Genomic DNA, 72089 nt, shown 5'->3' on the forward strand with positions numbered 1-72089 from the left:
CATTCCCACTTCTGTGCTCTTCAGCAGTCTGGCGAATAGCGGGTCTTCATAATCGATAAAGAAACCAAGGCTTGGAGAAGTTAATTAAATTATCTGGTATCACATTAAATTATCCAGGTGGCAGGATTGGGATTTTAACTTTTACCTCTCTGGCATCAAGCTGTACGTTCTTCCTATTAGCTAGTACAGAAAATTATAGTTATGTTCATAGTCTTGAACATGAGTATCTGCATGATGCTTTGCATTAAATCTAATACAAATTCTAATATAAAATTCTAATACAAAGCTCTGCTTTCCAGAGTTCAAGCAAAACCTCAACTGTAACTTGTCCACATTTAAGAGACTAGTAGGGTTTGGTACCTTGTTGAAGCAACATTCTAAGTCCAAGTGGTCCAAGGATCATTTGCATTCTCATTAGTTGTCCCTCATCAGCTACCTGTTCCATCGAGTAGAAGTTGGAACATCATCACAGCATGCACTATTTTAGAGCTCTGCCTAGCAGTTTGCATAGGCGGACGGCATAGGCAGCCCAGCTCCTGAAGGAATAGGTGTGATCACAGTGAAGCAAGCTGTTTGCAAATCAATTATATTAATTTCCTCTGACACGGTAATCTTTTTTTTTCAAATCTTTTAATTAAAAAAAATTTTTTTTAAAGATTTTTTTTTTAAGTTTACTTATTTGACAGAGAGCGAGCACAAGCAGGGGGAGCTGCAGAGGCAGGGGGAGAAGCTGACTCCCCGCTGAACAGGGAGCCCGACGTGGGACTCGATCCCGGGACTCCAGGATCACGACCTGAGCCGAAGGCAGACGCTCTCACGACTGAGCCACCCCAGTGCTCGAAATCTTTTAAATTTTAAAATGTTGCTGGTACCGCTTTTCGAATTATATGTTAAAGAAAGGTAGACCTCTCTTCAAATCATTTTTCCACTCACAGAAGTTTAATCTCCATTCGAAACCTTTGATTCCCTTTGTGATTGGCTTCCTGTTGAGCCAGTTTAAGGTAGATTAATTTTGTGCTTTGGAAAATGACAGATTAAAAAAGTCCGTTGATACGTTATTCTAATCATTAAACACATGTTTCGCATGAGAAAGGACATAACTTTAATAAAACAATCGCCCGAGGGCAAAGCTTTTAAATGATTAAGAAATAAAACTTCATAAAGCTTGTAGAGCAGAATTCCTGAGCAGGACAAATAGCCAAAGCTCGGCTTCTATTTGGCTCACCCAGTAGAAGTTAAACAAGGCCATTCTTTGGCCCAACTGTGATGTCTTTTAGATTTGTCTTCTGTGAAGGCGAATATTTGACATGATTTGAGAGCTAGTTCGATTCATGTATAGGTTGACTGCCTTTCTTGTAGTGAGTTTTTTCATTCACAAACAATTCTTGTTTTTTAGGCAGGGATTTGATTGTGAGCCTATTAACGCTAAGTTGTGAAAGAAAAGGTTTACCTCTTGTTAGAGGCATTTCAGGCAATAGCATACCTGATTTCATTAAGTACAATACATACTATGTTCCCCTGGTGATTATATACCAGCAGGCAATATTAGTGAGTGGATGGACTACAAGCATGGCTTCTGGAGCCAGACTAGCTGCGCTTGAACCCTGGTTCTGGCACTTGTTAGCTCTATGTTCCTAGGCAAGCTGACCTCTTTGTGACTCAGTTGTTTAACCTATAAAATGGAGGAAAAGTTGATAGTAGCTATATTATAGGCTTATTGTGAGGATACGTGTTAATATGTGAAAGCATTTGGGACACAGACTGGTACATGGGAAATATGGTAAGCTGAATATGCAAGGGTAGCATGACCACTTTAACTGAAAAACCCACGGGCACATGCACCCCAATGTTTATAGCAGAATTATCAATTATGAAAAGAGCCCAAATGTCCATTGACTGATGAATGGATAAAGAAGAGGTGGTATATATATATAATGGATTATTACTCAGCCATGAAAAAGAATGAAATCTTGCCATTTGCAACAACCTGGATGGAACTAGAGAGTTTAATGCTAAGTGAAATAAGGTAGTCAGAAAGACAAATGTCATACTATTTCACTCATAGGTGGAATTTAAAAAAACAAAACTGATGAACATAGGGGAAGGGAAGGAAAAATAAAATAGGATACAAACAGGAAGGGAGACCAACCATAAGAGACTCTTAACCATAGAGAACAAACTGAGGGCTGCTGGAGGGGAGGTGGGTGGGGGAATGGGCTGTATGGGTGATGGGCATTATGGAGAGCACTTGATGGGATGAGCACTGGGTGTTGTGTGTGGGTGATGAATCACTGAATCACTCCTGAAACCCATGCTGCACTATATGTTAACTAACTTGAATTAAAATTAAAAAAAAAAGAAACCCTACAGAAATGCATTGAGTATATAACTATATATACTGAGCTTGCCTCACACTATGCACTTTGCCCCTTGATCTTGTTTTTTTTCCCTCTTGCTTATGGATTTAGTAGGTCAAGTATGAAGCCTAAGCTGACCCATTCCCTGAGATGGGTAAATTGTTTAGAGCTGTGATGTCAAATATGATAATCATTAACCACATGTGGCTATTAAAATTAAAATTTATATTAATTGAAATAAAATAAAATTGAAAAATTCAGTCCCTTAGTCACACTAACCACATTTCAGGGGCTCAATAGTCACATGTGGCTAGTGACTACCATACTGGATGGTGCAGATACAGAACATTTCTAACTTTGCAGAAAGTTCTATTGGATAGTGCTGATAGAGAGTTTGGTAGTGTGTTATCTTTCTTGTTCCATTCTAACATGTAGCTAACATAAATAGCTTCTAACTTACAAATGAGATGTATTCTGAAAGTTCACTCGCAAGTTGATAGGGACCTTGAATAAAACTCTCTGTGGACCAATTACATTAAGATTACAGAAACAGAAAGCATATGAAGAGACAAATGGCTAACGAACATAAGAAAATGTTCAAGTTTATTAGAAATGGAAATTGCAACAATGAGCCTAGTTTGATTATATGACTGGAAAGATTAAAATAATTGTCAGGTACAATGCTGGTAAGTGTGCAGTGGGGCAAATGCACGTGGTTATATATTTTTGGTAGAACTTTTCTTTAAAACAATTTGGCAATACATATTAAAAGTCTTAAAATTGTTTATACTCTTTGGCCCTGTAATTCGCCTTCCCAGACTTTCATATAAGAAAATAGAGATGCTTACAAGATTCAGTACAAAGGTGCTCACAACAGTATTAATTCTAGTAATAATTGGAAACAACCAATTGGGAGAGGGTTAGCTCAGTTATGACTTTGACATATTGGAAAACTGTATATTCATTAAAATGTTTTTGTAGCATATTTGACAATGTAGGAAATATTTTTGTAGAAATAAATGAGAAAATTATATTTAATACTGTATAGTATGCTCAAATAACTAAAATATCCTTGGGAAGCGCTTGAAAATTAATTAAAATATCAAAGTGGTTAATCTAAGTTTTATGGGATAGTGTGTGATTTTTTTATACTCTCTATTTTCGAGTTGTCTACAGTGTACATGTGTTCCTTCTTTCAGAAAAAAATGCAAGAGTACCTCAAAACCATTTAGGATAAATTATTGGTAGGGAATCTAATAGTACTATAAATACAACTAATCAAATGAAAACAGTCAATAACAATTGGACACATCATCTGTACTTTGTCCTGTGTGAGATGCTTAAGTTAAAAAATAGAACTGAACAATGAATAAAATTAATGGAGCATGAATAATTAATCTGATTAGGGTTTTCAAGTGAGATACAGACATATCCTGCTAGGTTATGCTGTGGAAACAAATGCACCCCAAATCATAGTTCCTTACAAAAAAGATTTATTTCTTCATGTGGCAAGTCCCTTTTAGGCTGGCTGTAGCTATGATCCATGTCCTCTTCACTTTGCGGACCGAGGCTGAAGAAGGAGCCCCATATGGAACATTGCTGATCTTTCTGGCCTAGGAAAAAAGAGAAGGTGAAAGCATTAATGGCCTTAAAGCTTCTGCTCTGACAGAGCCTCACTCCAATTACATTTCATTGGCCAATGCAGGTCACATGGCTAAACTTCATGCCAGTAGAGTAGGAAGTAGAATATTTCTACAGGAGAGGCCAGAAGTGGAAGTGATGGGATACTTCGATGTTATCACATTCAGCCACATTCACCCAGATGTGGAGATTTAAATTCTATAGATAAGGCTCAGGAAGCTGTACTTTTAACAGTGCTCTTTAAAATTTTGATGAGTCCGATGAGGGGACCCATGTCTGGGAATAAATAAATTAGAACATACAAAAATTTATTATTACAATCTATGGCAATCGTGGGTTAAAAGTAGAGTGATTATAGGTCCTGACTTGCTAAGGCTTACTAGTTGGCCCAATGTAAAGTATCAAAAATTCCCCCTTTTATTCTCCAAAGTATCCCAATTTATGTGATTAAATAATATGGCCACCCTAAGAATAGGTCATTCTTTCCTGAAATAGGGAGGATATATACAGCTTCTCCTTCTTCTTTTCACATTTGCTTAGCTCAGTATATTCGGTATTTCCCTAGGCCAAGCATATAAACAATATCTCTTTGGGTCCAATGGATGGTATTTCAGAGAAACTCTAGCCATGATATCCCCTTACAATTTACTGACACATTAGTCCTAGGAGTCTTCAGAGATAGCTTACATTTCCTCAAAAAGACAGTTTTCTTTGTCCTTCTAATTATTGTGGTCAATTGTATTACTGAGAAAATAATTGCTGCCTCTCTCTACTGAACCACTTTCTACCAGGCATTTCTCTACTCAGCTGTCTCTGCTGAATGAGTATACTTTTTGCCCTGTTGATATCAGGGTTGGCCAGGACACTGACCTGGGAAAGGTGAATGTGAGTGGAAATAATGGTGTCACTTCGGAAGTTTTAAGCACCATCACGTGGTTCTGCTTTCTCCCTTTTCTCTCTTCCAGGAGAACAGAAGGTTTCAGATAGAAGCTGCTGCTTAAGCCTTGGTCCTGGAATGAAGATGATGTGGAACCCTAGAGCTCAAAGCAAGACAAAGACCCTGCTGAGTGAGCCACTGTGGTTCTGGGATTGTTTGGAGAGGCAGCGTGACTTAGTCTAAACGGAATGATACGGTTTTCAGAGCTTTCCATTTCTTTTTCTATTCCAGCTCTCTCTCATGGTCAGTCTCTAATGCCATGAAGCTACATGAAGAGCCACTGATATGTTGGATTAGCGGATGCTGCAACATTTGATATAGCGATAACGATACCAAAATGTCTTGCCTCATATCTTCTGGGCCAGAGGTGCTGCTGTTATAAAAGCTGAGCTGTAGTGGGTACATGATATTTTTGTTTGATGTGCCTCTTCCCTCTTTCATGAAGTGGTCTTTTTCTCTCTTCGTTCGTGTTCTATTGGGAGTGCCACTCACAGATTCCTCCCTCCTCATGTGGGAATTAACAGTCCACCCATTCATGGTATCCCATTCCCCCAGTCTAGTGATTGCTCCAAGGGCAAGCATGGGGCTGACGTTCTCTTTTGGGACTCTTCAGTTTCTAGCTGATGTAGAAGGTGCTTTTCTTAAGAGATGTTGGAGCTAGAATGGTAGGTAGCTGGAGCTGCCTGTGAAGTCTCACTACCATGTGGAGATAGCCTTTATAAGAATAAGGAAAATAAAAGTAAGCAAGGATATGTAGGGCTGAAAGCGAGTCATAGAAAACTTAGGGGAGCAGAGGGAGACAGGAACAAGATGGGAGGAGGGAGAGAGACAGAGGACCCACCAATTCTGAACTGAGTCATGCCTGAATATCATTCTATTTATTCTCTCCCCATTTATATAAATGAATAAATTTCTATTTATCTCAAGCTGGTTTGTGTTGGGCTTTTTCCCTTGAAATCAAGAGAGACTTAACTAACACATAAGCTGTGCTAGGTGAAGCCATGCAGAAGTTATCCTGTGGCTTCTACCCAGATCCTTTATTAGAAAGACCAAGAAATAGAGTGAGGGTAGCCACAGGGAAAGCTGGAAATGCATCTGTGGGGCCTCTTCTTTGCCGCAGAAGAGCACGGAAAAGTGCACAGGTGTCCTCTTTATTTTGTCTGATCTAGACTCTTAATCCAGAGAAGTAGGCTGCTGAATGAAGTTGGAGGAACCAGAGATTAATAATCAGATGAACAGCTATGAGCTACACGCTTTCCCTTTGAGCCATGTCCATCTGTTGCTGGGGGCGTCTTCTCCCTCCAAACAGGAAACAATGGAAGATGAAAGGAGGTAACTCATGGGACAGGAACACAGTAGACCTAAAAAATTCTGAAAGTGATTGCTGGAATTAAAGCTATAATTTACTAGCCCCAGCCCCTCCCCTACAATATTCTCAAGCAAATTGCATGTCTAAATATAACAGCCTCATTAAAACCATGATATTTAAAAAGGTCTAACACATGACCTTTCCTTAGATAGGAAAAAAGTGTGGGAAATAAATTACAAATGAAAAATACAGATAAGTAAAATGATTTCTCCAGTATGCAAGAGAATTAGACAATTCTTGGTTTCTAAATGTCATTTCCCAGTAAAAGGAACGAATCTCTTTGAAGAAAGGATTGATAATGGTTTGGATGGGAGAAATACAGGGTGAGTTAATGTACCAGAAAGCTAAGAAGTGCACATTGAGGGGCCTTCCCAGCTGGCCAACTTTGAGGAACTGAAGTATTAAGAACGATGACATTTACAATAGATTTTGATACGTTGAACAACAACAACAACAACAAGTTCCTAAGTCCATAGAAAAAGAGGGAAGGGAGGAAGCAGGAAAAGTTCATTTTCACAAAAGAATACTGGGTAAAAAATATACAATTAATGATAGAATTACAAAATCACCTTTTTGCAGTCACTGATATAATTTATTCAGCAGGGGTCATCACTGGGTGCTATAGCCAATGGGTAAAAGTTAGTTGGGGAACAGGATATTTACAAACTTTCAAAATATTTTTTTAATAATGTATAAGTCTGGTAGGAAACACCTTAATAAAATTATCAAACTCAGCATCTCTCTTGATATGATATAATGGGAAGTCTACCACATTAACTATTGTATTCTGACAAAAACATCTAAACTGCAGTTATTCACAAGGAAATGATCAGACAAATCAAGATTATAGACTATTTTATAAGACAACAGGCCTAGATTCTTTAATAAAAAAGTCAGTATCATTAAAGAGAAAAACAGCTAGGACAGGGGACAGGTATAAATAAAAAGGCAGTAAAGAAACATGATGACTAAATTCAATGTGTAAGTCTTGAGTGGATCTGGATCAAAAAAGTGATAAGAAGCTATAAAGGACATTATTTTAACCACCAGAGGAATTTAAATATAGACTAAGAGCTGTTGCTCTGTATCGAATTAAAATTCAGTGGCTTAAATATTGTTTCTCAGGGTTCTGTGGATGGGTTGGGAGGTTCTTCTGTTGATATTGTTAGCACTCGCTCATGCAGCTGGAGGGAACCACTGGATGGCTCGAACCCTCTCTTCATAGGCTCTTTTATTTTCTAGAAGGCCAGACCAGTGTCCTTGCTGGCACCAGTGGCCTTCCATGAGGCCGGGCCCCGGTCAGCATACGCATATCTAGTCTCTGCTTGCAGTGGATCCTTTTGTTGATGCCTCAGAGGTTTGCAGTGGCCATCAATGTAACAATCAACCACAGATGTCATATTAGATAACAGTTTTGGATCAATGTTAAGCTTTTCTGCTGTGTTAATAATATTGTGATTGTGAAGCACAATATTCTAGTCTTCAACAATAAAGGCTGAAGTAGTTAAAATAATATGACACGATTTGTTTCATGATTGGTGGAATTTACTTTTCAGGAACTCTAGGGAGGGAGGGCAGGAGAGAGGGAGGCGACAGAGACAGAGAGACAATAAGAGAGAGGGAGAGCAGATAAAGGGAGCAAAATGTTAACAATTATTGGAGTTAGGTGAGGGGTATACAGGTGTTTCTATTACTGTTCTTTCAAATTTTCAAACCTGGGTTTGTTGCACAAATTTTCAGTATGTTTGATACTTTGCAAAATAAGTCTTGGTAGAGTTTGAAAGAACCCTGGCAAGCTTGTGAAGAGCAAGCCCATGGCTTTTCCACCTCTCAGATCCTTGATTCAGGGGGCCTGGGATCTGTCTGTGTAACAGGAACCGAGCTGACTCTATTAGACTCTGGTTCACACTGGTTCACACATAGCACACCAGAAAAGTGAAGAGGGGCCCATACACTTTATAATTACAAGGACAGAGGGTCAGAAAATAAAAAGACGGGGAAAGGGAAATTATGAAAAATGAAAAGGTAACATAAAATAAGATGGAAGAAATGAAACCAAACAGCGTTTATAAGGATAACAATAAATAGGGTAAACTAGTTGGTTAGATAAAAAGACTATATTGGATCAAAAAGCAAAGCTCAGCTATAAGCTGCTCACAAACAACCCCTCTAAAGTTAGGTCAAAAAGTGCATTCAAAAGACACAGCGGAACTTTATAAAGATAAACTTTACCTTCTGTAACAAAGATCTAACTGGAATAAATTTTTCTGAACTAAGTAGTATAACATCAGAATTCAAGAAGCAAACCTACAAAAATAGAAAAGGAAATGAACAGAAAAACAATCCTTTCAGGAAACATTAACTGATAGATTAAATTTTAAAAATAATTATTTGGTTTAAAGGATGTGAAAAAGACAATAAATAAGGTTGATTTGATTTGTATATGCAGAATTTAAACACCTGAGAACAGTCATGGCATCTTATTTTCAAGCTTCCATTAAGCGTTTATAGAAATTGATCCTATCTTAGTGCAGAAAAGCTGCTTCAATGAATTTTAATAACTAGAAAGAATATGGGTTACATTGCTTTTATGAAGAATAAAAATTATAAAAATAAAAATTTAAAAACTTCAACCACTTGGAAATTCTAAAAATTTATTTATTTATTTGAGAGAGAGAGTGCATAGGGGAAGAGCAGAGGGGGAGGGAGAGAATCTCAAGCAAACTCCCCGCTGAGCGCAGAGCCAGATGCAGGGCTCCATCTCACCTGAGATCATGACCTGAGCCGCAATCAAGAGTCAGACGCTTAATCGACTGAGCCACCCACGTGCCTCTAACCACCTGGAGATTTTAAAATGTTATCTTAATTATTCTTGTGTAAAACAGAGTATTTTAACTGATAGTGCAGGATATCTAGAAAATGAAAATATAAACTAGTATATCAAAATTTAGGTGACTTGTCTAAAGCTATATTCATAGAAAAATTAATAGATGTAAGTATTTATACTTTGAGATAGAATAAAATATTGAATTAAAAACTTAACTCAGATTAAAAATAGAGAGGATTAAAATAATTAAAACAGAAATATAAAAGACAAATAATAGAATTGATAAATAGAACCAAAAACTTTTTTCTCCCCAAAACTGGCACTTTAAACCAATAATAATAAAATATAAAACCATGCAGTAACACAACCAAAATACTAAAAAATTTGAAAGATGTCAATCGTCCCTGAATTAAATTTACAGATTTAGATGGTATCCAATCAAAATACCAATAGATGGGGGCCCCCTGGGCGGCTCAGTTGGTTAAGTGACCAACTCTTGATTTCGGCTCAGGTCGTGAGCTCAAGGTTGTGAGATCAAGCCCCATGTGGGGCTTCATGCTGGGCATGGAGACTATTAAGATTCTCTTCCCCTCTGCCCCTCCCCCCTCTTAAAAAAAAACCCCAAAACAAAAAACTAAAAACAAAAACAAACCAACAGATGTATTGTTGCTGCTGTTTGTTTGCACGGAACATGACAGACTTACTCTAAATTTATCTCGAAATACAAACATGTAAGAATAACCAGAAATAACCTGAAAGGGAAGAGGAGTAACAATGAATAAGCTAACCAGTTTTAAGATGTACTATTAAGACATAGTAGGGGCGCCTGGGTGGCTCAGTCGTTAAGTGTCTGCCTTAGGTTCAGGTCATGATCCCAGGGTCCTGGAGTCGAGCCCTGCATGGGGTTCCCTGCTGTGCAGGGAGCCTGCTTCTCCCTCTCCCACCCCCCCCCGCTTGTGTTCCCTCTCTTGCTGTGTCTCTCTCTGTCAAATAAATAAACAAAATCTTAAAAAAAAAAAAGACATAGTAAGTACAACTCTTGGTCCTAGCACAAAAAATGATTACATGATACAGAGATTGACTCAAGTACCTATAGGAATTTAGCGTACATTAAAAACATTTCAGAACATCAAAGAAAAGCAGAATTATTCAACAAATGGTGCTGAGAAAACTTACGAGGTTTTTGGAAAAATAACATTGGTAAATCTTCACCCCTTGCTCTAAAATTAACTCCATATGAATTAACACTTTAAATATAAGACATGAAAATAAAAGTGTTAGGAAAAAATCACAGAGATACATAAGAATTATTTTGATACTGTGACCAAAATTTGCTAAAAGGGAACACTTGATATGTTTTACCTTGTAAGAAGTAAATGTATGGGTGGTAATCATCAACAAAAGCAAAATGAAAAATAAACTAGGAAAAGTATTTACCAAAATGTACACCACAAGCAAAGAGATTCATTCCCTTGATATATAAAAAGATCCTACTAATTATCATTTTAAGTCCCCAAACTTCCCAGAAAAAATTGTCAAGAGATAGGAACAAGAAGAAAGGTCACAAGAAAGGCAATACAAGGAGTTGATACTACGTAGACAGAATTGATCAATTCTGCTCACAAACTAATACACACCTAGACATTTAGATGTTTAGATGCCATTTTTAATCAACTCACATTGGTAAATAATTAAGAAACTGATAAAAATCATTTTGGCAATATATAGAGAAATCTGTTAGCAGAGTTAAAATACAATTACAACTTCTGCAGAGTATTATGGCAATATATGTCAAATTTTAAAATGTGTATCTGTCTTGTGATACAATAATTCTACTAGAAATATGCCTTATAAACATATACACAGAAATGCACAAAATATACATGCAAAGGTATTAATGGCAGCATTTTATTTATTTTTTTAGTAACAAATGTAAGAAATAATCTCTAAGACTGTGTGCATGTGCCTGTGTGTGTGTGTGTGTGTGTGTGTGTGTGTGAAAGAAAGAAACTGAGAGATGGGGAGAGAATGAGAGAATGAATCAAGGTGCTATTTAATTTTCAGTTTTATATTTTTTTTATTGCTTTAAAATAAACTTATTTTATTGGTAAACCAATTTAAACAAAATCTATGTCCATTTCAGTGAGAATGAAGATGGGCATCATAAGTTATGTTAAAAAAACAACAAATTCTTGTTCTATAAAGAAATTTCTTTTAGTGTAGTTTAAACTCCAGCCAATATGAATAACAGTTTATGTTGATGTGCTTCTCTCCCTCTCCCTTCTTTTCTCTCTCTCTCTCTCTGTCTTTCTCTTCCACAGCTAAACTGCCTAAGAATGGGCCAAAAGAAAAGCCCTGTTGGATTCTGAGAGACTTTTCTGAAAAGTTAGCTGGAATGAATAGTAAGTCAAACAGCTGGTGCTACAGAATCCAGTAAAACCACACAAAAGCTGAGGGAAATTACGTTGTCTTCCTTTGATTTATGATTTTGAAACATCTTTTCAGGAGGAGAAATCAATTCCACAAAGCACTGAAGTTCAGAAATAATTAGGCATTTTGAATTTTTGCAAAAGCCACAGAAAAGAGATCCACATTTACATAAAATGGCGCAGCATGTAGAGAGAGCCTGGTTTCTGCAGAAAATCCCTCCTACTGGAAAGCGTTCAATTCCAAGTTGTCTTCCAATTGCTCCCCCACCCCCCACATAAAATGCACAAAAAATCTCCTGGAATATATTGTGAGATTTAGATTTTTATATATTCTCTTACCACATATTTAAGAAATCTGTCACATTCCCATATTAAAGTTGATGGTTTTATTACCAAGACAACACATATATGTGATTTTGAATTTCAGAACTGAGGTCCTCAATAAGAAGCATCACAATTAAGATGGTACAAGTGAAGAGACAGGATTCGAAATGACTTTTGTTGTGTAAATGAAGAGAAATGAAAAAGGTTCTGGAAAATATCTCAGTTTATGATTTGAGTATTTTAGACATGTCCAACTTTCCTATCTCCATGGAATATGCTTCTTGGTAATTTTCCACTAGGCATTTTAGAGCTGAAACAAACAAGATCGTTTGGTACCTGACTTTACCTCAGACATCTACCTTAGTAAAACATCATTCTGTACCCAGGAAATAGGAATTGAGGACACACTTTCCTTTAGCCAGTCCACCCCGTGATGTTAAGAAGCTGTAAGAATCCATATTCAGAATCCATCCAATTACAGCAAATGATTACTTAATAGCCTATTGGGAAAACATTTCCGCCTCTGGGTTGCCAAAAGGTCTTCAAAAATAGCAGGGCAAATAGTCCCAGGTCTTTGTGACCTAAAATGTCTAATGAAGCTGAGGAAGAATTATTAGAGCATCTTAGAGAAACCTGAAGCCATTCAGCCTAATGATTTAGTAAATGTCTCTGTCACTAGGTCAGAGAATAATGTGGCTGCTAGCTCAGTATTTATTCAGCCACATTCACCACTGCGGGTAGCACTGACTGAGAATTTTCCTATGCCCTGAATGTTCTCAGGCAACACACTCTTCTGTTTACATAACTCTAAAAATGGATTTATTTTGTGATGCGTTCCACTTCTAGGAAATTAAATGATGAAGACTAAATACTAGAGTCAAAAAGTAATAAAAACCCAAGACTAAAAAACAGATGTCACACTGAGAATTCAACTGAGATGTATGGGGTATGAGATAGAAAATAGTTTTCTTTCTTAGTTCAGATTTTAAAAAAATCCATAAATGGCAAAGTACAGTCATTTCAGAGGAGAGATGTGGGGGGAGGGGGGAGGGAAGAGAAAGGCAGCCCAAACTTAAAAAAAAAGTAAACATTTTTTTTTTAAACATAAAGACTATCACAATTAAGCCTGCACTGTCCTCTGGTGGTCAAAATTGAAAATGTATTTTTACAGATGAATTAAATGAATGATTATTTAATACACATTAATAACTAAAGGCGAGGCAAACAGATGCTTCACTTTGAGTGAATATTTCGTTTTAACCAACTCACTTGACTACGACATTTCTCCTAATTATTAAAGTTGAATGGCTCCTCTTTGGAGAGGTCATAATTGTTCTAAACTTTTCAACTATAATGCAGGGGCTGTAAGTAGTAAGTTGTGTTGGATGACACCGTTTATATACTTCGGATTTAGGTTTTCATGTATGTTACAATTTATGTAGAAATAATAGGAAAGAATATTTTTCTAGATTTCTTAGGCTACTTCCTTTTAGGGAAGTAGGCTATGACTTATTTAATGCCTTATTTTATCATGCACATTAAAGTGAAAATTTTAGGGACACAGACACATACATGATTGTCAAAGAATATCAGGATATAGAATCTTAACCCAGCAACCAAACCTAGTGCTTTTTGTTTACTGTATATAAACATTAGACATATCTTAGAGTATTGATCCTTAAGCAAAATAAATAAATAAATAAAATAAATAAATAAGTAAATAAAATAAATATGTATACTTCATTACAGCTTTAAGAAATACAAGATTTTTAATTCTGAGATTACTTGGAATATTAATTTTTTTATCTAGAGAAAATTAAAGCCTGTATTTTCTTGGCTGTTTAGTTTTAACATCATCTTGGATAATTTCTTATGAGAGCCAACAAAATTTTTTACTAATATATTCCTTGAGTCTCACAAAAAACCAATCCTTAAAATGTATAAATAATTTTATTTGGCTCCTCTTCTTACTCTAATCATAAGACATGTTTTTAACTAAGGAAGATATGACAGAAACTATGTTTTACTTTTGTTCTTTCTGATCGAGGATTTAAAATGGTTTCCTGTTAAACTTTGTAAATTTTATCTACTGTATTAATTGGTTGCTAGCTCTTATTAAAAGAAGTTACACAGTGAAATTATAAATGGTCTTGAATTTTAGTATCTTAATTTTTCTCCAATAAACTTCTTTCAATATAAAACCTAAATATGTGATAGAAGATAATTTTAGCACCAAACAAGGCCTTAGGGATTTAGCTTATTTTAATTCATTCAATAAACATTCATTGTGTACTTAAAAAAAAAAATATTGGGTTGGCTACCTAAATCAGTGAGGTGAAACTACAAAGATAAATCAGAAATGTATCTTGAGATTAAGATGCTTGTAGCTTTGGGGAGAGACAAGAAGGGTTTAAGGAAAGTGAGACTGTAAAGAAGAAGGTGAAGACATGTATTGTATCAAAGAAATGACCTGGAGTGTACTTAAGCTGAAATAAAAGCTCCTTTTGAGGAGATGGGCAGATGGGAAACTAGAAAGAGGAGCATTATTTATTTATTTATTTATTTTATTTTTTAAGATTTTATTTATTTGGCACAGAGAAAGAGAGAGAGAGAGATCACAAGCAGGGGGAGTGGCAGAAGGAGAGGGAGAAGGAGGCTCCCAGCTGAGCAGGGAGCCCGATGTGGGGCTCCATCCCAGGACCCTGGGATCATGACCTGAATGGAAGGCAGACTGAGCCACCCAGGGACCCCGCATTTAAAAAAAAAAAAATATGGAATGCATGCAAATCCAGAAGAAAACATTAATTTTTTTTTTTAAAGATTTTATTTATTTATTTGACAGAGAGATACACAGCGAGAGAGGGAATACAAGCAGGGGGAGTGGGAGAGGAAGAAGCAGGCTTCTCCTGGAGCAGGGAGCCCGATGTGGGGCTCGATCCCAGGACCCTGGGATCATGACTTGAGCCGAAGGCAGACGCTTAACGATTGAGCCACCCAGGCGTCCCAAAAACATTAATATTTTAATAGATCAAAGGATTGTAGTACAAAATGTCAATTCATCTAGGTGAAAACTTCAACAGAAAAATGTTAAAACAAGTAATAAAGGAAAAGCAAATTAAGTAAATGACAGGCTATTTTTAGTCTACTGGATATTAACTTTAAAAAATGTTTTTAATTTTTATTAGTGAAAATTTCAAACATACACAAATGTGCAAATGATAACATAACACCACCCATCAACCACTTTCTGCAACTATTGATGAAGTCCAACTTTGTTATTAAAAGCCCCACCCACCTAACCCCACCCCTGTAGCATTTTGTAACAAATCCCAGACCTCATTTGATTTCATTCATAAGTAATTCTGTTTGAATTTCTAAAAAAGGACACTTTTTTTTTTAAAGATTTTATTTATTTATTTATTTGACAGAGAGAGAGAGACAGCGGGAGCAGGAACACAAGCAAGGGGAATGGGAGAGGGAGAAGCAGGCTTCTTGCCGAGCAGGGAGCCCGATGTGGGACTTGATCCCAGGACCCTGGGATCATGACCTGAGCCGAAGGCAGTCGCTTAACGACTGAGCCACCCAGGCACCCTAAAAAAGGACACTTTTAAAAAGTAATCAAAATACCGTTATCAAACCTAAACATATTTCAAGATAACTTATTTGGACAGTTTTCAAATTTTAATTGCTTTATTATTGAAATAAGGATTGAAATAAGGTCAGATATTGCTTTTGGTTCACATGTCTATGAAGTTGTTTTAAATCTATAGACCCTTCTTTCTCTCTCTGAATGTACACCTCCACACACGTGTATATATAAGCAGCTAAATGTATATTATATAGATGTACAGAAATACATATGTACATACATGAGCACGTGCACAAACACACACGTGCATTTGTTGAAGGAATCAAGTCATCATTTGTCCCGTACAGTTTCCCACACTTACTATTTTACTGATTTGGTTCCTGTGGTGTCATTAACATCTTCCTCCTTTCCCTATTTTGTGTATATTGGTAATTACAATTAGGATTGAGACTCTGCTAGATGGTTTTGGAGTGGGTTTAAGGATGTGGGGCTTTGTTCCAGATTGGATGCTCTCAGGAAATGGGTAATTCTGTGACTGAGTGTCTTTATAAATCTTATCTAGGAGGGGGGAAGACAGAGAGAGGCCATAGCTGTCATTAGCATCTCATCCAGAAGGAGAATTTTGTGGCTCAGACAGTATTTCTGTTTTGTCTATGTTCAGACATGATTGTTTTTCTCTTGATCCATCTTGGTCACAGGGTGGCCTTGTCTGATGGTGATGTTCTGTGAAGTTGCTTCCATTCAAAAGAACCCCAAGGCCTGAGAGTACTGGGCCAGTCAGTTCCTGAATATCAATCAGGGCCTCTTTTCTCAATGTTCACTCACCTCCACCCAGCAGTTCATCTCCTCAGTATATGTCTAAAAGAAATGCATGCATATATCCACAGAAAGTCTAGTGCAGGAGTGTTCGTAGTCTATGAAGAGAAGAGTGGATACACCAATTGTGGCATATTCATAAAAGGCGATGGAATACTACTCATTAACAGAGACCAACTATTGACATACAACAAAACATCTGAGTCTCAAAAACATTACGCAGAGGGAAAAGAACCAGACACTAAGGAAACATATTTTATGGTTCCATTATATATATTGTAAGGGCAAGCAAAATTTATAATGGTGGAAGAACAGTGATCGCCTATAATGATGTGTGCGGGGTGTGGGGTGGTGTAGAAGGTGTAGGCCTGGGGAATTGACCACAAAGAGTCATGAGGGAAATTTCTTGGGTGATAGAAGCAAGGCTTTATAACTTGATTTGTGTCATGGCAGGTCAAATGTTTAACTTTGTAAAAATTTATCAGAGTGAGCATTTATTGTATATAAATTGTGCCTCAATAAAGTAAATGTCATATTCAATTACAATTTTTCTATTTGTTGGGCTATTACTGTCTCTTCAATGCTTCTTGTCCATGTTCTATCAACATGCAAATTTAATAAATTGCCTCAATGAAACTAATCCTCAAAGATCCCCCAAAACCTCTTTGTCTTACTATATCATATTTTGAACCAAATATAAACACTGTTTTTGAACATAGTCTTAACATGTTTTTACACTCAAAATTTATGGAATTTTATACAAAATAAAACATTTTATGTATTTTTAAAATTTATCATGAATGAATTGACCACCAATCTCATAATGCTGTGTCCATTCAAGTAAGTGACAACTCAGTCTTTTTTTTTCTTTACTTTTTCTTTCAAGAGCTATATGTCGTGTTTCAATTGAGAAATACACTATGTATATGGAGAGAATATATTGAGTTTCCTTCTTCAGACTGAGTAATTTTAAAAAAAGTTCTAACCATATTTTTTTAGGTTCCTTACTTCCCTGCCTCCAAAGCCTTTGCTCAATATAAGCAAGTGAAATTCTAATTACTGTCAGACCAGGTAGAACCCAGAGGAAAACTTCCCAAGAATTCCACGTTCTTTTGTATGTTTATAATAAACATGTTTTTACTATAGTCTCAGACACATTATAAAACAATCTTCACGGAATAATAATACCAAGCAGTGTACTTAAGGGTTTAAACTCAAATTCTTTTTATGGTTAAAGAGCTAATTACACAAAATGGCTTACCATACGTGTGATGGTTAATTTTATGTGTCAACTTGACGGGACCACAGGGTGCCCAGGTGTTTGGTTAAACATTATTCCTGGTGTGTGTATGAGAGTGTTTCTGGAAGAGATTAACATTTGAATTGGTAGACTAAGTAAAACAAATTGCCCTCCCCCGTGTCAGAGGCCTCATCCAATTCATTAAAGGCTGAATAAGAGGGAATTCACTGTCAGCCTGAACGTCTTTGAGCTGGAATGGGAGTTTTCTCCTGCCTTTGGAGGACCTGGACTCAGAGTAGAATTTAGTGTATTGGCTATCCTGGTTCTCAGGCCTTCAGATGCAGACAGCAGTTTCCACCATCAGTGCTTCTCCTTCTCAGGTTTTTGACTTGGACTGTAACTATATCATGAGCTCTCCCAGGGCTCCAGATTGCCAACTGCAGATCTTGAGATTTCTCAACCTCCATAATCATGTGAGTCAAGTATATAAAGGTTACTCTAGCATCAGTGTAAACAAGTGATAAGTAAGCCACAACACACATATTAAAATTCTCTGTTCAATTTTATTTTTCACTTCCTCAGGATGCTTAAAAAGATAGGAGTTAAACTTTTGTCCAGAGAGACAGTTTGCTTCAACAGAAAATGAGATACATTCCCACATGAAGACTTCAGTAGCTAAAAAAACAACCAAGTTAGCTCTGATGTCCTTTGTCTGCAAGAAGAATCTTCCTGTCAATATCAAGAAACTTAAAAAAAAAAAAAGATCCTACTCCTTTTATCGAATTCCTGTCACTGCTTTTTGTATACAGAGATGTGTGCCTAAAATGCTTTATACAACATTCCAAGTCATTTTTTTTTCCTTAAAAATAAACAAACAAAAATCACCTGACCTATTCTATTTCATTTTATAGAGGAAGAGAGGTATGCCCCATCCTGTACTATCTAAAGATGAAATACTCAACTCTGTTAAGACAAAAAGCCACTTTTTGAGACCTTCACACCATGTAATTTTTCTACTTACTCTATGTTTGCTTTGCAGCTTAGCCAACATCTTCATCTGAGTAGTAGTATTGCCAGTATTAAAGGTTATGGGTTGCATTCGTGCGTCTTATTTTGTATGCTCATTGGATTAGTTTCCTAGGGATGGGACAGTTATCACAAACTTGATGGCTTAAAACAACAGAAATTTATTCTCTCACAGTTAGTGGCTAAAAGTCTGGCAAGGTTGGTTCCTTCTAGGAGATCTGAAGGAGAACCCCTTTCGATGCCTGCCTCCTAGCTTTCATGGCTTCCCGCAATCCTTGACCTTCCTTGGGTTGTAGTTACATCACTCCAATCTCTGCCTCCATCTTCATGTGGCCTTCTTCTCTGTGTGTCTGTATCAAATAATCTCTTTCCTTTGTCTTATAAGGATACTAGTCATTGGATTTTGAGTCCATCCTAAATCCAAGATGATCACATTTTGAGATCCTTAATTTAATTACATCTGCAAAGACCCTATTTCCAAATAAGGTCATACTCACAGGTACTGGAAATTAGGACTTAGACATATTTCTTGGGGAGCCATATTCAACCAACTACAATGACTAATTATTCTTTGATGTTGCTGTTCATGAAAATGTGACAAAAGAGAAGTTGAAATTAAAATGTAACAAAATGCTAATCAGAGAATTTCTACTTCTGGTAAAGATGGAGTAATAGGAACCATGTTAATCTTTATACATTAAAGAAATAGCAAAATGGGTAAAATGTATGAAACACTGGACCATAGGCAGGACATGACCATGATCCCTGTCAGAAGGGGAAACAAATAAGTTGAGCACTGTAATCTTTCAATTTTACTGCCTAGATAGAGTTTGCAGGCTGCAAGTGCTGTAAGGGGGAACACAGGGCCTGACAGGCTCCCTGAATTGAGTAGATAGAAATAAGAATTTGGGAAGGTCAAGGCAGGTAGAATATATGCATGTATAATTGGAGAGCTAGAAAAAGAGGAAGGGGGTGGAGAATAAGAGCAAGTCAAAAACTTATAAGAAACAGAATACATAATAGAAAAGAACACAAATCAATGAAATTGAAGAGGAAAACAGGGTAGGGCAAACTCAAGTAAATCTAGAGCTAATTTGTTGAATAGATGAATAAAATTCATAAACTTTTAGCTAGAATGTTCATAAAAAGAGAACAAATTACCAATATCAGGAATGAGAAAGTGGATATCACTATAGATCCTATAGATATGAAAAGGAGAATGAAGAAATATTATAAATAATATTATGCTAATAATGTCTCAATGTATATGAAATGAGTAAATTCCTTGAAAGACAAAAACTAAGAAAATTCACTCAAGAAGAAATAGATGACTTGAATCAACCTATATATGTTAAAGAAAATGAGGCCTAGATAGCTTTACTTTTGAATTCTACCAAACATTTAAGGAAGAATAGTATCAATTCTTAGCAAACATTTTAAAGCCACCACCCTGATATTACAGACCAATATCCATCATGAACACAAAAGCAAATTAAATCCAACAATTTAGAGAAAGGCTAAAACACATCACGACCAAGTAGTGTTTACTAGCGGAATGCAAAATTGGTTTAATAGGGCGCCTGGGTGGCTCAGTCGGTTAAGTGACTGCCTTCAGGTCATGATCCTGGAGTCCCTGGATCGAGTCCCGCATCAGGCTCCCTGCTCGGCGAGGAGCCTGCTTCTCCCTCTGACCCTCCCCCTTCTCATGTGCTCTCTCTCATTCTCTCTCTCTCAAATAAATAAATAAAATCTTTAAAAAAAATTGGTTTAATATTTGAAAAGTAATCGATGTAATTTGCCATATTGACAGGGTAAAAAGAAAAACATGATCATCTCAAAAGATGCAAAAAAATCTTCACAAAATATAGCATCCTTTCTTGCAGTAGGATGTGTCATTCCTGATTATGTAGCCTCCAAGGTCAATTCCATGGTCCTACTGGATATTCTGCGAGCTACCTAAAACCCTTGTTTCAGAAATTTGGCCTCATTCACCATGAATGGCTCTTTCCTCTAATTCAAGCCATGCACCCTACTCTTGCTGGTACAATCACTGGCATGTTGTTGGAGACTGGTAATTCAGAACTTCTTCATCTGCTTGAGTCTCCAGAGTCTCTCCGTTCTCAAGTTGATGAACCTGTAGCTGTACTAGAAGCCCACCGAGCTAAAGAGGCTGCCCAGAAAGCAGCTAACAGTGCCACTGGTATTCCAACTGTTTCAAATTGATCAGGGACCCTGAAAAGAAACTCGTGCGTCACCGAAGAAAAATATCTAAACATCGAAAGACTTAAACATCATGGAAAAAAAAATTGCAAAATATAAAATAAATAAAAAAAGGAAAGAAAACTTTGAACCTTAGGTACTGAGCAAATGCCAGGTCTAGCAAACATAATGCTAGTCCTAGATTACTTACTGATTTAAAAACAACAACAAAAAAATAGTAAAATATAAAAACAGATTAATGTTTTATAGACCCTGGGAAAAAGAATTTTTAAGTAAAGTGCAAAAATTTAAAGCATTCCTTTCTTTAATTTTGTAATTCTTTACTGTGGAATAGCTCAGAATGTCACTTCTGTTTTAAAGAACAGAATTGATAACTGAGCAAGGAAACGTAATGTGGATTATAAAATTCTTGCTTTAATAAAAATTCCTTAAACAGTGAAAAAAAAAAAAGAAGTTTGGCCTCATTAACACACACACACACACACACAAATATAGCCTATTTTAATTGACTTTTAATCAACTTTAATGAGGTATAATTTGCATCCAATAAAATTCTCCCACTTAGGTGGACAGTGTTATGAGCAAAGATATACACTCATGTAATCACCACTACAACCTAGATACAGAACACTTCCAGCAACCCATAAAGTTCCCTATACTCTTTGTAGTTAACCCTCATGCCTCAGGCCACCATAATTTGTTTTCTGTCATTTTAGATTACTTTTGTCTATTTGGAGGAGGCTACATAATCAGGAACGACACATCCTACTGCAATGGAGGCTAGAAAAGTGAGTTTCTAGATTCTGTCTTTAGACGGTGGGACTTTTAAGTTGGAAAATTTCTCAACTTTGCCTTGATCTCTTTTATTTCTGTGTGCATGTGTGTGTGCATGCTTGCTTTGAAATTAAAAAGTACTAAAAAAATGAAGAGGAAAATAAAATACACCCATATTTTCCTTACTTAGTCTTACTTACTTACTTATTTATTTATTTTAAGATTTTATTTAGTTATTTGACAGAGAGAGAGGGAACACGAGCAGGGGGAGTGCGAGAGGGAGAAGCAGGCTTCTCGCTGAGCAGGGAGCCCGATGCGGGGCTCGATCCCAGGACCCGGATCATGACCTGAGCTGAAGGCAGACGCTTAATGACTGAGCCACCCAGGTGCCCCTAGTCTTAATTACTTTAACATTAGGCACATGTCCTGAGCTCTTTTGCTATTGACTCTTTAACACATATTAAAGAACAAATATATGAATTCATTGCTATAAAAATTAGAGTATTACAGATAATGCTCAAGTTTACATTGACCCCAGTGTTGCCGTTCTTATCTCATTCATCCTCACTAGAGTCAAATATCATTATGAGCTTTGTATATGTATTTTTCTAATTTTTTGCATATATAGGTATTTATAGAAAAAATATAAATTACTTTGATTCTTAAAAATTTACCTAAATGGTATCATACTGTGCACATGGTTCTACAATTTGCCTTTTTAACTCAATGTGTCCTTCAGCTCACCAATACTGATACATACAGGTCTAGTAGTTAGCAATTCTAAGAACAAATAAATGAATACAAGAGGAATACATGGAGATTTGGTAACTCCAGGGAAATGCTGTACTTAATAATTCCATAAAACTCATTAGGAATTTTGAGAAATTAGGAGTTTTTATTTTGATAATAAACAATTCCCATAATCTGGATGCCAGCCCAATGAGTTGGGCTACCACTTTCCTACTTAAGGTAGTACCTTCTCTATAAATAGAGACAGAAAGCCAATCAAGAAAAAGTTAAAACACAAGAATTTGACCATACTAGACAAGGAAAAACAAAGCCTCAAAACTTCTAGAGAGGGGCGACTGGGTGGCTCAGATGGTTAAGCGTCTGCCTTTGGCTCAGGTCATGGTCCCAGGGTCCTGGGATTGAGCCCCGCATCGGGCTCCCTGCTCGACGGGGAGCCTGCTTCTCCCTCTCCCTCTGCCTCTCCCCCTGCTCATGCTGTCTCTCTCTCTGTATCTCTGTGTCTCAAATGAATAATAATAAAAAAATCCCCATTAAAAAACAACAACAAAAAACTTCTAGAGAGACAGGTGTTAACTTCTTAAATTGAGCAAGGAAAGTGGAGATTTGGTAATCACCTGTTTAGACTAACCTCTACGTAATAAGTTTTCTGCATGGTAACCATTTTGAAAAGCTTGTTTTTTTCCCCCGCACACTACTCTTACCCCTTACTAACAATAAAAGCATTGTGTGGTAGCAGAAACTGTATAGTGGTAATAAGATTTTTTTTTTCATTTTTCTTCTGCAATTGCCTTACTTCACATTTAAAATTTTGCATATAAATTGGCATTCTCCACTACAGAATAATTAAACGCTATCAATATGAAATTTGAAAATATATTTAAGTTAGCAAAATAGCTTTTGTGTCATGTCAATTTATTTAAAGTTATCAACATAATAATATTTCAGGTTAAAATTAAAATGAGTTTTGGTAAGGTGTTACAAAGAATTCAATAATGAAATAGAGAATCCAGTATCATTACTTAAATTGCACTCAAATAGAGGAAAGAATAATAATTAGTTGTTTAAATGGGTTGGTGGTGAGGGCATAGCTCTTACAAAATATTCTCCAATCTATGACACATTTTCTTTCTCAAACAGTAGATAACAAGTATAGCTAAGAATTATACAATGTTTGCCAAGTGCCAGATACTCATGAACATGTTACAGATTTTAATTAATCTGAACCTTACAATAACATTATCATTATCATTATGTCCATTTTATAGATGAGGAATCTGATACAGGAGGCTCAGGAACTTCTTCAAAGTCATACAATGAAGATGAAACCCATTCGGGTTAGTGGTATTCTGTCTCTTTTGAATATATATATAAAAATAACATGTCCATTATTTTTTTTTCCCTAATGGAAACCACCAGTTAAAAGTGGAAGAAAACTTCCAGTTTAAAAAGGGATTTTAGAAAAGTGTATTTCAGAAAAAAAAATAATAAATTTTACATACAAAGAAGTGTTTGGTCCCTGCAAATTCTTACTCTAATAAGCTAGACCCTCACTATAGCAACTCTAGAATTTCCCCCAAGTTTGGAATCATACAGACATATATGTGTGTATTTACGTGTAACTGTATATGTCTGTATATGTATTATACACATATTCTCAATGGTTGGAAATTTTTGTTCTCTGAAGATGGATTTTATCTGGAGATAATCAAAAGCATTTTGAGCTAAGATGAGGGGGTGACGTAGAGTTGAGCAATATTAATTTGAAGTAAAAATAAGTTTGGGCAAAAAATGAAATGGCCTTTTTCATATTCAGTTACCGACTCTGATGTTTACTTTTTCTGGCCAAGGATCTAGATAGCTTTGGAATCTAATTCCATTATAAGGTAAGGTCTTCTCCCCATTTCTCTCCCCAACATTTTTCTGCCTCTCTTCATTAACGAGGGTAATATGTTGGAAACTTGGTAATATGTTGGAAACTTTCATATACACAAAATTCTTTGTGTAGATGAACTCCACACTGTTTTGCTGCTTATGCAACACCGAGCAATATTGTGGTAAAAGGAGCACTCTCAGCTGTAATACTGTAAGGTGGACATTTTCGTCACCCCGTAAAGTCCTACCATCATAGAGTTCATTAGAAGAATTTTACATTTTTATACTTGACTGAAACTTAGTTTTCCTTTATTCTCACATTTGTGGAAAAAAAAAATCATTTACCCAGTCCAAGACGGGTTGAGATCCATTTGCTGTAAGAAAATGAACTCTCTTCTCAGCATGATCACTCGGAGCCCTGCAGCAGGGTTCTCTTACCCACTGCTGCCATCTGCCAGTCTTGTATTGTTAGAGTTTAGAGAAAGCAGTGCATAATGCTCCACTCAAGATGATGAAAAATGCAAATATCATCAATAGGTAGTTTTGTAGACCCTGAATGATAAAAAAGGGTAAGTGTAATTAAGAAAATTTGAATCAAACATGCAGAAAGCACAGAATATCAAAATTGCTAGGGACCTTACTAAGCATCTGCTCCAGCCACCTGTATGCCTTTTGCTATCCCTCCAAGTAATCACCCAGATTCTCTTGACAACCCATTAGAACCTTCCTAATTCACCCACTCAGTAAATACATGTGGGCACCCACTTTGCATCAACATGCGCTGGGGTTAAAATGGTGAGCAAAATGTGCCCTTATTGAGATAATCATGTAACATGGGAGATAGAAGTTAATCATCACAGAAAAGAATGTTACAAAGCGAGAGGGGTGTTAATAAGTAAATGACCACTATTGTTTCTGAGGGGTGTTTCAAAGGAATCTTAGTGAGGCTGGTTTGGAGGGTGAGGAATTAAGCTTCTAACTGTAAGTACCAATTAATCGGGCAGGGAAACAAGTAGGGATTCCAGGTAGAAGGCATTTTATGTGCAAAGCTCTGTTGTAAGATGAAGTGTGATACTTGCCAGGGACTGAAAGGAAGTCAATGTGACCACAGCTCTGAGAGTTAAGTGGAGCAAAACCAGGTTGGAGGGCTATGGCCCGAGCTTATGGGGATCTCATAGGCCACGTAGACTTTGGGGTTTTATTTTTCCAGGTAATGGGAAGGCATTAAAGAAACAGGCAGCCAGATATGGTGAAAAGATGGGATTCACATTTCATAAAACCCACTCTTCTCTTGCAGATGGTGAACAGATTGGAGGGGTCCAGATGGATGCAAGGAGATAATGAAGGAGGCAACTACAGCCTTCCTGGGCACAGATGATAAGGTGCAGATGGAGAGACAGAGATGGATCTGAAGGGTGAGGAAGAAACAGAGAGACTAAATTTGTCTTGCCCAGCTACGGGTAGGTGCACTGGTCTTAAAGATGGGACACACCGACAACCATTTCCCAACGTAGCCAGTCCATCTTTGATTAACAAAGAAATATCTTATTTTTTTAAGATATATTATTTATTTTAGAGAGGGGGAAGGGGCAGAGGGAGAGAATCTCAAAAAGACTCCTCACTGAGTGCAGAGCTTGACCAACCACCAGGCTCCAACGCACAACCCTGAGATCATGACCTGAGCTAAAATTGAGAGTCGGACGCCTAACTGGCTAAGCTACTCAGGTGCCCCTAACAAAGAAGTACCTTTCTGTGTTAAGTAGAGAGATTTTATTTACTGTAAGTTCCTTTTTTAAAAAAATATTTATTTATTTGAGAGAGACAGAACGAGAAAAAAAGCACAAGCGGGAAGAGGGAGAGGGAGAAGCAGACTCCCCGCTGAGCAGGGAGCCTGATGTGGGGCTCAATCCCAGGACCCTGCGATTGTGACCTGAGCTGAAGGCAGACACTTAACCAACTGAGCCACCCAGGTGCCCCTATTTACTATAAGTTCTATCTATCTCCAGGGGTACAGATTGATTCTAATCTCTCTCCCACAAGATAAACCCTCAAACATTAAAAAGTAACTGTCTTATGTTCTTAAAGCTTTTTTTTTTTTTTTTTTTTTTTCTGGATCAGTATTTTAGCTCCTTTGACCATGTTTCATATGAAATACTTTGAAGCTCCCTGGCTGTTCCCATCTGAATGGTTGCCATGCTGTCTATGTCCCCCTTTAATTATAAGTCCTGATGCTCTAAGGCAAGGTTTGAACATCACAAAGTAAAACAGGACCAGTACCTCCCTAACTTTAGATATAAATTCTAAAACAACACTGAGATCTCCTGACAGTCAAATCATATAATATTATTTTTATCTCTCTTTTTTTTTAAAGATTTTATTTATTTATTTGAGAGAGAGAATGAGAGAGAGAGAGCATATGACAGGCGGGAGGGTCAGAGGGAGAAGCAGACCCCCTGCTGAGCAAGGAGCCCGATATGGGACTTGATCCCGGGACTCCAGGATCATGACTGAGCCGAAGGCAGTCGCTTAACCAACTGAGCCACCCAGGCGCCCGATAATATTATTTTTATCTCTTATTAAGATTAATGCCAATTAATACATAGTCCAAATTCCAAAAAGCATATATCCTTTCTTCAAATTCATAAAGAATTGGGAAGAACTGGATTAAATGACCTCTATTTGATGACCAGAGAGAGGTCTTTTTTTTTTTTTTAAAGATTTTACTTATTTATTTGACAGAGAGAAAGAAGAGCACAAGCAGAGGGAGTGGCAGAGGGAGAGGGAGAAGCAGGCTCTGCACTGAGCAGGGAACCCGATGCGGGACTCGATCCCAGGACCCTGAGATCATGACCTGAGCCGAAGGCAGACGCTTAACCATCTGAGCCACCCAGGCGCCCCAGAGAGAGGTCTTTTAAATTGGGCTGGGGCCAACTGAATTTTCTGATTCACTGTGAGGATCAATACTACCAGAAGTCACTCTATTACAAGTTCCACAAATGAAAGCACCACAAAGCTTTGCCAAGTACAGAGTAGCTTATTTACACACACACACACACACACACACACACACACACTCACTCACTCTCTCTCTCCTGTCAAGCTTTAAGGTTCCCTGACATCTTGTCAGTTTTAAATTCTACAACCTTTACCTAGATACCAGTACTGATGAAGAGTAGGCACTCAAATATTTGCTCAAAGAATGAATACAATCATGTGATTTCCAAATGTCCTTTGTGAATTAGACAATTGCTACAATGACTTAAATAAGACAATTATCAGCACTTTATGCAACCTAATTATGTGACTACTTTGCTGAGCTCTCTCCTTTATTGTCTATGTAGTCAGAAGAATGATGTTCTCAGAGAGAAGTATTTTTCCCCTCTGAGGTTAAGAATCTGTCCAAACTGCCTAGTCTCCTAAAGACAAAGACCGATTGTATTTGGGCAATAGCAACAGTTTCTCTTTGTCAAAGGTGAGTATTAACGCTTAGAAAGATCATGCTAGGGTGCCTGGGTGGCTCAGTTGGTTAAGCGACTGCCTTCGGCTCAGGTCATGATCCTGGAGTCCCGGGATGGAGTCCTGCATCAGGCTCCCTGCTCAGCGAGGAGCCTGCTTCTCCCTCTGACCCTCCCCCCTCTCATGTGCTCTCTCTCTCTTATTCTCTCTCTCAAATAAATAAAATCTTTAAAAAAAAAAAAAGAAAGATCATGCTAACATTCTTCCCAAAGCACAAAGTTTTTAACTTGGATCTTTAAAATAGCTACTAAGATAACAGATCATCTTATTTTTTATCTGGGAGTAGCTGCTGACTTACAAATTGTTGTGGTTGTAATTCCCTGCATTGGTATTTCTGTAGACATTGTGTCTAAAGTGTGTTTCTAAAGATAATAATGTACATTTAGCTTAAAATAGCTAAAAGTAAAATTCTAAAGCAAACTTCCCAAAGACGAACAGGTACCAGACGTAGAAGAGTATTGGAAGTGGAAAGCCTCCAACTGGTGCCCGGATGGCATTAAGACTAACTGAAATCATTAAACTCTTTAGCACAAAAAGCACTTGGCTCTCGGATTAAATTCTTATTGCTGTAGGTTGTAGACTTTCAAATATGTGTCTTCGAGTACTGCTTCAAGACGTAACTGATAGGACCTAAAAGTCGTAAAGATACGTGTTTTGCTTTTGTTTTCCTCTAGGGTCTTATCTTGTTTCTAAGAAAAATACTTTTTAAAAATTCTGACAAGGGGAGCCTGGGTGGCTCAGTTGGTTAAGCGTCTGCCTTTGGCTCAGGTCATGATCCCAGGGTCCTCGGATCGAGTGCGGCATCGGGCTCCCTGCTTGGTGGGGAGCCTGCTTCTCCCTCTGTCTGCCACTCCCCCTGTTAGTGGCCCCCCTTCTCACTCTCTTTCAAATAAATAAAATCTTAAAAAAAATTCTAATAGGATTTTGGCTTCAGGGTTTAGTTGATAGCTCTTTCTTAAACGAGTTGGCATGTGAAGCATTTAAAACTTGCCTTTAAACCGCCTGTGAAGAGGCAATTAGGCACCTGCACTGAATGATAAGTCTCACTGGATACTTCTTAAGTTTTGTTTGCAGACAGATTTGTAAATTGTTTCTTTTTAAGTCCAGAAGGTCAATAAAAGTCATTCTTTGCTTCCAGCTTGGTCTTCTCTCTATTTTTACATACATACTTGGCCAAACTTCAGAACTCACTCTCAAAATTCCAGATGGAACTCCACTGGAATTCTGTAGGAATCACACTGAATGTACTGGAAAACAACCGCCTACTAACATTGGTGAGTTGCTCCGTCAGGAATGTGGTGAGTTTCCCCATTTGTTCTGGTATTTTCTTATGTTCTATAGTAAACTTCTGTGGTAAAGTGAATGATTTTATAAATCTAGCAATTCCTTGTTGTTTATTTTCTTATATTTTATAATTTTTGTAGTTTTTAACAGCATTTATTTTCCTTTTTTTTTTTTTTAAGATTTATTTATTTATTTGAGAGAGAGAGAGCACGAGCAAGGGGAGGGGCAGAGGGAGAGGGAGACAGAATCCTCAAGCAGAGTGCAGAATCCCGGCCACTTAATGCAGAGCCCCACGTGGGGCTCCATCCCAGGACCCTGAGATCGTAACTTGAGCTGAAATCAAGAGCCAGACGCTTAACCGACTGAGCCATACAGGTAACCCTATTTTCCTCTTTTTAATTGGTTATTGGTGGCATATTAGAAAGCTACTGATTTTATATTTATCCTATATTTTGGCAGCTTACCAAATGACCTTATTGGATCTCAAGATTTTCAGCTGATACACTCAGATTTTTTTATTTTTTAATTTTTTTAAAGATTTTATTTATTTATTTTGACAGAGAGAGAGACACCGCGAGAGAACGAACACAAGCAGGGGGAGTGGGAGAGGGAGAAGCAGGCTTCCCGCGGAGCAGGGAGCCCGATGCGGGGCTCGATCCCAGGACCCTGGGATCATGATGTGAGCCGAAGGCAGATGCTTAACGAAGGAGCCACCCAGGCGCCCCTCACTTAGATTTTTAAAGAAGATAATGTTACATGCAAATGACAGTTTTCTCATTTTCTTTCCTACATCTATTTCTCTTTCTTAATTTTGTTTTACCACACTGGCTAGGATCTCCAGAAAATACTGAATAATAACAGTGATGGAGAAATCTCTTTCAACTTACAGAGAACTCCTTTTTTTCTTTTTTCTTTTATTGAGGGATAATTGAGAGAATTTTAGTTTTCACTTTAGCTATGTGTTTGCTATTGTTTTTTGATAGACTGCTTTCTCCTATTTGTAGCACTTCTAAGAGGTTTTCTCTTAATTAAAAACTGGTTTTTAGGGCACCTGGGTGGCTCAGTCAGTTAAGCATCTACCTTCAGCTCAGGTCATGATCCCAGGGTCCTGGGATGGAGTCCTGCATCGGTCTCCCTGTTCAGCGGGGAGTCTGCTTCTCCCCCTGCCTCTATCCCTCCCCCTTTGCTTGTGCTCTCTCTCTCAAATAAAAAAAAAAAAAAACTGGTTTTTAATTTCAGCACATGTCTTTTGAATATATATTATCACATAGTTTTTCTCTGATTACCTAATATTATATAACCCTGATTAATTTGCATATTATGAACTTTCCTGGCACTCCTGAATTAAGCCCTACATGGTCATGGCTTATTATTTAAAAAAAATTCTTCTCTATTTGATCTTAGCTATCTTTTTAAAGGTGTCTTTTAAAAAAAGCTTTCTTTGAATGCCTTTTAGTATCATTTTAGAGGACTCAGGAATTACCACTAGGCTCAATGGCTAGGGGTTCTCTCTCTCAAGTTCTTATAACTAGGGAAGAGGGTTTTTAAGTTCGTATCATTATTAAAGTAGTAGTGACTAAAATAATTTTCCAGATCCTTTACATTAAATCTATTCTTCATTTGTGCTTCTTTTTACCTCTAACTGCAAATAAGCTATGCTCACTTGTGATTTTCTAAGGCTTCAGGATGTTATACTGGATAATAAATACCCAATTCTTAAATAGCAATCATTATCCTTTAGGAGGGAGATGAAATATTTGCAAAGAGATTACGGCATGCTTTAGACATAGAATTATTTTTTGTGGAAAGCAACCCTGACTAAAATAAATGAGAAATGTGTATGGAAGCAATTTCAGTTGTCTTGGGTATTTTAAAAAGTACAAAAATTAAGATCTTGGTGCATATCTCCTAAACAAATTTATTATTTTTTAAACTTGAGAATCCAGTATTATCAAATTATGGCTTTCTAAATCAAAACATTTCACTTAGAATAAATAAAATGATATTTTAAATCTAAAATTGGATAATCATTTTAAGGATTATCCAAGTACACAGTTTGCTTTTTGGTTGCCAGAGATTAGGAACATCAGATCTTTTTAGAACCAGGAATTATTTGTTATTGCAGCTGCATCTGAAGACAGCAAGTATTAAATCTATGATACCTTGACAGAGTGTCTTTGATTTATGTATATTTTTAGTAAAAACTATTACAAAATACTATTCACATATATTCCTCAAATAAAGGTAAATAGGAAAAATTCTAAAACAATTAAAAAGTGTTTTAAAAATATTTTGTTTTTAAGCAATCTCTATACCCAACCTAGAACTCACAACCCCGAGATCAAGAGTCCCACGCTCAGCCAGGTGCCCCTAAAACATGTTTTTTAATGAAAAAACACACACACATCCTACAGCTATTTAATAAATGCAGTTTTAAATCACTATCATTTACACTTGAAAGGGAAGTGGTAGTAGTCACCTGCTACCATACTTTTTTCCTATAAAATTGCTGGTTTGATGTGGAGGCCTTTGGGAGGCATAAGAACCGACAGAAAAATCTATTCTCAAATTCCATTTGCCTCAGGGATATTTTAATCTTTAGGATAAAAAAGTCTTCCATCTTGTTTATCTATCATATTTTACATTAAATAAAATTTCCCTCTATCATATTTTAGTGGATTATGTAACCAAAATCCCTTAAGGGAAAAAAAAGTCAACTAAAGCATTTTCCCACTGGGGGCTGGGGTGGAGAGAAACATGTTTCATAATAATTATCATATCTTTAGTATTTTCTTTCCTTGTTAGGGATGATAACATTTTGAACATCTGAGTTTGTCAAATCCATTCATGTGTTTTCTGCCCTGGGCTTAGGGGTCACATACAGTTTTCAGAAAATGACACAAACATAGTATGAAATACCTTTCTTACCTGGCTCTATACCTGTTTTCTAAATCGCCCTTTCTTGTACATACCTGTATTTCCTTAAACACGAAGACACCCCACATTGCAGCTATAAATCCTGGGCCCTTGAATAAAAAAAAAAAAACAACTATTAAATTGGTTATTTTTTCTGTGACTTGTACTCTACATAAATATAGTATATTGGAGAGCTGCCCTAATTCTTTCACTGAATAACCTTCTACTGTAAAAACAGTATAACAGTATTGTCAGGGAAAACTATTCATAATCTCAACCCTAACTCAACATTAAACTAAGGTAGCACTTGGTAAAAAATGAGGATTTTTTGTTTCTTTATGATTTTCATATTTATTACATTGACGATGCTATACTATTATGTGATCTACTTTAATAAATGTGATCTACTTATAATAAAATTTTAATAAGCAAGTGGTTTATTTTTTTCTAATGAACTTAGGATACTAGAAATGGGATTAATAGGAGGAAGTGTAAGAATAATTTTTTTTTTTAAGATTTTATTTATTGAGAGAGAGAGAGAGCGTGCACAAGCAGGGGGAGCTGCAGAGGGAGAGGGAGAAGTGGAATCCTGGCCAAGCAGGGAACCTGGAGCAGGGCTTGACCCCAAAACTCTGGGATCATGACTTGAACTGAAGGCAGACGCTTAACCGACTGAGCCACCCAGGCGCCCTGAAAGTGTGGTAATAATTTATAACTTTTTTCAGCATGAGGCAATCTCAAGATGAACTATGTCTAACATTAAACTTCAATGGATGCTAACGACAGTATTATAGGAAGATAGAAAAGCCATGTAAGGAAAAATAAACAATAGGTTTATTCAGACAGGAATGAAATAATCTAGGAAAGGGAAATGAGAAGAAATGAGGTGGAAAGAAAGGATGATTTTGTAGTTTGAAACTTGAAGCTATTTAAGTTTATTAACATTTTTTAGCTGAGAAGGAAAAAAATTGGAATTTGGATTAATCATGGTGTTTGTGGAGAAGGTGTATTGTATCAGCATTTTTATGATTCCTTTTCAAGCCCTGCACAAACTCTGGAGGAGTTTCTCATAAACAGTTCCAACATGTTTTTTCCCCTCCACTACTCCAACTGTCTACATGACTGTCAACAAAGTTTGACTCCACTCCAGGCATGTAAGCAAAGCAATAAAAATATATTACTCTCTGTTTATCAGTGTCTGGAAAACTCAACATCAAAAGCGCCAGAGAAATAGGTCAAAGGAACTGTCTTTTATCAATGACGTAACGTCCTAAGCCTCAAAATCCAAACCAAACAAGAAGCATCTGGGTCCTTTAGGCAATTCCACACTGACATTGGACAGGATGAAAGGAAACAGCAGAAAAAGGGGATATAATATTAATGTTATCAGGCCAATCACTCAAGAATTTTATCCTCTCTAATCTGGAAATTTATTTCCCTTCAGAGAACATGATAGAAGACAATGCCAAAAGGTATCACTGACCTTTGAGGCTTTTGGCTGATGATTTCCTAAATATTAGTTTAGACATGGTTTAAGGGTTATTGCCAGGAGTAATGTGGTTATAGGAAGTGGTGCTTTGCCAAAAGTAATGCAAGCATAAGTCAAAGTGTGTACATACTCTTTGATTCAGGCACCGGAGAGCCAAATAGGAAGGACATCTTAGATAAGAGACATAGCTGTTTTGGCAATTGGGATTGCATATTTTCCTTTCGTAAAGTGAATATAAATTACATATTTGTAAATCAGCCTTTGAAAACAAGGTGAGCCTGAGCTATGCTGAGAAGCTGAACCTCTGGATAAAATGATTCAGCTTTTAGATTTATCAGTGAAGACATGGAGCAGAGTCAAGCCCTTGCTCCTGCTACATGGGTTTTTTCTTCAGTTTTCTTTTCTTCCCTCCCTCCCCGCTCTCTTTCCCTCCTCTCCCCTTCTCTTTTTCCTCCCTCCCTTCCTCCCTTCCATCCTTCCCTGCTCTCTTTCTCTTTCCTTTTTAATTAAATGTTATTTGCTAATAAACTATAGATGCTGCTTTCAAGGATTTCACAGTCTAGTTACCAGTGGGTATATAACAGTGGAAATATAGGTACCTGGGAAGAACAGTGCTACTAGAATTTTTTTTATAAAACTGCTCTTTTGGTAAAATAAAATTGATCATATTTATAATTGTTGAAGCTGGGTGATGGGTATGTTTGAAGTTTTCCATGAAAAAAGTTAATGTTAAAAAAAATCCAGTTCTTCCAAGAAATAAAGATGAATGTAAGATCCTTGAGGAAAAGACTGAATCTTTTCTGTATGTGGAAAAGGTTGTTTTTGACTAGAGTAACAAAGGTGACACCAAGCAAGAATCTAGTAGCAATTTTGCCCAATTCCCTCAAGTCCCAGAAACACCTGTTTTTCCCAGGTAAAAATCCCCCAAGCACCAGAGGAAGCTGTACCTGGTGGGTGAGAAGACTTTGCTTATATCACAGTGGTTCAAGAATAATCCTTCTGACAGGCAAGTTTCCAAGAGCCATAGTGATTACTCCCATCGACCGTCTGCCCATACCTCACCTACCTCAGCAATTTATTCCCACGGAATTAAGATTTAATGTTTTATCCTAAGTCTTTACCATAATTTAATACAAGAAACAGTGACAGAAAAACCAAATCTCTGTCTACTGTAATTTTTTTTGAGGAATATTATTTATTGTTACTCAGTGTCCCCTGTAAAAGGCCCCATATGATACATTCTATTAAGAATGCAGTACTAGAAAATAACTGGTCTCTTCTGAGGAAATAATATGTTACCAGTTACAAAGAATTAGCTAGCCCATTGTATTACTCCCTTTTGTAAGTACAAAGCAAAACTTAAGGTTTAATCACATAACTTATCCAGAGACAATAGTTTGCTTTAGGACTTCCTGAAAGCCTTTAAAAATACCAAAGTACCATATGAGGAGTCTGAAGTACTTTCTGTCTCACAAGGTTGTCAGAATATACTCAAAAGCATTTTTAATTTGTAAATGTTCTACAGAGATAAGTATGTTATAAACAGCAAATTACAATGTATCCAAAATGACATTAGGTAAAATGACCAGACAAAAACTGCAAGGATATCAAAGATGAACAGACCTGCTTAAACGAGGCTAGTGATGTTCCCTTAGCAATCAGGGACATGAGGTGAGAGGATGTTGGTGAAGCTACATGAATCTGTTACACAAATTGTACTCCTAAAAAATCGCACTCCATGACAGTCCCCAGTGATTCACTAAGAATGCTTCAGAAAAATCAGATTTACATTTGAAAAACAAAAATTTGGAAAAACATTCAGCTACTTACAGCAGTGATTATTGGAAAACTGACCACAGCACTGAGAGCATGATTAGCTATGAACCAACAGCAGGTGGCTATTGCCCAAAGAACTCCTGACAGGAATCCTGAAACACACGCAAACAGCGGACACTTACAACTCACGTTCCTCTCCTGAAAAATCCACACTCCAAATAAAGTGGGAATATTAAAGTGCTCATATCAATGCATTCCCATCGACATATTTGGCCAACATCGTTTTATGATCATTTTGGAAACCAAGTCATTTTTTTTGTTCTTGACTCCTGTGGGTATAATTATCAAACTTTTCATTTTATTGACATTAAATAAAATACCCAAAGTTGTAGGTGACGTAAAGATTGGGTAGTGGAGAGGGACCTAGGGAAGATACTGGATCTGGGCATGCTCTGTGAACACCATTTACTTTAAACTTTCAACATAAAAATATGTGAAATTCAGAATAGTGCTTATAGCTAAGGGGAAAAAAAAAAAAAAAAAAACAACTCCTAGAATTTGAATGAAAATACCAGATAAAATTTTCAGGATACTTTAGCTAGGTGTTCGATAAATACCCTATCATTTTTTATAATGGTATAAAGGGGCATACTTTGACCTAAATGAATCAGGTATTCAAAATGAATCTCTGATATATGCTTTATTTTGTTCTTAAAAATTTTTTACTTGTGGACTTATATTCCAAGTTGCTTTATGGCAAACTCCTAAATAAGTGAGAAATTATATGTATTTTTCACCACCAGTGCCGAATGGATTAAGTCCAAAGCATGTGCATTTATCATATACCCTTTTCAAACTCTAAAACAATTTCTCCTTATTTTCCAGAGAAAATGTTTGTTTACCTAAGTAACTACAAAGTTCTATTGACTCTGACTTTTAATAAGCATCCTTAGATAATGAAGAAGAAATAATAAAGTCTGATGGTCAATATACAATGTATTTTGGCACAGGAAATCATCTTAGATTCACTGTTCAAGTTTCAGGTTCTGTAATGACTGGCATTTCATATCAAGTTTCATGGATTTTAAATCTTTCATATTTAGTGGTGAGTTGGGCCAAAGCAATAGGGAATGAACATACACACAGACACAGAGGATGGCTTGGTTTCCAGAAGATGATTATTCAAGCTAAGTGAGTAGACAATACCTTCACAGAGTAAGAAGATTTTCTGTAGTAAATATTCTTACCTGGCAAGACTGCTTCAGGGTATAACTTAAGGTTATTTTTCATGGCTATACAGTAGGCCAGAAAATAGACTGTGCTTGTAAAAAAGATGCCACTGAAGTGTGCAAAAACGTAGTCTAAATCTGAAAATACAGATCATAAAACTCTCAAATGTATCCTTTTATTCATTTCAAATATATTTAGGTTCTAAAAATAAAACAAACTCACCAAAATTAATCTTAAAAGTAAAGGAACCATTATATTTTATCATCCTAGTTTTCTACATGCTGTTTATACAGACTTTTAATTAACATTTAAAACTTAGAAATATTAAGTAGTAAATTAGTTACCATAATCAGATCTAAAAGGCTGGTTTTTCTGATTATCTTGGAAAAATAAATAAGAAACTAAGTATTATGTGAATATGATCTTGTTTTTAAGAATAGGCTTCAGAATTAATTTTACTAATGGCAATTGTAGCAAATCTCCAAGTAGACTGTAGTGGGGATGATGTGAAAAATATGGGGGAGTGCTGATTTTATGTGGAGACCAGCATCTCTGTTGCAGATGACAGCTACATGGAAGGATATTCAGGAAGTTATCTCAAAGAGGGCTTTATTTAGTTGTTTACTATAGGCCTCATTACATGGGGGGAGTTAACGACACATGATGATGGTCCGATATCTGAGAAACCCCAACCCCACCGACTGTTTATACAGGTCGTCCTTTAGTCATACAGATGGGTATCCCACAGGTTCTTGGCTGGGAAGGTCACATTGGACTCAGTGTTTCTCTCAACTAAAATTTTGACAAAGGTGAGTGTGGTCATGTTTAAGGAGAAAAGCTTGAAGGTCAACGAGTGTGTCTATTCTTCTAAAAATCTTAAACCCTACTTCTGGATCATATAAGAGCAACACATGTACGAACTACCACAAGGGACAGCACAGCATAGTTAATAAAAGCACAGACCATCTGGTGGGATCTGCAATCCACTACTTGCTAACTTTGAGATTGGGCCAATTACCTGATCTCCCACAGTCTTAATTTTCTCAACTGTAAAACAAGAATGATAATGGTATCTAACTAATAAGGTTGCTATGAAGGTCAACTGAGTTATTACTGAAATGTGCTTAGAATAGTGTCTAGCACAGGGCATGTAATACTTATGTGTTTGTTAAATAAACGAAATAAAAAACTGCATCTCCCTATAATTATTTTTTAATAAAGTGGAATAAAATGTGTTCCTATTAGATGGCATTAAAGTTGTCATAAGAAAGGTCCCTAAGAATTGATTGTACTATTTATGTGAAGAGATTGCTGGCATTATTTATTATAGCCCAGGACCAAGAACAACCGTACTCCTGGATGATTAGTTCTTTTTATCTTGTGTTCACTGAATTGTGGGACTGATTTGATTTCCCTTGTGCCTATAAGAAATCTTAGAGCCAAATTTATGGCTCATTTCTAGCAAGTGTACAAATATGTTATAATTTTTAGACTCATTCCTGGTTCCATTTTATTTTTTCACTCTTGTTTTTCCTTGTCTTTTAATTTATCCTATGTTATTCTGTTTTTATTGGTTCTTATCCTTTACAGAGGAAAACAATAAAAACACAAAAAGTATTTGTAGAAAATCTTTAAAAAAAGGTAGAAGTTAGTAAAAGGTTTGAATGCTAATTGGACTGAATATAAAAAGGGAGGAAGAAACAATGGTGTCTATGCAGTCTATCCACTCAAAGTCTTTCAAATCCCAGTTTTGTCATCAATCTCTCCCTCATGACTTCTGCCTTCCAAATTTCTCCCTTATCGGAACGTAGGTCACATTAATTTTCTGTATCATCCAATTTAGAACTTTATTACCTATGATCTCATTCTTTTATGAGTTCATGGGTGGAAGCCATGCTTCAACAAAATGATAGGACCCCTGAAGTAGACCCTCTTTCATCTCCTGATGAGCCTGTACAAGGGCGATTGCACGGAGTGTTGAGTTTATACCAGATAGACTCAATCTATCACTAGAAACTGAGATAATCTGGGAGCATTATGTTGGGCTTTTCAATGCAGTACTCTATGCTTTAAAAACAATATCCTCTGACTAGGCTATACTTTGACCTTTAGGAAGGTTATACTTTGACCTTTACTTGATTTGACAGTGATATGTATTGCACTTTAGCTTTTTTTAAAAGAGCAGAAGAATACATATTTTCTCAGAGATTATCTAACTGGAAAATAATCTCCAAATCTTACTGTAAAGCCAGGAACTATGTGTTCAAATCTAAGTAGGCTATATAAACCCTGACTAGAATAAAGTTGATTATATTTGTATTTTGATGATCATATGAAAAGACTCAAACGGTCCTTTATTACTTTTAGTCTTCAGTGGTTTTCTAATTCACCACTTACAATGAAAAATAAGATCAAATCTATGTACCAGGATTTACTGTGATCACATTCCTTTTCTTTTTATATTCTTAAGTAGAAAAACAGGTATTGAATTTATTTATAAAGTAAAATAATGTTTTACTCTTACCATACTGGCTTGCCCCTGCGTATACGCTGTCATTTTTTTTGCTGTGGTCCTTGATATAAATGATGGGCACAAATGTAGACCCATAGAGTATTCCAGATATCACTGCAAGACTGCAGCCCCTTAAAAAACAAATATATCACTGTTAATCTTGGCCCACAGCAATATTTCTGACAAACACACAAATGGAATCATAGCTTAAGCATGCTTCAAAGTGTAAATCACAGGCAGTTATGAGGAAATCACACATCTGTCTCAAGCTCTGTGACTGTCAAAAGTGAAAGAAATACCCTGCAGGGTCAGAGTGGCATCAGAACTAAAAGTGCAACTTTTGCCCCCTACTGCCTAGTTTTGGAAGTATACGACTTACAGAAATTATAATGGATTATCATTATGAATTGTCATTACATAGATGTGACTATTGCTATCATTATACTGTCGGCATAATAGACTTGGCTCCCTAAATATGAACTATTTGTGGAGGGACACCATGTCCTTTGCTCCTTTTTTAAACACTCAGTAATATCCAGCACAGGGCTAGGAGAGACAAAGTACTAAATGCATGCTTGTTCAAAACAACTATCGAAATCCCTGGACTTGCCTATGCCTTCATTGACTAGGGTGTGGTCAAGAAGTGCTGACTTAAGGGCGCCTGGGTGGCTCAGTTGGTTAAGCGACTGCCTTCGGCTCAGGTCATGATCCTGGAGTCCCGGGATCGAGTCCCGCATCGGGCTCCCTGCTCGGCAGGGAGTCTGCTTCTCCCTCTGGCCCTCCCCCCTCTCATGCTCTCTCTATCTCATTCTCTCTCTCAAATAAATAAATAAATAAAATCTTTAAAAAAAAAAAAAAAAAAAAAAGAAAAAGAAAAAAAAAGAAGTGCTGACTTAATTAATTTGGATATTTCAGGTAAAACACTTCCTATTGTAAAAAGAAAATATTTTGTCTTAAGCACTAGAGTCAAGGTGACTCCTCAGACTTTGCATGAGGTAAGTGTTCCCAATAATTTTGGGGAGAGATGATTAATATTTTGGAACAGTCCCTTTAACTTAATACAAAGGGCAATGGCATGAAACAGGAAAGAGTTTTAGGCAAAAACCAACAAAAAAACCCCAAACAGGGACGCCTGGGTGGCTCAGTCAGTTAAGTGACTCCCTTCAGCTCAGGTCATGATCCCAGGGTCTTGGGATCGAGTTCCACATCGGGCCCCCTGCTCAGTGGGGAGTCTGCCTCTTCCTCTGCCTACCACTCCCCCTGCTTGTACTTTCTCTCTCTCTCTGACAAATAAATAAATAAAATCTTTAACATAAAACAAACAAAATTTCTTTCCAAGCTTAAAAATAAATTCTTAAAGTCTATTTTAATAGGAACTCACAAGGCCAACCTGGCAATCAGCTCTATCCACAATGGAAATCCCTGTGTCATGGGGAAGAACGGACTCCATCGTCCTGAAAGGGGTGTCCCAGACACAGACCGACCAATAGACCAGGTCTGGCTAATCATGAGACAATCAAAAATGTTTTTCTTAACAAATATTCCCTTAGAAGGGAGAAGCTTTGTGAAAAAAAAATTTTTTTTTTGAGAGATCTGTTTTACTCTGAAGCAAAAACAGCAACATATTTATCTTCCAAAGCTTGTTTGTGAGCTCAATCTTTCATTCAATTGACTCAAATATTTATTGAACATTTATTATGCACCAGGCACAGCCTCTTTCCCACTGTGAGGTTAGTGTATATACTAACAGAGGAAATGCTTTATATTCTTGAAGTGCTTATGTGTGTCACAACATAAAAGTCCCAAACAGTCATGAAGTGTAAAATGCAATCTATCCACTTACATATTATCATATTTCTCTGCTAATCCAAAAACATCCCACAAGAACCTTGAAAATATAAGGACTGCTGGTGAGCCAAACTCTCTCAGTCTCTATGACAGTAAGGGGTATAACTACATGGACCCAAAATATTCTACTATATTTGAAAATGAATATCTTGAGATTATAAAATTGTCTAACACATGAATGTACGGACTTCCAGTGGAGGTCATTATATGCTGTGGCCGGTATTACCGCTTTTACTTCAGGATCAAAAGTGTTGCAAAATGATGCTTTTGTCAGCTACTTATTGGCTAGAGATACTGGAGTGACTTAGAAATTTCTGGAAACACTGAGATCGCGGACCTCTGTACCTAAAAATCCAGCAGGGCACAAGAAAGTCTGTCCACCATGGAACTATGAGAGTCAAAGCTTATGTTACCATTTGCTTCTTGCACTTAGATGAGTATCACTTCACTCCGGTAATCCTTGCTTTAACCAAATATGAAAGAGAATAACAGAACCTCTTCTTACACTGTGCGCTGTTGTACTGTGGAAAGTTTATCCACCCAGGAATAATCAGGGCAGGAATCTTGAGTGTTGTTGATCACCTATTGAAAATATCGGCACAAACCAAGACAAAAACAGCATTCAGTTGATAATGACCATGGTGACAAGAAGATTTTCCATGTTTTTCTCTTCTTTCTCAAACATACTTTAAAATATGAGCACATGACACTATGCAATCTGATTCTGTGCATATCTCCGACTCAAATGTTTCGGATTCTATTCCTCTTCCATTCAGAAAAGTTTGGCAGTTGGCAACTTCTCTGTTTAAATTTTTTCAGTTTAATATATGGCTATTTTGATACACCTATCAAAAGTAACAGAAGTTAACAATGCTCGTGTTTCATCTGCATATTTTAATAATCTGTAAAAAAAATTAGAACCAAGGAAAACTCAGACTCTTCTATGGAATACTTAAGATTGATAGGTACTTTTTAAATTTAGTTTTCTTTAACTGAATTAGTTAATAAAACATTTCGAGCCATGGTTCATGATTAGGTTAATATTCTTTTTTTAGGTTGATATTCTAAGTCAGGAAAAATTATAAGCCAATTTATATTTCTAATATTGAATGTAATCATCTTTGTCTTTTAGCTGAAATTTCTTTAACGTGATACTCCTAATGCCTTTGTAAGAGATAAGAAACTAGATTTGAATTCTTTGTCATGTGTTAAGTCAAGTTTAGCAATAATGCTTTCTTTCAATGACGAGGAGCTCATAATGTATGGTTGCATAATACCCAGTCATGCTGTTTATGTATCTTTACACTTGGTTTGCTTATATCCTTCCAACGTGCCTAGAAAAATCCAAGGCGGTTAACCTATTATGTATCTTTTTCCGAGTTGCATTTTTCTTTTTCTCTCCCTTGTATGAAGGGTGGTTGGTCAGGAGGTATCTGAATCCCTGGGGGAGGCAAGGAATATTGGACATGTTCACTCTGTCCCAATTCCTCCATTCTCTCTCTGCAACATTTTCTGGATTAGAGATGTCTATGGGTTAATAAATCTCTTTTCTCTTATCCTTAAGCTAATTATTAACTTTAGTGTCAATTTAACTAAGGTTTCAGTCACTTTATTTGACAAGGGTTTTGAGAGGGGAAGAAAAAAGGGAGAAGAAAAGGTTAGTTTTGAAGTAAGGAGTAGAAGCAGCACCTTCCGGGGAGGCAATGTGTCTGTCTGTCGGGGTGTAGGGCTCTGATTGCCCAGGGCAGCTGGATAGCACTGGGCCCACAGCAGATAGAAGAGAGACTTGAAACAGGAAGGACTGGAGTCTGGGCTCCTGGCCATGGGAGCTGGCCCTGAAATCACTTTTGTATATATAGCCACTGGGCCTTGTGCTTTGTCAGATCTCTTATAGGTTTTCCCTGTTTAATCTAGATTTGCTACGCCAGACTAATTAAGGTTCTTCAAGGTCAAACAGCAACTTCCTACATATTTCTTGTCTTTACCTTTGAGTGGAACAGGATGTGGCAAAAGAGAAAAAGGAAAAAACTCTAAGTCCTACTCCTCCTTTCATATGATTTGATTCTTCCTTTCATTGGCTGCCTCTGAGCTATTCCCCACTGCTCTTCCCAGGCCTACTTTAAGACCTGCCTCCTCCCTATTTCTAAAGTAACTTTCATATTCCTCTTCAGTACTTAGGATCCTCCCATTGCAAAAATCCTTAAGCCATTCCAAAATATGGGGTTGTATATACATCTTCTAGTTGGGATCTACCATTAATAGATATAAATAGACCTTTGCGTTTGCTGAGAAGCTTTTCTGTGGCAGTCTTGACTGGTTGCTATGTAGACCTAACTATAATAAATATGCAAACATATTGTCGATGGCCCTGAATGAAAAAAGAAAAAAAAAGAAAGAACTACCTTCTCATCTGTATTTCAAATCTATGCATTTTCCTTTTATCTTAATTTTATGTTTCAACCACATTGTTTCTGATACTCTACTCACATGATCCGTCATTAATGGCGTGGTGTCCACAGAACACGTGCTATTTGGTATTTCACTTTTGATGAACAAAAATATGAAAGCACTGTAAAGAAAATAAATTTTAGTGATGTTTTTCAGAACCCTGGTTCATAGCAAGCTGCCTGAATTTTGTGAGAAAACAGAGCTTAAATCCAGTCCTAATGCTACGGCGATTACTGTCACACTGACTCTTCAGGGACCACTGAGGTGAGTAGAGAACTGTACAACCCCCACGGAGGAGACGCTGGGGCCTGAGAACACTGCTACACCCACACTCAGATGACCCACTCTTCATGGTCACACAATGGAATGCTACACAGATACAAAAAAAAGAAATGAGGACACCCTCTGTGCTCTGCTATGGAAAGATCTTCAGAGTATATTTTAAGAGATAAAGACACATGCATGAGCCTGATGACGTTTCCCCCTTTGACATTCTCACATAATGCATTGTCTATTCATGTCCAGTACCTTTGTAACAAATGCTTCGCTTACCATTGACTTTTGAACCATGCAAATAGGTTAAAATGTGTTAAAATATTAAATTAACTTAAGGAAACTAACAACTCTGGTAGTATGCCTCTGACATTCCTTTTTAAAAACATGTTTGCATGGTTCAAAAGTTAAAGCAATGTAAGTTTTCAAAATACAGAGGAGGCTGAAATAGCGTAGGTAGCGAAGTGCAGACGAGTGCTTATAATGTGTGATTTTTTTGAATACAAATTTAAAATTTCTTAGCTCCCTTAGTTCAGTCTCTTACTTGCTTTAAAAACTTGTATGGTTCCATATTCCCTTCTATAGCAAATTTAACTATCCTTTTTGAGTTTTATTACCCCCTGCATTATGTTCCCCATAACCTGCTCCACATAATTCTCTACAGGGACTTTCGTCTCTGACCTATCCCTGCTCCGACCTCTTCTTCGCTGCCATCTTCCACAACCACCTGCTCTTGCTTGTTTCTCTTTCTTAGCTGAACACAGCATATACTCCCCTCTTCTTATCCAAGCTAAAGAAGAACTGAAGTGCTGAGTGTGACAAGAAACCTCCCCCCTCCCAGCTCAGTCCTCACTGACTCTTCCTCTTCTCTGAATTCCCACACCACTAAGAATAGTCATCTCATAACCCAGACCATTTGCCACAAGTCCTTGGAAACTTTTTTCTCTACAGATTTTCTAATTCAATGGAAGATAAGATCTTCTTCAAGGTCCTCAAAGTGCTTAACACTCTGTAAAAATGAATGCATAAAACCTAATTATTTTTTTAAGATTTTATTTATTTGAGAGCAAGAGAGACAGATAGTGACAGATAGCGAGAGAAAGAGAGAGCACGAGTGGGGAAGAGGGAGAAGCACCACTGAGCAGGGAACCCGATGTGGGGCTCGATCCCAGGACCCTGGGATCATGACCTGAGCTGAAGGCAGTCACTTAACCGACTGAGCCACCCAGGCACCCCAATAAAACCTAACTAAATGTGTGTATCTTAGTTAAATGTGTGCTTACATACATGCTAATTTGCAAAGCTATTATTAGACATCTCAATTGCATTTTCTTCTCAAAATTACCATGAAAGCCCTCAACCCTGTATAGACCAGTGTGTTTTCCTAATAACGATACAGGATGGTATGTTAGAAATATTTGAAGGGTACCAATGAGAAAGCGTTTGAGTGTTTCTTCAAATGACTGTAGGACCCTCCTGCAAATCACTTAGCCTCTCTGAGCCTCAACTTTTTCCATCTAAAGAAATGGGGATGTGCCCACTTTACCGAGCTGTGATGAGAATTAAATAATAATGCATGCACAATTCTTAGTGTACTTTTGGGAACTGGTAAAATCTCAAAACATGTTAGGAAATAAAGAGCCTATTGGATGGGAGAGGGGGTTTTGAGCATGAGAAAAAAAAATCAGGGCTAAGAAATCAGTGGTTTTGAGCTTGTGTGGCTAGTGCTTGTCACAAAATAGGTTAAGTCAGCCCAGTTAGGTCAAGAGGGGGTACAGGGCACTAAGTTAGGACAAGGTAATGAAATTTATCTTATGTGTATGAACATAAGACCAAATAGATCACAAGGTCTTTTGGGCTGTAGACTTACAGAACTTGGTACAGTGTGTCAGACACAAAGGTCCATGATAAAGTCTATGAATATTGTCAAAAGCATGGAAAGTTTTTAAAAAATCAATCTGTTATACCCAGGAGTGCTTCTCTACATTTTTGACCTTTCCAGTTTCCCTTAGATTTGTAACCTTATACATCTTACAATTAGTAGAAATTCTGTGTATGTGTTTACCCAGACAACTTAATTTAACACGCTTTAGTGAGCACCTATTAAGTGTCAAACACTGTGTGGCAAAGTCTGATGGTGATGGTAGGAGAGATGGTATTCAAAGAAAATAACAGACTTTGTCCTTCAGGATCTCACAGTTCAAGGATAAAGGAATTGTATGAATAATACAAAACAGACCCTTCCATAATAGAAGAAGTTCAAGATGCCATGGAAGTTTAGGGGCAACTTATTCTAATTAGGAAGAAGGGAAATCAAGAAAACAACCCAGGATGGAAAATCTCAACTGATACTTAAGGGAGGCCAAGGAAGCTGAGGAAAGGGTCTTTGGGCTGGGGGAAGTGTCTGGGGTATGGTCCGATAAATAATCCTGGATCAATGAATTGACAATACAGGGAGAAGGCTGATCTAGGAAGAAGGGTTGAATCTGTGACTGTGGAGGACATACCAGATTAAGGAGACAGATTTATTCTGAATTCAATGGGAGTTTCCAAGGTTCTTAATTAGAAGAGTGATGACTGATTTGATAGCAGATACAAGCAGGTTATCCTGGCAATAGGAAAAATGGAACTAGGGAAAGTAGATGTGAGATTTTTTTTATGATCTCATTTCTATTAACTTTTGAAGGTTTACAGTAGTTAAAGTATTTTTGATTCTATGGATGAAGGTTAAAAAATCATTTTTTTTTTCATAAAATTTAAGAGCAACCAATTTCACCATCAAGTAAAAGTAAAAACTGGGATTCTTTTCTAAATTAGTCCAAAGTGGCGTTTTAGGAACTTAGTTCTAGGCTGTTGCACTGACACCATCACAAATCAAAGTGCAGGATTGGGTCTGGTGTTGTTTCGGTTTTCTTTTCAATATCCAGTGCTCATGGATTAAGTTCTGGAAATGTTCCAATTGTAAGGCAGGGATCTGTTTGGATTCCACCACAGGTATGCTTCTTGGGTTGGATGCTGGAGGGTGAGGCACGTTTTGCCGGACCCATGTCGACTACCTAGTAGTCATCAAGGTCAAAAAATTCATCTTCTCCTCCTTGGTATTCCATTCTCTGGAAATCTACACGGTACTGCAAGATAACCTCTAATTCCACCAAATCCTTTCACAACCTGAGATCCTTCCTGTGACTTATCTGAGACAATTTCCAACGTAGCACCAAAATTTTGTTATAGTTGTTAGCAAACCATTCCAGCAGGGGTGTGCTCTCAATCAGCTCATGTTCTTGTCCTGTCTCTTTGTCTGTGAAATGAGATTTATCCTTCTTTTGTTCTAGAGTTAGATAATTTTCTCCGCTTCTATGCTTTGGCAATGAAGGCTGTATCTCATTATATCCAGATTTTCATAGACTATGAGAATCTCTACAGCTTCCATGTCTAAAGTCTTTAGTGTGTCTTCAACTCCAAAACAGTACTTGCCTGTGTCCTGGCTGATTTCATCAAAATCTTCTCTTGAATGAATTTCACATCGGAGAGGACTTCAGTAGATAACAGTTTGGTTGAATCCATTTCACAACCATAGGAAATATCAACTAATTTTAAAACTTTTGATTGCAACCTCTGATCAAACATATCAGATTGATTTAGTTCAGTTTTAAAGTCAGCTGATTCAGCTAAAACAAGACCAGTCATATTCACTTTATCCCCAGAAATAAACAGCTGAACAGCAGCTCAGCTACTTTCTGAACATAGTTATGTCGCTTTTTCACTCTTTTTTTTTTTAAGATTTTATTTATTTGTTTGACAGAGAGAGAGCAAGAGAGGGAACACAAGCAGGGGGAGTGGGAGAGGGAGAAGCAGGCTTCCAGCAGAGCAGGGAGCCTGATGTGGAGCTCGATCCCAGGACCCTGGGATCATGGCCTGAGCCGAAGGCAGACGCTTAACGACTGAGCCACCCAGGTGCCCCCTTAGAGTGATTTTAGTTGTAGAAACTGACTGATACCATATATAGGAAAAATGTAAGGCTAGAAACAGCCTCACCTATCCTTTAAAAACTGGACTGTACAGAGGATAAGATCAATAATTTGTTTTAAAAAGAAAAGCAACAGAAGGTGACCAAACAAATGTGACCATATTCCAAATTTCCTTATACTAATGGCCACGAAACTCCAAGCTTATTCAATGAATGCCCTTTGAACAAACTGATTTAACGGAGTTAAAATAATGAAATAAAAGTTTCCAGAAGGTCCTCTTGGTAAAGAAACATAGAAGGAAGCCAGAATGCACTACAGGAAGAGATCATTGCATTTCTGTGCCACAGACCGAGCTCCAAACCAAGCCGCGTGATCCTCAAGTGCACTGGCAGTTTACCACAGAGCTGAACAACACACACCCAAAGGGAAACCAGTAATTGAACATGAACTAGCTATTGATACAAATAATGATTATTATAATAAAAATTACCCAATTTATAGAGCATTAGCCATATACCTAGCAGTATACAAAGCACTTAGCATATTTCTTTTCATTTCATCTTCAAAATATTTTATAAGGCTGGCATAATTATTTCCCTCACTTTAGCCCCAGATGAAGAAACCAAGGCCTGGAGAAATTAAGTAATTTGCCCAAGGTCATACAGGTAGAAGTGGGTAGGACATGAATAATTTGCAGTTTTTGAGAATGTACACGTTCTAAAGAAAGAAGAAATATGGAGAAAAACAATGTCTGACGGACTGAGTAAACTGGCCTTAAATTACTATTAAGTCAAAAAGAAGGCATGTTACATTACAATTTGGGGGCATAAAGAACTTGTTTTTGAGAGAGCTATTCAAAGCTAGGATGCCCTGTCAGTTGCGCAAAATACATAAAATTGCCTCAAACCAAAAATGTCAGGAATCTGCTTTTTTAGAATAATCTATGTTATTTCTTCTCCAGTTGGCCTAGGACCACTCTCTTAGGCAACATTTCCATGACAAAGAGATTGTTCCTGAATGTGGCTGGGGAAAAGCCATCATTGCAGGAGGAAGAGAAATATAGTGTTCTTTCCCTGCAGAATAAAAAAGTACCAAAGTCTTTCCAGGCAGGGCTATCCATTATGTGAAGCACTGACAGGGAATATAAATGGAGTCTAGAAGGGAAAGGGAACTGAATTTAAGGTGACCTAATTCCTGCTGGAGTTTTATTGATTGAACACTGCCATATAGAGATTTAAAGTCATTTTCATCCTCATTCACGTAGTGCATACGACTAGACACAGATACATCCCAAAACACGTATTTAAGTGGATACGTGTTTTCATACGTGAGAGAGTAGTTATCTGACTGGGATAAGAAGAAGAGATGAGGGGATAGGAATGCGGAAACTGGTGGGCAAAGAGGAAGTGCGTAATGAGAGGAGATAAGAGGAGAGAATCAAGGGCTATTCCAGAGGCATCGGGGAGCCAGCATAACATTTCTTTACACAGTATTGTTTAGTTTGCAAAATAATGTGCCATTTGATTCTAATTTATGAGCTAGGTACTATGATTTTTCTAAAGATCACAGATAAATGAAAGCGAGCTTCAAAGCAGCTCAACGGTCTTCCGGGGGTCTCAGAGCTTTTGAGAACTAAAGCTGGGGCTTGGGACCCCAGAGTTGGCCCTTTTTGTCCTTGAAAGCCAAATCTGTGAATGTAAATGAAGAATCTGAGGACAAATCATGTCACTTTTATGAAATACGGGTTTAAAAAAATGTAAACACATTGGGATCTCTAAAAGGTTTTCTAAATGTCTGGAAGAACAGTTAAATCAGAAACAACTGCGTACCTCACTACTGATAATCCAGCTCCAACATAATTCAGCACCGGTTTTGATACTTCTTCTGCGTCCATTCCAAACCAGCCAAACCTGGAATTGAGAAAGTTACATCAAAGTAGGTACTTTTGAAAATGTGTTCATCGTAGTGTTCAAGAGCATGGACTCAGGGTCAGATTCCTGGATTCAAATCCTAAATCCCTCTCTTACTAATTGTGACTTGAACAAGTTAACTCTTTACCATACCTCAATTCCCCATGTTTAAAATGGGGTACCTATAAGATAGGTATAATTATTATACATATATATCCCTTCCTTTTTGTGAAGATATTTTAAATGAGTTAGTATATGTAAAAGTACTTGTGAGTGTCCCTTTCTTATTAAGGAAGAAGGAAGACAAAATAGATTAGTGGCTAAGTGAATGCTACTTAATTGGCTGCAATTTTGCATAGTATTTATTGAGACAGACTTTTAAGTAACTGCTTGGTTAAGGATCACCACTTTTTGGCATCACCTTATAAATATATACATTTTTTTTCATGCCTTGACATTGTAGCAATCGTTACTAACAATTACTGTGAACCGTTCAGGGCAAGAATGAAAGAGGCAAGTAGAAAAAGCAAAAGAAAATAGCACTTGTAAGAAGCTGGTGGAAGCATGGGAAAAGGCCAGGAAAGAACAGATCGGAGGTTAGTTCATTTTGTCATTACTGAGGTTGTTATAATGCTTTGAGAGGGAAGAGGAGCCCAAAAAGTAAGGTAAGAGTGACCTCCTCCCTTTTACTCCTCTTCCCCAAACTCAACTTGAATGTTAATTTTCATGCTGAACAAGGGCAGCACAGTCAAACAGAAGTTCCTATGCTGATGGGGGTCTTCTGTGGTGCACTGTGTAATGGGGTAGTTTCTAGCCGTCTATGGCTATTGAGCACTTGATTTATGGGCAGTACAGCTGTGGGACTGAATGTTTAATTTTATCAAATTTTATTCATGTAACTTTAAATATAAATGGACACCATGGGGCTTGTGGTGAACTTGCTGGACCCCCCTAGAGCTGGGGTTGGCACACTTTTCCTTAAAGGGCCAGAGAGTAAATATTTTAGGCTTTGTGGGCCAGATGGTCTCTTGCAATTACTCAGCTCTGCCACTGTAGTGTAAAAGCAGCCAGAGACAATATGAAATGGATGGGTTTGGCTGTGTTCCAATAAAACTTTATTTACAAAAATGGCTGGGAAGGTGAGCCATGTTTTGCTGACCCTGGCCCAGGCTCCAGGAGGAATATGTGCTTTAGAACCAGAAGACCTGTGTTTGAAGCCTAGCTTATTCATTCTGTGATACTCAGCAAGTTACCCAATCTCCCTGTCTTTCAGCTCTCTTATAATTATAGGTAGTGCTTACCTCATGTTTGTGAAAATGAGAGGAGAATGATGCATATAACACGTCCAGCAAATTGTCACACAATAAAAAGGGAAAATACACATTAGTTCCCCTCCTCTCTTCCTTCTTCTGTTCCAAGGAGATAATTCCTTACTGTATCTTAACCAAATATCTAGATCAGATATTAGAATTTAGGGCAAATAATAATTAAAAGTAGCATATTGCACGTGTATGTCTTACCAGCTGTAATCTCTGTGAGGGTAAAAACCAGGGTATTCCTCTCAGCTAACCCAGTCCCTAGGACTTGCCTTACATCAGTGTAGAGAATCTTAGTTGAAATTGTTTTGTGTTACCTTGAGCTTGCCCAGCCAGTTAAGGTATTAAATGATCCCCAGATTAAGATTCCAAGGCCTAAACCAATGGTTTTGATAATTGGGACAACAGCAATGTTCCCTGGAGATGTAACATACAGGAAAAAATATGTTATTTCTAATACAAAAATACATGTATAAATTGAATTAATTTTTAACTTCAAATGAAGCTTATGGGATTTGGACAAATTTAGGAAAGCACAATTCTTCAGTTTTTAAATAAAAGAACTACATTTTTTTTTTGGTATTAAACTCAGGTTTATGATTCCTAAAAGAACTAGGCATAAGACAAAATCCTACAAAGAAAAATGATGAATTAGCTCTTTGCCTAATTGCACCAATGCCCTTTATCCTTAACCTAGGTCTCTATTCTAAAACTTTTTGCAGAAACTGTCAATGATAAAATTAGTAGTGACTGTCCTCTTAGACTTGAACCAGAGCCAAGCACTGACAGACGGCTTTGACCCAATATGGCCCCAGACTTTGCTCTTCCATGCTCATTGACTTATCTTCTAGAACCCTGCATTCATTGCTTTGTGCTCTGAAAGGTCACTCAAGGCCAAATGCATGATTATTTTTTTATAGTTCTTAACCTCTTAGCGGTCTGGCCTCAGTCCTACAATCTTCTCTGGAAAGGTTTCCTCTGGTGGCTTCCAAGATGCCTTCATTTCCTGATTCCCTCCTGTCTCTCTCTTTCACGGCCTACTCTTTCTTGTCATACTCTCCGGATTTAGGTGCCCCCTAAATATTTTCCCTTGAACACATTCTTCCTCTTGCTATATATAGTCTTCCTTGGGCACTTGACCTAATTTCAGGATTTCAGCTGTCAATTAGAGACACATGCTCTCAGTGCCATTGCTCTAGCCAGGACCTTCTCCAGAGTTTTAGTGCTCTGTTCCCATCAAGAGACCTCCAACCAGATGTCCCCCACTGTGGGAACATCAGGAACTTCAGTCTCAAAAGATCCCAAACTGAACTCATCATTTTTCTTTTTGGACACATACTTCTCTCTATTTTCATCCCTCAGTGATAAAATCCCTACATTATCATTGGCTGCTCCCTTCCCTCTACTCCCCATCTCCACTCAGTTACTATGACCTATAGCATCCATCCATAGCAACATTTCTCAAATTACAGCCCTCCCCCACTGAATCCCAACAGAATCTGCTGGGTAATTATAAATACTATATTGTTATAAAGATCTTAGGCTACATGGAGCTTTCTGTTTCCCTCTCCCCAGTAGACACGATAAACATAATCATACCAAGTGAGGTATAATAATTTAAATCCCAGTGGAAATTTAAAAATGGACTCTTTTGTCCTCCAAGTCAGGACTTCACTAAATCATTTAATTCTGCAGAGATTCAAATTAAGTGGGTACCCAGTAAGTTTTTAACATTTTAAAATTTATTTGCTTTTAATCAAATTAACCTCTAAAAATCCTTGATACTTGGAATTCTTTTTGCTAAAGAGAACAGAATTCTCCTGGGATATATTTATATTAATAGAAGGAAAACCATCCTGACCAGTCAAACAAAGGTATAAATTCTAGTGATATAATTCTAGGTATTGATAAAGCAACAGAGGGAAGATTTTTGTTTGCTTTTGTTTTTTGCCAGTGCTTTTGAAATGACAATGTGTCTGTTTTCCTACTTTTAAGGACACATCTTAAATACTATATTAGTAGAGACTACTATTTAAAAAATATTTTCCGATTAACATAGAGAAAGAAAGGCTGGAGCACTTAAACTAATATATGAGTTATGCTTGAACAGATAGAGAGCAACTGAAACATTTTTGCTATAATTTTCTATCAGGAACTAAGAAAGAAATCATTAAGAGAAAAAAGTCAGGAAATGTACCCAAAATACTTATCGAGCATCTGAATGAAAGAAACTAAACTAATTTCTAGTATCTATGCCTAAGGATTATTCAGAATTGCTGTTTGTGCTATCTCCTTTTATTAGGAACCAGTTATTTTGACCATAGTATTAAATGATTACAGAATAAATTATATCATGCATTACCTGTTGCCCAAATGCAGCCCCCAACCATTGCAAAAGGCCAAAATTTAGGGCAATGTAATATCAGATTGACCACCAGGGCAATCAACCATATGGCGGCACAAAGCACCCACTGGAGAAACATTCCTGGAAATAAAAGAAATTGGTTTCAGTGGTTCAAACTGATTTGAGTAAATTAACGCTTAGGAGTACCAAAGAGATGTTATTATAGGAATGGTCACAACTTATTGAAAGCCTATATATGGGTACTTTGCACACTTACTATAATTTTTACAACTACTATGCGTCATAGTCAACCCTAGTTTAAAGACGGAGAAAATGAATGTGAGATGAAGCAACTTGTCTCAACAGCTAACGGTTTGTAGAGCTGGAATTTAAACCTATGCTGTTTACTCCAAAGCATGCCAAGCACAGTGCATTCCTGGTTAAAGTTCTTTTGTTTGTTTCACTAATTAAACAAATCTAGAATCTTCTACCAAAGAGTACCGGCAAGACCAAGTCTATTTGAATGCCACACCGAATGCCATCTCTCACCAAAACATGGGGCATTAAGAACTTCAGAATAGCACAAGAGTAATTTAAGCCTTTTGGGATCATTTATGCCACCTTCGGGATAAAAACAAAGCCACTTATGGGCACATGCAGACCTCTCACACTTAGAGTTGAATGCCTGTGATGAGCCAGACAGTACAAACCTGAGAATTAGCATTCTGGGTCAGGGCAGTCTTCTTTCTGGGCTCCGGGTTGCCGTTTGCCAGTTAGCTGAAGATGACATGGTGATATGAGGTCTATCTGTCCCTGAGGCTTCTGTTCCATCAAGGGTTTAGGGATTAAAAGATTAAAGAAAAAGTCGATATAGGAAGAAATACTCAGTGTAGCACTTCTGACTCTACCTGTGGAAGATTTTTGCCTATTTCAATTCAATCTCATGGTGGAGGAGAGGGAAAAAAAAATGGCTGTCAGCCTCTAGGGCAAAAAAGGAAGATCACAGAGGTGAAAGCGAACTTCATCTTACAAGTTCTCCATTTCACAAATGAGAAACTGAGAACAAAAGAGCTGATAAGACTTGTCTAAGATCACAGTTGTTGAGAGACTCCTAAAAGCCAGTTCCTCTACCCCTTAGTATATATTTTGTTCTTCTTTTAGTAGTTTCCATTTCCATCCTAACTCCAAAGAAAAAGAGAAGAAAGGCTCTGGAAGAAAAAGATTTGTAATTCTATTGTTTAAGTAGTAGCAAGATATAAGGAAATGAGGTGATAAAGTAACTGCTTCCCACCAGGTGTTCAGCATAACATTGGAACATCTCCTTCTCCTGGCTATCGTATTATAGGCAGGTGGATTAAAAACCAAAAACCAAAAACCAAAAAAAAGCCTCTTGCTTCTCTTTCCCTGAAGTTCACATTATGGTCAGGTCAACTATAATGTGTCACTTGTGTTCCTAAAAGCACCACACTTTGCAAAATCACATAATAAAAACCACAGAGTTTTTATGGGGAAAAAGGGAACAACGCTCAAAAAACATTTCATCAACAACATATTTAAAAAAAAGACAGGAACCTAATAAAAAAAAAAGACAGGAACCTAATTTAAAAAAAAGTACCGTTTTACACTGGCTAAGTGGTTAAGAAATTCACAAGCATTACAATAAATATGGCACCCTCAACCTGAAAAAGACTTGAAGGTTGCTTATGGGAGTGGGAATCGGAAGCGTGGCAGCTTGTGAGCTATTGTGAAGCTGGTGGATGGGGGGATCCTAACACCAGATGTGAACAGGTGTGGTGCTGAGGGAGCTGCGGGATGTTGAGGGGCGTGTGTGCAAGCGCATCTCGTGCCTTCCCAAGCATCTTTATTCATCTGGGTGTGGTTGTCTGTGCTCACCTAGTGTTGTATCAGAGTCAAAATGCCACATAAGCACAAAATTCACGTTGTGCTCAAACTGTTCTCTATTATACGAAGCGTGTTTGAAATTCATGTTTTCAAAACAAGTGTGTATTAGTAGAACTAACTTTCTTCTTTGTAAACATAACAGGTAAGGCCAATAAGCTTTCCTGACAGTCACTCTCCCAGCTTTACCATGAAACACAACCTTCAGACTATTCCATACTGAATAAATCTCAGATCAACTGGCATGAGCATTATCGAATGATTTATCATAAGCTCTATTCATTTGGCGCCAGGTACAAGAAAATTTGTAGCCATCATTAAAAAAAAGAAAGAACACCACCAAAAAAGAGAACTTCACATTTAAAAGTAATTTAAAGTTAACCATGAAGGAAAAATAATTACCATCACCAGTATCGTATTTTTTAAGTGGTACAAAGTTTGAGCCGAACAAAAGGACAGCTACAGAAGAGGAGATGAAACCAATGGTTGGGTCTGTTCCGTTACTGCTCATGGTTCCAGCACTGTCTGAGAGTGAGCTGGTTCACTTTACACTTGATGTCCTTTTCAAGAGCTTCTGAAATAAAAGAAAAACAAAACCATTAAGAAGTTGTGCATCAAAAACTAATGATGTAATGTATGGCGATTAACATAACATGATAAAATAAAAAAAGTAAAATAAAAAAATAAAAAAATAATAATTAAACTAAAAAAAAAGAAGTTGTGAATCTGTGAACAAACTGATTTCTACATGATATTTATTGAGCTTTTTGAAAGTATGCTAAGATTCCTTCTTCCAGGTAAAAAGTTAGGACACTATGAAATTATGTATTATGTTCACACTCCATGTTTATTCATTTGTTTTTTCTTTTATTTTACCAACAAATAGTTTTTGATCATTAATCTACAATTAAAAAAAACCCCAAAACAAACTTTGTCTTCAGAGCTTGAAAACCTAACTTCTTCCAAGATCTGGAGATAATTTTTTTTTTTTAAGGTTCATTCACTGATTTGAGAGAGAGAGAGAGAGAACAAGTTGGGGGGGGAGAGGGAGAGAGAGAATCCTTAAGCAGCCTCCCCGCTGAGCTCAGAGCCCAACGCAGGTCTCCATCCCAGGACCCTGAGATCACAAACTGAGCTGAAACCAATAACTGGACGCTTAACAAACTGAGTCACCCAGGCCCCCTGCAGATAATTCTTATTATATTATAAAAAAATTCTCCTGTGTAGGTGAATTGGTATAATGAAAAGATTTATGGACCAGGACTCAATTTACTTCAATTGGTTGTTGTGACAATCAAATGAGAGAGCATATGTGAAGACTTTCAGAACTTCCAGTCTGGGGCACCTGGGCGGCTCAGTTTAAGCATCTGACTTTTGCTTTCAGTTTAGGTCATGATCTCAGGTCTCAGGGTTATGAGATCAAGCCCAGCTTGGGGCTCTGCTTAGGCATGGAGCCTGCTTAAGATTCTTTCTCCCTCTATCCCTTTTTTATATAAATACATAAAAAAAGAACTATCAGTGCCTCAAAAGCAAAAGCTTTTTAAAAATTTCAGGTAGGAGCTTAAGGGCACATGTAGATTTTATTGCTGCTACATACTCAGGATTACCTAGAGGCAAAAGCACTTTCCTCATCAGTAGTACCCTCATGGTGTGTATTACTTTAAGTAGTTCGTGAAACCTTATATCTTTATGACTTAAAAAGAAAAATAACTGAACAGATAGAAGAATCCATTAAAGATCTCTTCAAGAATTTTTTAAATCTCTTCAAGGTTTAGGTCCTTGAAGTATCCCTTCAGGAATCTCCTAGACTCTTTTTTTTTTAATATATATTTTTAAAGATTTTATTTATTTGTCAGAGAGAGAGAGAGAGAGCACAAGAGGGGTGGGGTGGCAGGCTGAGGGAGAAGCAGGCTCCCCGCTGAGCAAGGAGCCTTATGCAGGACTTGATCCCCGGACCCTGGGATCATGACCTGAGCCGAAGTCAGGTGCTTAACTGACTGAACCACCCAGGCATCCCTCTCCTAGACTCTGAGGATAGAGAACAAACTGAGGGTTGATGGAGGGAGGTGGTGGGGAATGGGCTAGATGGGGGTTGGGCGTTAAGGAGGGCACTAGTTACGATGAGCACTGGGTGTTATATGTAAGTGATGAATCACTAAATTCTACTCCTGAAACCAATACTACACTATATGTTAACTAACTAGAATTTAAATAAAAATTTGGAAGGAAAAAAAAAAGGAATCTCCTAAAGTATAAGATCGACAGTGGGTATGATGCACAATACCATCACCTGGTCAGTAGAACAATGTGAGGCAGTTAGCCATCTGTTCAATTTCATAGCCACTAGCCACATGTGGATAACTAAATTTTCATTAAAATTAAGTAAAAAAGGGACGCCTCGGTGGCTCAGTCAGTTAAGCGGCTGCCTTCAGCTCAGGTCATGATTCCAGTGCTCTGGGATCGGGTCCCACATCGGGCTCCTTGCTCAGCGGGGAGCCTGCTTCTCCCTCTGCCTGCAGCTACCCCTGCTTGCACTCTCGCTCACTCTCTCTCGCCCATGCTCTCTCTAACAAATAAATAAAATCTTTAAAAAAAATTTAAGTAAAAAAAATCAGCTCCTTAGTCAAACTAATGAAATATCAGATGCTTGATAGTCACATATAGCCAGTAGTTATCTGAACAGTGCAGATTATAGAACATTTCCACCATTACAGGAAGTTCTATTGGACAGCACTGCTAAGCTTATTAAAAAGTTCTGGTTCCCTGTGAAGAAAAGGACCCAAATCACAAATAGCCAAGAATCAGACATTTTTCATAACATTAGAAAAGGCTATTGAACATAATTCATAATTCACTCTTTTAGTTGTATAATCTACATGAGAAAAAAATAACACGAAAGAGTCATTTATCACAGGAGGTAATCAGAGTCTTTTCACAATACCATTTTGAAATCATATTTTGTACATTGACTTTTAGGTTCACTTCATCTCCTTAAGCCTTCTGGAATGGAAGATAATCAATCCAGTCTTTTTTTCCCTCCAAATTTAATGTTGTGATGACTTCTTGTGGATGTGTGTTGAATAAAGTACATCTGAAATCACCTTTCCTTGTTATTTTATTTTACAATATTTACTTTAAAGGTATTTTGCAGCACCTGGGTGGCTCAGTCAGTTAAGCGTCTGACTCTTGTTTTAAGCTCAGGTCATGATCTCAGGGTCCTGGGATCGAGCCCTGCATGGGGCTCTACATTCAGTGGGGAGTCTGCTTGAGATTCTCTCTCCCTCTTCCCCTGCCCCTCCCTGCACCTGCCCATGCTCGTGCTGGTGCGCTTTCTCTCTCTCTCAAATAAATAAATAAATCTTAAAAAAATAAAGGTGTTTCATTTTCCATGTTTTGTTCCTTATGTGTTCTTGCAGAGAATATTAAATATAGAGCTACCTACAATACATATTTTTTGGCATTATTAAGAACAATTTAACTGAAAACAGGGATAACATCAAAATTACTCAATAAATCTTCGTAAGAAAAACATCTATTTGAAATTGTATGTGCTTTCTTAACCAAACCAAACAAATGCTAGTAAGACAATATCCTCTTTGGGGATGTAGTTGAGGAAGAGACTCTGAGACATATTGAAATGCTGACACAATACTACTACTTCAATAAAAATAATAATAAAATAAAATAAAAATAAAAATAATAGTCTTACTGTTAGGCGCAAAGAAAGTTTTAGCCCTGCAATGGCTTACATGGACTACTGCTCAAGAGTCAAGCAGGTGTACTGCTGCTAAGATATCAAAACTATAGTAGGTCAGAGGAACAGGAGTTATCTGGGAAGGATATCACTGGACTAAGAAGACACATGATTTAGTGATAGCTAAGAAAATTTTTTTTTCGTTTAAATTAGAATAAGCAGAGTGAAACAAAACCTGTATAAGCACACTGATAAGAGAATGCCTAACTTTCAGAAGTGGCAAATTATTTTAGTGAAAAGATGGCTTTATTAAAGACTATTGACAGCCCTAAACCTCTAAACTAACAAGTCTCAAATCACTTAAATAAAAGTAGTTTTGAAAGGCTTGCTTTCAAGTGTCCTCTGAGATTTTATTAAACTACATTCATTCATTTTTATTTCTGTACTTTTATTTCATTTATTAGTAAATGTTTTTTTCTCTCAATTTTTCCTGTCAATTTAAACTTCTTTGTAGAACTTTTTTTGTTAGTACTTGGCACGTTCTGATCAATAATGCTTGTTCTAAGGCAACTTTCAGTTTTAGTTTCATGTTAATTTCCTCAACTCTGCTGGCAACCTCTGCCAGCATCTCGGCTAAAATTCTCAGTGCTTGAATATACTTATTCTGAGCTTTGATTTTTTTCTTTTCAATCATCAGCGCATTCTGAAAAAAATCACGAGACACTCCGCTGCAAAGCTACTGGGTTTCCTTTGAGTTGCTTGTACTCACTGCGCTCGGGCTGACGCTGAAACTTCCTCCGGCTCAGCACCCACTCGATCAGTCTCCACTGCGCCGCTGCGGAGCCTGCACCCGCCTATTCCCCCAGCTGCTGGGACAGCCCGGACGGCCTTTACTTCCTGCCGGGATAAATTACCTATGACTGGGCGGGAGAAGGGAGGGCTCTATCTAGCACCTGTGACCCAGGTCGTGCCTTGGCGCGACCTGGCTGCCCGGCAAGCCATTATTTCCTGCGGGGACAATTACGGACAGACCTGCGGGAGGAGGCGGAGCGCTACAATTAAGGAGACCTGGAGGCCGCCCAGGGCAGCAGGTTGAGAAACGCCTTCCTCCAGCTGCAGCGCCGGAGTGCCTGGTCTTGTGACTCACGTGACCCTGAGGAGGCGTCCTCAGACCGTGTGTCAATCAATCAGCAAACTAGAAAGGCTTTTGTGTATTTGAAGAGATGCTTGTTCAGGAAGCTCCGTGCGTGTCACCCTCTAAATGTCACAGAGCTAGGTAGTGTTTGTACTGTTGATGGATGAATCAAAAGGCCAAGGAATTTCGTACAATCATAAAAGGCTATCTAAAGCTGAACTTGTGATCACCATCAAGAGATTCATCTGAACCACTAATGTCACTAACATCTCTGTGCCATCACAGGATTTCACTTGTAATCACTAATCCTTTCTAAATGCACCCAGACCCTTTTTTCTGTGTATTTATCTAATAGGTACTGAGTACCATGTAAGAACATATATTCTAGGCCTCTGAAACTTGAGATTTTCTGTTTTGTTTAGTTTTTAAAATACAAACACCTGGACCACACAGCCGACCAGCTGAAATAGAATCTCTGGAAATGTGGCTTAGGAATCATTTTCTCCTCCAGGTGATTCTAATGTGTAGCCGGTCTTGAGAATCGCATTCTAGATCAATAGTCAAATTTTATTGCTGGGAAGAATTACCCGGAGAATGAGTTAAAATACAGATTTCCTGACATCTCGATTTAGATTTTGAGAAACATTGCTCTAGTCCTCCACTGTCGGGTAAGTAGCCATTAACTGCATATGGCTATTCGAATTCAAATTAGAATCAAAATTCAGTGGTTCATTTGGACTGGACACTTTTTAAGTGCTCAATAGTCAAACGTGCAGATTACAGAACATTTCTATAATTGCAGAAAGTTCTGTTGGATAGCACTGTTCTGGACTCAAGAGCCCTGGGAGTACAGCAGTGACCTATAGGAGTCCTACCTTCATATGGATTCCAGAATAGCAAGAGACACAGATATGAACAAATAAGTTCAGAAAAGGGGAAGTGCTGGTTCTGTCCTAGTCTAAGGGATCAAGGAAGGCCTCTCTGAGGAAGTGACAGTTAACAGAGACAATTCAGTAGTTGGTAATGACTGTAGAGTTACAAGAGGAAGAAAGCATAAAGGACTGCCCAAAGATGAGGTATCCTGGAAGGAAGTCCTGCTTTAAACATTACTCATATTCATAAACAACAGTGAAAGATGCAGGGGCGGCTGGGTGGCTCAGTCAGTTAAGCAGGCGACTCTAGATTTGGGCTCAGGATATGATCACAGGGCTCCATGCTGAGTCTGAAGCCTGCTTGGGATTGTCTCTCTCTCTCTCTCTCCCTCTGCCCCTCCCTGCTCATGCTCTCTAAATAAATAAATAAATAAATAAATGAATAAGTAAGTAAGTAAGTAAATAAATAAATAAATAAAATATTTTTAAAAACCCAATAGTGTAAGCAGCAGATGGGAAGGAAAAGTATCATGTCATTTAAAGAATTAAGGAAGCTAAGGCTTTTCACCTAAGGGAAGAGATTAATTAAAAAATTCAGAGTTCAGAAAAATTTTGAGGAAACAAGTTCCCCTTTCCTCACAAACTCTCCCTCCCCCCAAAATATAGGGCCTAAATCCAACCTAGAATTGTTTCACTTCATGATTACAGGAGACCTCAATGATCATGTGGTTCATTCTTGCTTCAGATTCACATTGAGAAACTGAGACTCACATTGTTGTGAATTTCCTAAAATCTTAAAGTGAGTTGGGGGCTGAGTCAGGATTGAGGACATTTATTACAGGATGTTCCAAGTCCAGTGCTTTTCACATCATGCCACAGATCCAACCCAAACATGGATGATCCTCTGCTTAAACTAAACTAAGATTCTTCTTTCAAGTTGTTTCATATGCATTCATGTCTAAATATAAAAGTCTATATGGGAAGAGTTTGGGGAGGCACTAGAAAATCCAAGTTAGTTTCATATACTAGCCATTTATCTCTGGAAAAGTCATTTAATTTCTCTAAACCTGTTTCCTTATATATATTATTATTGACATAATAAAGTCTGTATACCTCACCCTTTTATGTGGTCAAAAGATAAAATGTATTAAAAAATATTATTAAGATTCTGGTTTTTGCTATGACATTTGAAGATCTTGGGAGTTATCACTCCTGTCATCAGGATAAGAAGAAAGCTGAACACACTGAAAATCAGCAACTCTTCTTAGATCTACCAGATAATTGAGGTCACAAGGTAAATCATCTCCCTGAAAACTGCAGACGTAGGTGAATGCAGAGAATCATACCTTATGACCACAAGAGCCAGTAATGGGTAGAGGGCTCTTCCACAGTAATGGTGAGGACCCAGTGTCCGGAGAGCACCCATAACTTTAGGAGTTTACCTTCAGGAGTCCTGCTAGGTTCTCACAGTAAAGATCGGAGAAAAATTTCCTCTTGCTTCTGGAAAGGGGAGGGAAAAAGTAGCCATTATGAAACATGCCCAGAGCCTCTGTTTTCTGAAATAAAGACTAGCCTTCTGGGTAAACATCTTTATCAGAGCTTTATCAGACTTGGAAGAAGAGCAATTGGGTGATTTGAGCCCCTTCTAGTTTTCCTGTCTCTCATGAGGAGGGAGGGGGAGACAGGAGACAGAAGAAAGGACATTAGGGGAAATTGAAACCTATGACACCTACAGCTATAGCAAATATTAAACACAACCTAACTTCTGGTGGGGTAAAAAGAAAATCTCACACTAAAGGCCTGCTGATAACAGTGCCTATTATTTGATACATCATCTCTGGCTTGTAAAAAAAATTACAAGGCATACTAAAAAGCAAGAATAAACACATCTAAAGAGATAGAGCAAGCCTCAGAACCAGACTCAGATATTGTAGAGATTTTGGAATTATCAGACTTCAGATTTAAAATACCTATTATTAATATGCTAAGAGCTCTGTTGGGAAAAGTTAACATACAAGACAAGATGTGTAATATGGGAGATGAAAACTTTAAGAATGAAAAGAAAACAAAAACACTGCAACTGAAATGAAGAATGCTTTTTTACAGCCAAGAAATAGTCAGTGAGCTTGAAGATATGTCAATAGAAACTTTGCAAATGTGAATATAAAGAGCACATAGTATTGGAAAAACTCAACAGAATATCCAAAAACTGTGGAAAATTACAAAAAAAGTGTAACACAGAGGTAATGAGAATACCAGAAAGAAAAAAGAGAAAGGAAGAGAAGTATTTGAAGTAATAATGGCTGAGAATTTTCCAAAATTAATGACAGATGATACCAAATCTTAGGTCCAGGAAGCTCAAATGCTAAACAGGATAAAAACAGAAAATATCTACATGTGGGCATATCATATTCAAATTGCAGAAAATCAGACAAAGAAAAAAATATTGAAAGGAGCCAGGGGGTAGAATGCCTTATCTATAGAGGAAAAAGGATAAGAATTTTATCAGACTTTTCTTCAGAAACCATGCAAGCAAGAAGAGAGTATAGTGAAATATTTCACATTGAAAGAAAATCCATCAATTTAGACATCTGAATTAAGTGTAATTATTCTTTTAAAAGTAAAGAGGAAATACAGACTTTCTCAGACAAAAACTGAGTAGTTTTTTTTTTTTTCTTACCAGTAGACCTATCTTGGAAGAAATGTTAAAAGAAGTTTTTCATAGAGAAGGGAACAAATATAGTTCAGAAAGTTGGATCGAGAGGAAGAAAGGAAGAACATTAGAAAAAGAAGTAAATGAGGGAAATAAGATCTTTTATTTTTCATTCTTTTTTTTATTATGTTATGTTAATCACCATACATTACATCATTAGTTCTTGATGTAGTGTTCCATGATTCATTGTTTGCATATAACACCCAGTGCTCCATGCAGAATGTGCCCTCTTTAATACCCATTGCCAGGCTAACCCATCCTCCCACCCCTCTCCCCTCTAGAACCCTCAGTTTGTTTTTCAGAGTCCATCATCTCTCATGGTTCATCTCCCCCTCTGATTCCCCCCCTTCATTCTTCCCCTCCTGCTATCTTCTTCTTCTTTTTTTTTTTTAACATAATGTATTATTTGTTTCAGAGGTATAGATCTCTGATTCAACAGTCTTGCACAATTCACAGAGCTCACCATAGCACATACTCTCCCCAATGTCTATCACCCAGCCACCCCGTCCCTCCTACCCCCATCACTCTAGCAACCCTCAGTTTGTTTCCTGAGATTAAGAATTCTTCATATCACTGAGGTCATATGATACATGTCTTTCTCTGATTGACTTATTTCGCTCAGCATAACACCCTCCAGTTCCATCCACGTCATTGCAAATGGCAAGATTTCATTCCTTTTGATGGCTGCATAATATTCCATTGTGTATATATACCACATCTTTATCCATTCACCTGTCAATGGACATCTTGGCTCTTTCCACAGTTTGGCTATAAACATCGGGGTGCACGTACCCCTTCGGGTCCCTACATTTGTATCTTTGGGGTAAATACCCAGTAGTGCAATTGTTGGATCATATGGTAGCTCTATTTTCAACTTTTTGAGGAACCTCCACACTGTTTTCCAGAGTGGCTGCACCAGCTTGTATTCCCACCAACAATGTAGGAGGGTTCCCCTTTCTCCGCATCCCTGCCAACATCTGTCGTTTCCTGACTTGTTAATTTTAGCAATTCTGACTGGTGTGAGGTGATATCTCATTGAGGTTTTGATTTGGATATCCCTGATGCCGAGCGACTCAACACCCAAAGAACAAATGATCCAATCAATAAATGGGCAGAAGACATGAACAGACATTTTTCCAAAGAAGACATCCAAATGTCCAACAGACACATGAAAAAGTGCTCAACATTGCTCGGCATCAGGGAAATTATTTTTCATTCTTAATGATCTAATAGATTACTGCAAAAACAATAATAGCAACAATGTATTAGGTGGTTATAGCTTATACGGTTATATAGCTTATAGCATAAGTGAAATAAATGACAACAATGTCAGAAGGGACAGGAGATAAGAACTGGGAATAGTCTACTATAAAGTACTTGCACTATCTGTGAAGAGGTATGGTGTTATTTGTAAGTGGATTTAGATTGGTTGTAAATGTATACTGTAAACTCTAGGGCAATTGCTTAAAAAATGGTAAAAAGAAGTATAGCTGATATGCCAAGAGAGAAGAGAAAATGGAACATAAAATGCTTAATTGAAACCAGAGAAAGTAGAAGAAAAAAGGGGGCAGACAAAGGAAAAAAAGAACAGGACAATGAATAGGAAACTATATATGGTAGGTATTAATCCAACTCTATCCATAATCGTTTTAAATGTGAGTGGTCTAAATACAGCAATTAAAAGATAGAGCAAATAAAATACAGAACACAGATACATGCTGTTAACAGGAAACCCACTTTAATTATAAAGACACAGATTAAAAGGGATGGAGAAAGATATACCATGCTAACATTAATCAAAATGAAGCTGGGAATAGCTATTTTAATTTCAGACAAAGAAGACTTCAGAACAAGGAAATTATCAGGGACAGAGAAGGCATAACATAATGATAAAGGGGTTGACTCTCCAAGAAGACAAGACAATCTTATCTATGCACATCACAGCAGAGTGTCAGAATACATGAGGCAGAAACAGTTAAACCTGCAAGAAGAAATCAACACAAATTCACTGTTGTAGTTGGAATCTGCCACACCCCTCCATTAGTAATTGACAGATCCAGTGGGCAAAAAATCAGTAAGGATATAGTTGAACTGAATAGCACTATCATCATCCAGATGTAATATTTCATCCAACCACAGGAGACTGCACATTCTCCTCAAGCTCACATAGAACACTGACCACCATAGACTATATTCTGGGCTATTTAATACATTTTGACAAGTTTAAAAGAATAAGTATCATAGAAAGTATGCTCTCAGGCCACAATGAAGTTACACTAGAAATAAATAACAGAGATAGCTGGAAAAATCCCAAAACACTGGACTATAAACAACACACCTAAATGAGTCATGGATCAAAGAAAAGCTCTCAAAATAAAGTTCAAACTAAATGAAAATGAAAATACTATTTATGAAATTTATGAGATGAAGTGAAATCAGTGCTTAGAGGGAAACTTAGAGAATTCATACGTCAGAAAAGAAAGCTTTGAAATTAATAATCTAACTGTATACAACAGGAAACTAGAAACTGAAAAACAAATTATATCCAAAATAAGGAGGAAAAAAAAAAAAGATTAGAGTAGAACTCAATAAAACTGAAAACCAGAAATCAATAAAGAAAATCAATGAAACAAAAAGCTGGTTATTTGAAGAGACCAATAAAAATAATAAACCTCTAGCTGGGCTAATTAAAAAAAGAAAAGAGAAGACACAAATTATTATTATTATTATAAATGAAAAAGATGCATCACTACTGATCCCCTGGATGTTAAAAGGATAATGAATTTTATGAACAACTCTATGCCCACACATTTGATAACCTAGATGGAATAGACCAATTCCTTGAAAGACACAATCTGCCAAAACTCTCTCCAGGAGAAATAGATAATCAGCCTATATCTATTAAAGAAATTGTGTCAATAATTTGTAGCCTTCTAAACAGAAAGCATCAGGTCCAGATGAGTTCACTGGTGAATCATACGTTTAGGGAAGAACTTGTACAAATTATCTATGATCTCTTCCAGAAAACAGCAACAGAAAAACTTCCTAACTCATTCTGTGAAGCCAGCATTATCCTAATACTAAAACCAGATAAGGAAATTACAAAAAAGGAAAATTACAGATGAATATCTCTCATAGATGCATAGATGCAAAAATCTTCAACAAAATATTAGCCAATATAAGCCAACAATGTATAAAAAAGAATTATATGCCACAACCAAATTGGATTTATTCCAGCTATGTAAAACTGGTTCAACAATCAGAAATCAGTTTCCATAATCTATCATATTAGCAGGTTAAAAAGGAAAAGTTGTATGATCTTATCAATAGATGCAGCAAAAGCATTTGACAAAATCCAGTACCCATTCATGATAAAAATACTAAAAAAACTAGGAAAAGAGAGGGAACTTCCTCAGCTTGATGAAGGACATCTACAAAAACCTACAGCAAACATACTTAATGGTGAGAAACTAGATCTTTCCCACTAAGATCAGGAGCAAGATAAGGTGACCCCTCTCACCACTACTTTTTAACATTATCCTGAAAGTTCTAACTAATATAATAAGACAAGAAAAAGAAATAAAATGTATACAGACTGGGAAGAGAGAAATAAATCTGTCTTTGTTCAGAAATGATATGATTGTATATATAGAAAATTCCTAAGAATTGCCAAAAAGAACTCCTGGAACTAATAAGCACTTACAGAAAGGTTGCAGGATACAAGCTTAATATAGAAAAGTCAATTGTTTTCTTGTATACCAGCAATGAACAATAAAATTTATAATTAAAAACACAATTCCACTTACATTAGCACTCACTAAAATAAAAAAATGGTATAAATCCAACAAAATACTAGCAAGATCTATATGAGGAAAAATACAGAATTCTGATAAAAGAAATGAGAAAACTATATAAAAGAAGAGATAGCCCATGTTTATGAATAGAAGACTTAGTAATGTTAAGATGTCACTTCTTCCCAACTTGGTCTATCGATTCAATGCAATCCCAATAAAAATCCTAGCAAGTTATATTTGAATATTGACAAATTGATTCTAAGGTTTATCTAAGGTTTGCCTTCTAAGGATTCTAAGGTTTGCCTTCTAAGGAAAGGCAAAATACCCAGAATAACCAATACAATACTGAAGAAGAACAAAGTTGGAGAAATGACACTACGCAACTTAAAGACTTACTAATAAGTATTGCAATGAAGACAATGTGGTATTAGTGAAACCATAGACACAGATCAATGGAACAGAATAGAGAGCTGAGGAAATAGATTCCCACATATATAATCATCTGTTCTTTGACAAAGGAACACAGACAATTCAGTGGAGAAAGTATTGGCTTTTCAACAAATGGTGCTGGAACAATTGGACATCTATGTGCAAGACAATGCTAGATGCAGACCTTACACTTCTCACAAAAATTAACTTAATATGGCCTATACACCTAAATGTAAAGCACAAAACTTAAAAGCTTGTAGAAGATAACATAGGACAAAATCTAGGTGAACTTGGGTTTGGTGATGAGTTTTCATAAACAACACTAAAAACACAATCAATGAAGTAAACAATTGATGAATTGGACTTATATTAAAATTAAAAAACTACTGCTCTGCAAGACATTATTAAAAAAATGAAAAGGCAACCCTCATACAGGAGAACATACTTGCAAAATACATACCTGATAAACAACTTCCATCCAAAAATATTTAAAAGACTCTTAAAACTCAACAGTACAACTTGGGAAGTGAAATAAAGATCTGAACAGATATCTCACTAAAGAAGATACAAAAATGGCAAATAATCATTAGAAAAGATGCTCAAAATAATATATCATTTGGCAATTTCAAATTAAAGCAGCAAATGCAAATTAAATTGCAGTTTAAAACCATTGTGTATCTACTAAATAGCTAAAATCCAAAAATCTGACAATATGACCTGATGGCAAGGCTGTGGTGCAACCAAAGCTCTCATTCTTTGTTGGTGGGAACGCAAAATGGTATGGTTCCTTTGGAAGACAGTTTAGCAGTTTCTTACAAAGCTAAACATAGTCTTACCATATTATCCAGCAATCACGTTTCTAGATATTTGCCCAAATGAATTAAAACTTATGCTTACACAAATGTTTATAGCAGCTTTATTCATAATTTCTAAAAACTAGAAACATCCGAGATGTCTCTTAATAGGTGAGTGGATAAACAAACCATAGTACATCATACAATAGAATATTGTTTAAAAATAAAAAGAAATGAACCATCAAATTACAAAAAGACATGGAGGAATTTTAAATGCATATGCGCTAAGTGAAAAAAGCCAATCTGAAAAAAATGACACACTATATGAGTCCAACTATATGATGTTCTGAGAAAGGCAAGACTACGGAGATAGAAAAAGCCCTGTGTTTGCAAAGAGTTCAAGGAGAGGAGGGGATGGATGAGTATGTGAAGCACAGGGATTGTAAGGGCAGTAAAACTATTCTGTATGATACTGTAATGGTGGATATATGACATTTGTCAGAACCCATAGAACTGTACAACCTAAAGAGTGAGCCCTAATATAACTATGGACTTTAGTTCATAGTAATGTATCAATATTGGCTCATCGATTGTAATGATGCAACACATCATTAATGTGCAATGATACACGCTAATGCAACATGTTAATAATAGGGGAAATGTGAGAGGGGAGAGAGGAGGTATATGGAAACTTTGTCCTATCTTCTCTTTTTTTCTGTAAATCTAAAACTCTTTTAAAAAATAAAATCTATGAAAATGTTATCATTTTAAGTTTGTGATTATTTTATAGCAGTTAGTTACACTCTTTTCTCAGTCAGGTGAAGCATATCAACTACATTAAATTTAAAATATGGTGATATAGATATATATATTTTATATATTATTTGTCTTTTCAACTATTCACTAAATATGAGAAGTATTTACAAAGTGAGACTTCTACTGTCAAGTACTATTTTATTCTTTCCTATAGAATCAAAACCAATGTTTCCCATATGTAATCTCTGAACTTGTGTTTATCATTTTATGACCCTTTGGGGTATGTATGGATATAACAGCTTTAAAAAAAATCTCAGTTATTTTCTCTCCTTCCCCTAGTTGCTAAGTGATCCTAGAGGACCCTACAAAGTGTGTGCTCCTGCTCTCCATTTTGAGGGTCTCTATATATGATGAGAAATTATGAATTGTGTGAAGGCAAAAAAAACCCAAAAAACAAAAAACAACTGCTGATTCATCAGATAGTGTAATCATGTACTTTAGTGTTTAAAAGAGCTCTTCCTGGGTTCTTTGGAAAAGGAAGAATCAATTTAACACAAATAATTTTTAAGAGTGTTATTATATAATGAAAGCAAAGTTTTCCAAGAATAATTTGAAATTGGATAAAATATACTACGGTACTGAGAATTGATTACTTAATGTTGAAATAAATATTCTTGTCTTTACTCATAGCATATTTGTCAGTAAAATATTTTACAATAAAGTTTATCTTGATGAATAATAAAACTATTACCTTATGTTGACTTTTTAAAAGGGCTCACAAAAAAGTTAAAGCTTTGTTCCTTAAAAAGTTCACATTTCTATAAGTATAGTAAACCAATGATGGTTTCAATCTATTCTGAGTTTAAGAAAACACAATTTACTTATTTGTTTTTGTTTATATTAATTTCATAATGTCTTTGAAGCAGTGTAGGATGAGAACATACAATGAAATAAGAATAAAGGATAAAAAACAAGGAACTTAAAAGAAAGAAAAAAATCAAGATGAAACAAAAGGTACAGACCCTAAGGACTCATATAATTACTGTAATTTAATTTCAATTTTGGTCTGAGTTTCACAAGGAAAAAGGCAAAAAAAGGCAAAAAAAGGTTAGGGTAGTTTACCATTTAACTGCATTTTTTGTGAAACAATTATTCAGGAAAGAAAAGCCTTTTCTAGCAGTAATTTTAGAAGCAGCTTTATAAATCAAAAGGTCTACGTTTGAAGCATTTTTCATGTTACTATTAATTGAGTATTCTTACAGCCTTAACATTCATATACTCATTGGACAAATCTTTGTGGAGTATGTACTCTAATAAATCAGGCACTGCCCTAGGCATTGGAAGTAGACAAAAATCCCTGCATTGACTCAGCTTTCGCCTTAATAAGGGAGCCAGATAATAAGCAATATATGTAGTATATTAAATAGTAATATACGCTAAGGGGAAAAAAAAAAGAGGAGAAAGGGATAATGGAGAATGTGTGTGGGTGTGAGTGTACGTAGGGAAGCTGTATTTTTGGAAGGGTAGCCAGGAAAGGCCTCACCAGAGAGAGACATTTGTGTAAAGGTCTGAAAGAGGTGAGGAAGGGGTGAGGGAATGGGGTGTACAGGCCCTGAGGCATATTTGAGGAATGACAAAGAGGTCACTATAGCTGGGACTAAGGTGAAAGAAGGAAAGTGGTAGGAGATGAAATTGGAGAGGTAATGGTGGAGAACAGGATATAAGTCTTCGAGAGGACTTTGGCTTTTTTCTCTGAGGCAAATTGGGAGCCACTAAAGTATTTTGATCACAGGAGATGTACTAGTTATCTATTGCTGCACAACAAATTATCCCCAAATGTACTGGCTTAAAGAACATCAAACATTTATTATCTCTCACAGTTTCTGTGAGTCAAGAATGCAAGAGCATCTTGGGCAGCCTCTCACTGAATCTCTCATAAAGTTGCGGTCAGATGTTGGCTGAGGTTCCAGTCATCTGAAGATGTGGTTCTAGAGGCTCTACCTCCAGGTTGCCTTACTCACATGACTATCAAGTTGGGTCTAGCTGGTGGTGGAAGAGTTCAGTTCCTCTTCACATGGGCTTACCCAAGGGACTGCTTGAATGTTCTCATGACAAGGTGCAGCTTTTCCCAGGGTGAGAAATTCAAAAAGATGGAAGTGTCATTGTCCTCTATGACGTAGCTTCTGAAGTCACACACCATTGCTTCTGCAGTATTCTATGGGTCACACGGTTCATCCCTGATTCAGTGAGAGCAGAGACTACATAATGGCATGGATACCAGGAGTGGAGATCACTGGGGACTGACCTGGATGCTGATGACCAGCGAAAAAAAGAAGAGAAGTACTGGAACAATGCCCTTGCATGAGCATGAGCAGATGGGATCTAGCATGAAAACAGAGGGGATAGCCCTTGTTAGGTGCACAGAGACGTCATCCATAGTAACAGTATCGAGGTGCAATCCAGGGAGGGTGGGAAGAGGTGGTGGGAGTTGGAGCATATTCTCTTCCATTTTTTTTTTATTTCATTTTTTTTTTCTGCTTCTCAGCGAGATAGAAAACAACGTCATAGGTCAAGAATGAAGACTAGGAAGGAGGTTTTTAGAGGTTCATATTTCAAGTTTTTCAGTGTCTCTCAAGTGATGCAGTGGTCACATCATATTACTTGCTTCATCATATAAATGAGGAGAAAACCCCCTCTTGGTGACCATTGTTGTATTCTAAGAGGCACAGCCTGATTTTTAGCAAAGTGAAAGGAAACCAACTCTGTTTATTTTGTTTTGTTTTAACTTTAAAGACTGATTTTTTTTTCTCTTTGGTCTTAAGAATTTTTTATGTTTATCACATGGAAAGTTTTAACTATAAACATACTTTGATTTGCAATCAGATCACTTTTTTACTTCTGCTTATGAAATAGAATAAAATACAGATAATTTAGTGCACTTAAAGGAAACTCTAAAATATAAGACATGGTCTTTTCCTAGCCCAATCAGCCTGAGACCCTGT

At 37.0% G+C, this 72089-nt stretch overlaps 1 protein-coding gene and 1 pseudogene across 1 annotated transcript; both read right to left on the minus strand.

Annotated features, from left to right (window-relative positions):
• Window positions 1-24639: 24639 nt before the first annotated feature.
• TMEM144 (transmembrane protein 144) lies at window positions 24640-55411 on the minus strand. The gene is made up of 11 exons (XM_021698897.2): window positions 55303-55411; window positions 53020-53142; window positions 50975-51074; window positions 49261-49341; window positions 43230-43311; window positions 41248-41324; window positions 38907-39025; window positions 36400-36519; window positions 35207-35304; window positions 31944-31997; window positions 24640-24723 (listed from the first exon to the last, which is right to left on the minus strand). The coding sequence occupies exons 1-11, from the start codon at window positions 55409-55411 to the stop codon at window positions 24640-24642; spliced, it is 1047 nt and encodes a 348-aa protein (XP_021554572.1).
• LOC110588380 lies at window positions 46520-47974 on the minus strand (annotated as a pseudogene).
• Window positions 55412-72089: the final 16678 nt, after the last annotated feature.

The sequence above is a fragment of the Neomonachus schauinslandi genome, chromosome 2 (assembly GCF_002201575.2).
Source record: "Neomonachus schauinslandi chromosome 2, ASM220157v2, whole genome shotgun sequence".
Classification (NCBI taxonomy): Eukaryota; Metazoa; Chordata; class Mammalia; order Carnivora; family Phocidae; genus Neomonachus; species Neomonachus schauinslandi.

What these genes read in the sequence shown, in the direction of transcription:
- TMEM144 (XM_021698897.2), bottom strand. Translation starts at nt 55,411, where the DNA reads ATGAGCAGTAACGGAACAGACCCAACCATTGGTTTCATCTCCTCTTCT. An exon ending in CGCAGGGGCAAGCCAGTATG is followed by an intron (nt 36,520 to 38,906) that starts GTAAGAGTAAAA and finishes CTGTATTTTCAG; the next exon opens with ATTTAGACTACGTTTTTGCA. An exon ending in GTTTTCCAATAATCACTGCT is followed by an intron (nt 31,998 to 35,206) that starts GTAAGTAGCTGA and finishes TTTTTATTCAAG; the next exon opens with GGCCCAGGATTTATAGCTGC.